Source organism: Podarcis raffonei, chromosome 12, assembly GCF_027172205.1.
Source record: "Podarcis raffonei isolate rPodRaf1 chromosome 12, rPodRaf1.pri, whole genome shotgun sequence".
In the NCBI taxonomy this organism is placed as follows: Eukaryota; Metazoa; Chordata; class Lepidosauria; order Squamata; family Lacertidae; genus Podarcis; species Podarcis raffonei.
The window spans coordinates 817081-878028 of NC_070613.1; the positions used below are offsets into that span (position 1 = coordinate 817081).

Consider the following 60948-nt stretch of genomic DNA (forward strand, 5'->3'; position numbering starts at 1 on the left):
GAATTCAGAAGCAATTACTGCCTCTGACTGCGGAGACTGAGCAGAGCCATCCTGGCTAGAAGCCACCAATTCTCCTGTGTGACTTTGCCTAATCCCCTTTTGAAGCCACCTAGTTTGGCTCCTGTGGGAAGGAGTTCCACAGTTTAACCCTCTGCCGCAGGAAAGACTTGCTTACTTTTCCCTTCAATCTCCCCACATTCAGCTTCATTGGACATCCCCTACCCCCTTTCCTCCACGCCAGGAATAATTTTATAAGCCTCTATCCTGCAGCCTCTTGCTGCTTCTTCAGCTTGTGAGCCGCCTTGTGTGTCGAAGTACAGAAATGTGGCGTACAAATTAAGAGTGAAATGAAATTCCGATATTGACAGCCCCCCCCCGGCCCCTCTGCTCACCCCGTCCTGGCTGTATCTGAAGCTGACGTTCTGCACCATGATGACAGGAGGCGGGATCTTCCCGCATGAGGGGAAGTAGAAGGAGAGTGTCTGGGGAAGAAGAGGGGGGGTCCAGGTCAGCAACCCTTGGTTTCTCCTCCCTGCAGCACCCCAGGCCAGGATCCGCTGCCACCTTCTCCCCTCTCAGGCTGGCTAGCGCCTGGGAAGGAAGGAGACCCACCCAGGGGGGTCCTGGGTAGCTGGTCAGAGAACCACAGAGGTGGAGAGCTGGAAGGGACCCAAAGGTCATCCAGACCAACCCGCTGCATTGATTACAGGAACCAAAGTCCTGGTCTTTTAGCTACCCACCCCCACCCCTGGACAAGAGCCCCAGGACAGCCTGCTGAGTTGCTCCTGCCCCCCCCCGGCTCAGCCCCCACTCGTGGGGGGACAGGCTGACCATCTCCCCACCTCACCTTGTCGTTGATCACCCGTTCGGTCAGCCCTGAGGCCATCATCTTCTGAAGGGTCTTCTCTTTGCTCTGCGCCTGGCGGGCCAGCTTGGCGCTGCCGTGACCAAAGCGAGCGATGTAGTTCTGCAACGATTCAGAGGTCAGCGGTGGGGGCAGAGGCCGGCTGCGCCAGCGCCCTCCCACCACGGAGCAGGGAACAGAGGGGACAGAAGACTCAGAAGAGGTCTCCTTTGAAGCCAGGCCACCAAGAATTCTAGAGTCAGAAGGGACCCATCTGCCAAAATGCCCATCGTGGTGGGGTTGGCCAGATCCTGTCCCCCACCCCTGGCCAACAACACCCCTGGCTCCATATAGCTCAGCACCAACCAGCAACAGCACCCCATTTTTTGTGGGGGGGGAAGGGGAGCACAAGAGCAATTAGCATTCCATGGCTTTTGAAATATGTTTGTTTCATGCTGTGTATTATACCCTCATTTTGTATTTTTGTGTTGTGAATCGCCCTGGGATGTTCAGCTGAAGAGCAGCATACGAATTCAGTAAATAATTAAAAGTAAATAAACTCCCCCTCTCCTGCGATGCCCAGCAACTGTCTCCCACTGCGGAGGGCAGGGCAGAGCCACCGTGGCTGATGGCCTCCAAGAGTCCCTTTGGGATGGCTACCTTCATGTGGGCGATCTGATCCTGCTCCCAGTGGAAGCGCTTCATTTGGTTCTCCTCCAGCTCCAGGCGGGTCTTCACATACTGGTCGTAGTTACCCTGGAGGAGGAGAGAGGGATATCCCTGTTGGCCTGGGGCTCTGGCCCGGGGAGGGGGCTCATCCTGCAGCCCTCCAGGCCCAGCTGCCACAGCCAGGGGGCAGGCACCCAAAAGAGGACCCAGCACCCTTGATTTTGGAAGCAGGGCCAGTCTCTTTCAAGAGGCGGCAGCAACCCACACCGCCCAGCGCCTGATTCCTGCTCACCGTGTAATACTTGAGCTTGCGGTTGTGCATGTGGATGATGTTGGTGCAGACGCCGTTCAGGAAGTCCTGAGAATGGGAGATGAGCACCAGGATGCGCTTGAACCTGCAGAAGCAGAGCCAGAAGTGAGAGAAAAGATGTGTGCAGCCTGGGAGTCATGTTGGACTCACAGCTGTCCATGGAGGTGCAGGTCCATTCTGTGTCCAGGGCAGCTGTCTACCAGCTCCATCTGGTATGCAGGATGAGACCCTCCCTGTCTGTGGACTGTCTTGCCAGAGTGGTGCATGCTCTGGTTATCTCCCGTTTGGACTACTGCAATGTGCTCTATGTGGGGCTACCTTTGAAGGTGACCCGGAAAATACAACTAATCCAGAATGTGGCAGTTAGACTGGTGACTGTGAGTGGCCACCAAGACCACATAACACGGGTCTTGAAAAATCTACATTGGCTCCCAGTACATTTCCTAGCACAATTCAAAGTGTTGGTGCTGACCTTGAAAGCCCTAAACTGCCTCGGCCCAGTATACCTGAAGGAGCGTCTCCAGCTCCATCGTTCTACCTCGACACTGAGATGCAGCTCCGAGGACCTTCTGGCGGTTCCCTCGCTGCGAGAAGCCAAGTTACAGGGAACCAGGCAGAGGGCCTTCTCAGTGGTGGCGCCCTCCCTGTGGAACGCCCTCCCATCAGATGTCTGACTTTTAGAAGACATCTGAAGGTAGCCCTGCATCAGGAGAGTTTTAATGCTTGTTGTTTTTATTATGTTTTTAGATATGCTGTAAGCTGCCCAGAGTGGCTGGGGAAACACTGCCAAATGGGTGGGGTATAGATAATAAAACTACCACTACTATTATTATTACTACTAATAATATTCCCCCTCTCATAACTCTTCAACCAATGGACATTCCATGGAGCTGAACCTTGGAATATCCAGGACACGTAACAGAAAGCTGGGCTTTGTTAAACTGTGGAACTCCCTGCTGCAGGCGGCCACCAACCTGGATGGCTTTAAAAGAAGATTAGACAAATTCATGGAGCAGGAGAAGGCTATGGAGGTCTGCTAGCCAGGGTGGCTCTGCCCTGCCTGCACACCTGGAAGCAGCGACGCTTCTAACAGGAGGAGGAGAGAGTTGCTCTGGGGCTCAAGTCCTACTTGGGGGCCCTATGGTGGGTCACTGGCCTCATCCAGCAGCCAGGCTCTTCTTATGGAACCTCCAGGTCCAGAGGCAGTCTAGCTCGATCCCTCATTTCCTACGGGCATTTGGAAGGGGATGCTGGAGCAGGTGGGCCCCCTTTGGGTCCTCGGAAAGGGGAGTTGGAAGGGAAGGCCAAGCTCAATGGGCAGGGGGTGGGGTGTTAGGGCCCTCCCCACCCGCACTCACGTCTTCAGCTCCTCCTCCAGCCACACGCAGGCGTCCAGGTCCAGGTGGTTGGTGGGTTCGTCCAGAAGCAGCATAAAGGGCCGGATGAAGAGCGCCCTGCGAGGGGGAGAGAGAAGGGGAGGCTGGTGTGAGGGAGCCTGCCCAGCCGCAGAGGAGCCCGTCCCGTCCGCCCAGCACCCACCTGGCAAGGGCCACCCGCATCCGCCAGCCGCCGCTGAAGTCCTTCAGCTTCTTCCTCTGCATGAGGGGGGTGAAGCCCAGGCCGTGCAGGATCCGCGACGCCCGCATCTCCGCTTTGTCGGCGTCCAGCTCCTCCAGGCGCTCGTACAGCTCCATCAGCTTCTCACACTCAGCTGGGGGGAGGGGGAGAGAGAAAGCAGGTGAGCCCACCTGGCCCCGGGCCCCTGCGGAAGTGAGAGCTGTCTGTGCCCCCCCGATTTGCTCCACTGGGAGGCCTGCGGTTTTAGGGCCCTGGACCAATTTAAGAGCCGTTACCGTCCTCGTGCGCCAGCCGCTCTGCTTCCCGCTCCAGCATGGCTCTTTCCGTGTCCACCTCCATCACGCACTGCAGGGGCGTCTTCTCGCTGGGGGGCATCTCGCGGGTCAAGTGGTAGATGTCGATGTGCTCGGGGATGGGCACCTCCCGCTTCCCGATGGCCGACAGCAGCATGGACTTCCCTGGGCAAGGGAGGCAAGCAGAGGGCCCCAGTGAACCCCAGGGAGACATTTCCGAGGGCAAGAGCCGCTTGATGGTGCGACCGACTCCCTCAGAAGTGGGGGGGGGGGTCTGTTTCCCTGGAGTTTTTCAATCAGGAGTCAGGGTGTCAGGGGTGAACATGAAATTTATTACAGTCAGAGACCAGCTTGAGAAACACAAATAGAACTACAACCCCAATAACAAAACAAGCACTTAAAGCAATATACAACAATGGATTTTAAGTTTAAAAGTGCGACAGGCATATAAACACGTAAAAACTTTAAAATAGACTACCGTAGAGAAATGACCCAGGGGTGCTTTTGCTGCGATACCTGCCTTATAGGGGGCTGGGCGACCCTCGGGGTCCCTTCGAGGATTCCAAGACCCCTCTGGTCACTTCTAGCAGTGCAGCCGTCTCCCAAGGGAGCCAAAAGGAAGGTCACTCCTAGATGCCTGGTGAACTGGCCCTCTGGCCCCAGAGATTCCTGTAAAACCCGCTTTTGTGGTGCTACAGTGTTCAGAACTGGGAGGTGTCCTTCAGGTTCCCCTCTATACCTGGAGTTTGCGGCCCCCGCAGAAGAGGGCCCTGATGGGGAAAGGGCTGCCACATAGCGCCACCCCCAGCCGGGGAACCCCCAAAAAGAAAGGCAGCCCCAGGACACATGACGCCATGGCATGAATACTCAGGAAGCTCCCCAAATTTATTTAAATGCCATGCGGACAACTATGTACAAGACTCAACACCTATATGTATAATCGTCTTGGAACACAACGATGCAGGTATAGCATTTTTTTAAAGTAACTTTTCAAAAGTTGGGGGAAGGAAGTTTTTGTTTTTTTTAATTTTTTTTAAAGAATATTTATTAAGTTTTCCATTTTTTAAACAAACAAACAAAAACTGGGGGGAAGGAAGTTTTTGGTATTGGCCCACATAAATGTCTGACTGCCTTCACATATGCAAAGTATCACACACAAAAGCAGTACCAAAGAACCACAGAACTGTAGAGTTGGAAAGGAACCTCAAGGCTCATCTAGATCGACCCCCCCCCGCAATACAGATATGGTGAGTGGGTGATCAGGGCTGATGTTGTCTCTCTGGCCCTGACGGTCAGCTGTGCTGCTTGGAAAGCAAAAAAAAAAAGGGTGGCAGGAGGGGGGGCCTGGGCAGCAAGACCCCCAAATGACTGAGTCAACGAAACCCAGGATTTCCTGTGCTGACAGAAAAGATAGGGCAGCTACCAGCAAAAACACAGAACTTCTACGTGGCCCCAAACTCCCATCTTTGCAAACTGCCTGACCAGATCAGTCTGAGGCGGCACCCGAGGGAGATGACAGGATCACACAGAAATCCTCTTGCTTGGTTGGAGGTGGGGCTGACGGGAGCTGCTGCCCAACAGACTCCGCCTCACAGGCGACGAAAACAGTCCCCAGGAGACGGATCCAGGGCCACTGAGCTGCTCCTCGGATGATTGCCAAGGAGGCCGATCTTCTGCCAAGAAGAGGCCAGGCAGTGCCCAGCAACTGAGCTCTCACTGCACCCCAACAGCCTCTGAGGGAGAGGTACCAGTTTCCCCTTGGGCAGGCTGTCAGCGCCTTGGTTGTTCCAAGGCACCTCCTTGGCAGAAGGGCAAGCAGAGCAGTGGGGCCCCCCAAAAGCCTCCCCTGGCATCAGTGCCACCTTGGCAAGGGCTGGAAGGCTGAGTCTGGCCCCTGCTCCAGAAAGGAGAGGCACCCGCCCACCTGGGCCTCAGGACCTGGGGGGATTTGTGCTCTGGCCCCCTCACAGAATTGTAGAGCTGGAAGGGACCCCCAAGGGCCATCTAGTCCAACCCCCAGCGCTGAAGCCTCTCGCTTCCATTTGGGTCTGAATATTTGCCTACCCCACCCCCGCTGTTAGCCATGCCCTCTTCCTGCTCCTGCTGCCCCGCCCTTGGCCTCACCGGTGCCATTCAGGCCAATGAGGCCATAGCGCCGCCCCGAGTTGAGCTCCAGCTTGGTGTCGCTCAGCAGCTCCTGTCCGTGGAAGGTGAGGGAAAGGTTGATGATGTGGACGTCGGTGCTGTTGGGGTGCGAGGCGAGGACCCCCGTCACGGCGCGGGCGGCCGCCTTCTTCAGCTCAAACTCCTCAATGGCCTTGGAGATGGTGTCCACATCTGGAGGGAGAAGGACAGGCCCCATGAGAACCAAGGGCTCCTCTCAGGGGGGTAGCGTTGGCTTGGGGGGGGGGAGGAAGGAAGAGAGAACTGGGCACCCCCCCCCCAGTGCCAAGCACCTTCCTTTCACAGGAGAGAAATAAGGAAAGCTGCCTTCTGGAATGACACACAGCGGTTCTCCACCTGTGGGTCCCCAGATGTTGTTGGACTACAACTCCCATCATCCCTGAGCTCTGGCCTTGCTAGCTAGGGGTGATGGGAGTTGTAGTCCAACAACATCTGGGACCCACAGGTGGAGAAAGGCTGGCTTACAGGGTGTGTGACTTCTGCACAAAGGGGGGTCACCCCACCCAGAAAAAGGACTCGGAGAGGTACAAGCCCGAAGAGGGCAACAACCCCCGTGGCTCCTCACTGAGGACTGGAGCCTTGCTCTAGAGAAGGTTATGAATCATCCCGATGGGGGGCCCCTGCCCCACATGCGAGAGAAGGGGGGAGCCGGCGGGAGGAAGGAGCGGCTCTTCCGGGCAGCCTCCCCTGGCTCGGCCCAGAAAAAGGACTCGCGCGGGGGGGGGAGGCGGAAGAGGGCGGCAGCCCCCGCGGCTCCTCACTGAGGACTGGCGCCTTGCTCTAGAGAAGGTTATGAATCATCCCGATGGGGGGCCCCTGCCCCCTTAAGGGCAGCCTCGTGCCCCACACGCCGGGGGAAAGGCGAAAGAGGGCGGCTCCTCACTGAGGACTGGAGCCTTGCTTGGGAGAAGGCGCCGAATCATCCCGATGGGGGGCCCCTGCCCCACATGCGAGAGGAGGGGGGAGCCGGCCCGGCGGGAGGAAGGAGCGGCCCTTCCGGGCAGAAAAAGGACTGGCTCGGGAGGAGGCCAAGGCGGAAGAGGGCAGCAACCTCCCCGCGGCTCCTCCTCACTGAGGACTGGCGCCTTGCTCGCGAGGAGGCGCTGAACCCCCTTCCCCCCCCCGGCCGGCCACGTGGCGGAGCAGCGGCTCACCTGGCTCGGCGTCGGCCCCGTTGGCCTGGCGCCCCCCCCGGGCGGCCTCGGGCTCCCCGCCGGCGTCCTCGCCGTTCTCCTCGGGGCCTCTGCGGGGCCTCTGGCGGGCCTTGGCCGCCTCCTTCTTCTTGGCCGCCTTCTTCTTGGCCAGGTCCGACGGCATCGCGGGAGGAGACCCGGCCCCGCTGCTCCCTCGGCCGGGCTGCTCCTTCCTGGGCTCCGCCGGCCTCTCGCTCGCTCGCTCTCGCTCTCCGCCGCGCTTTCCCTCCTGTCGCAACAGAGCCGCCGCCGCCGCCGCCGCCGCGTGCAGACCAAGCCCCGCCCCGCGACGCCCGCTCCGCCAATGGCCGCCCGCGACGTCGGCGCCCGCCGGGCCCCGGGGCAGGACGGGAAGGCGAGTCTGGGCGGACTACGGCGCCCGGCCTGCCCCGCGCGGGAAGGGGCAGCTTGGGAAATGGAGTCCGCCCTCTTCCCCGGAGGGAGGCGCCGCGGGGGCGGAAGAAGAGGAGCGGGAGGAAGCGCGGGAGGCCGCCTGGCGGGGACGGGGGAGCGTGTGAACGCCAGACACGTGTCGGGGCCGAGGAGGACGGGGGCGGAAGGTGAGCCCCGGGAGCCGGCCTGGGCGAGGGGGAAGCCGCCTCCATGCCAGGGGAAGGGGAAGACCGCCCCGCCGGGCGCACGCGGGCGAAGGGACCCCCGGTGGCCCCTTCGTGGCCCTCCCGAGGGCGCGTCCTGGAGGGGGGGGATGCTGCCCCGCCGCACACCCGTCCCGATCTCTTTCCTCCCCGTTCCCAGTTCTGCGCTCAGCCCCGGCCTTAGACGGCGCGGTCGGGGTGGTCCCCTTGCCCTCCTCCGGGGGGCACGTCGTGGGGGCGGGGGCTGCTGTCTTCCTTGCTGCCCAGGCGCCCATCCTCCCTGACCTCCCTCCCAGCTCTGCCCAAGCTCTTGCTTCAGAGGGCGCGGGCGGGCGCACCGTCTCCTCGCCCCCTTTCGGGGGGCGCCTTGTGGGGTGGCTGCTGCTCTCTTCCCTGCTGCCCAGGCGCGCCATGGTGACTTCCTTCCGTCCTCCCTCCCCGTTCCCAGTTCTGCGCTTAGCCCCGGCCTTAGACGGCGCGGTCGGGGTGGTCCCCTTGCCCTCCTTCGGGGGGCGCTTCGTGGGGGCGGGGGCTGCTCTCTTCCCTGCTGCCCAGGCGTGTCATGGTGACCCCCTTCCTTCCTCCCTCTCCGCTCCCAGGTTTGCGCTTCGCCCCGGCTGCCCTGGACGGCGCGTCCGGCAAGGCGCCCCGCTTCCCCTCGGCTCGCCGCTCCATGGTCGCGGAGCCCCGGCTGCCCCGTCCGGGCGCCCGCCGCCGGCCATGCGCGTGGCCACGGTGCTGGCGGTGCTGCGCCCGGCGCTGCCGCTGCTGCTGGGTCTGTCGCTGGGCTGCAGCCTGAGCCTGCTGCGCGTCTCGTGGATCCAGGGCGACGCCGGAGACTCTTGCGCCGACGCCGCCGGCGGAGCCCCGCTGGGCCATGGGCGCCAGCCCGACGGAGAGGGGCTGCCGGGGGCCGGAGGAGGAGCGGGGCCGGGCCGGAAGGAGGGCGAGGAGTCGCAGGAGGAGTTCAAGCCGCGCATCGTGCCTTATTACAGGGACCCCAGCAAGCCCTACAAGAAGGTGCTCAGGTAAGGCGCCAGCCTGGAGGGGGCGAGCCTTCTCCCCAGAGCTGGGTTCCAGGGGCTTTGGGGAGGAGGAGCACTGTCATGGCAGAGGTAAGCAAGGCTTTTGCCAACAGTCAATAATAATAATAATAATAATAATAATAATAATAATAATAATAATAATAATTTATTTATATCCCACCCTCCCCAGCCGAAGCCGGGCTCAGAGCGGCTAACAACAATAAAAGTAACACAGCATTCTAAAATCATTTTAAAATTGGTTGAAAATCAAAATAATGGCAACCATTGGGCTAGAGTTCTATGAGGATTACAGAAGGAGAGAGGGGGTCAGACTGTGCCTTGGCCAAAGGCCTGGTGAAACAGCTCCGTCTTGCAGGCCCTGCGGAAAGATGTCAAGTCCCACAGGGCCCTAGTCTCTTGTGACAGAGCGTTCCACCAGATCGGGGCCACGGCCGAAAAAGCCCTGGCTCTGGTTGAGGCCAGCCTAACCTCCCTGTGGCCCAGGATCTCCAAGAAGTTTTTGTTTGAAGACCGTAAGGTCCTCCGTGGGACATACCAGGAGAGGTGGTCCTGTAGGTACGAGGGTCCTAGGCTGTATAGGGCTTTAAAGGTTAAAACCAGCACCATAAACCTGACCCTGTACTCCACTGGGAGCCAGCGCACTGGATGAATGTGATCCCGCGACAAGGACCCCGTAAGGAGTCTCGCTGCGGCATTCTGCACCCCCTGGAGTTTCTGGGTCAGTCTCAAGGGCAGCCCCACATAGAGCGAGTTACAATAATCCAGTCTGGAGGTGACTGTCACTTGGATCACAGTGGCGAGGTCAAAGTCCTCTGGCTTTGGGGGAAGCAAAGACTCTCAGAAGAGAACTAGGAATCTAGATAGACTGCCTCTGTACCTGGAGGTTCCAGAAGAAGAGTCTTCCTGCCTGGTCCCTTTAGTCCAGCATCCACTTCTCACAGGGTTCAGTCAGATGCCTATTATGGAAAGCCTGCAAGCACGATTTGAGCGCAGGACCACCTGCTCCCTCCCACAGGAGGCGCAGCATAATCATCCTGGCTAAGAGCCCTTCATGGCCCTCTCCTCCTCCTCCTCCTCCTCCATGAATTCGTCCTTTTAAAGCCACCCAGACTGGCGGCCATCCCCGCCTCATGTGGCCGGGAGTTCCGCAGTTTAACTCTGTGCTGTGTGAATAAATACTTCTTTTTCTCTGCCCCGAGTCTGACCAACATTCTGCTTCATGGGATTCCCATGAGTTCTAGCGTCATGAGACTAAGGAGGGAAACTTTTCCTTCCCTACTTTCCCCATGCCATGCATGATTTCATAAGCTTCGGTCAGGGCTTTCCTTTGGTGCGCTTCCTGTGCGCTGGGGAGAACCCCGCTTGGGTGCTGCTGCTCCTCACATTGCAGGAGGGAGTGGAGGCAGGGAGAACATGGCTCAGCTGCATTGAGCTGGTGGTGCCCTTTCCGCGGGAGAACGGGCCCGAGTGCCCCATGCACCCTCATCCAGGGGCTGCTGTGATGCAGGTCTGTGGGGAGGGAGGAGCGTTCACGCTCATGAGGAGTTTTCTCTCTTTCTGTCTGCACCCCAAGGAACCTGTGGTGTGCGAGTGCCCAGGAGCAGCATTGTGAGTCTCCCCCTGAGTTGCGGTAGCTCAGGCTCCCAGCTGCACCCAGAGAGGTCTCTGGCCCCATTGGTGGCCAGCAGGCAAGGAGCAGAGGCAGAAACACAGGCCCATTCAGCGCTCTCCAGGCCGATGTCGATGGGGCTTTCCTTCTTTAAGTTCTCAAAGCTCCTAACCAAGTTCAAGGTGGTCTTCTGAACTAGCCAGATGTTTAACTGAGACGCAATCAGTCTGTCCTTTGAAAAAGAAGGCTTTAGAGTCTCCTTGCCCAAAAATGGCAACTAGGCGACTGGAACCCTGGTTTGTGCCTAGCTTATATATCTTGAGTTTCTAACACTGAAAGGATCCAGGAGTCTCCCCGTCCCGCAGTGAGAAGCTCTGCTCCTCCCTGGTGTCCAAGAACGCGCAGGATTCCGAGGAGAGCCAGACAGAGGTTAGAGGTACCCAGGCACAGTTGGAGGCTGCTTGGGAAACATCCAGGAGGGGAGGAGCCATGGGGGTGGGGGACAGGGCCCTCCAGTCCTGGCAACTGCTCCATCGGGGCAAGACCTACTGGCGAGGGTTGCTGAGACCACTAGGCTGAGTCTACGGTGGTACTTTGGTTCTCGAATGTAATCAGTTCTGGAAAGAACAGCCGACAGCTGCATCAGATGTTCAGCTTCTAAAAAACGTTTGAAAACCAGAAGACTTACTTCCAGGTTTTCAGCATCCTGGAGCTGATTTGTTCATCAGCTAAGCCGTTTGAGAACCAAGGTACCACTGCATTTTGTTTCCTTGAATAAAGAGTTAACTCTTCAAAGGGAAGTTTTTAATGTGTGATGCTTTACTGTGCTTTTATAATTTGCTGGAAGCTGCTCCATCAGATGGGCGGTGGGTACGTGATTTGTTCTTGCTGCTGCTGCTGCTGTTCCTACCTTCCCTGGCACTGGAGATTTGCTTCCTTTCTTGCTGACCTGCCCCTGACTCCAGCCCTCACCATATCTGTATGTCACATTGCATCGTATCACAGTTTCAAGCGCCTTTTTATTCCTGTCTCTTTCCCCTTGAGACGAAAAGCTCCCCTTCTCCTCCTTCTTCTCCTTGCACAGGACGCGCTACATCCAGACGGAGCTGGGCTTCCGCGAGCGGCTCTTTGTGGCCGTGCTGACCTCCAAGGCCACCCTGAGCACCCTGGCCGTGGCCGTCAACAAGACGGCCGCCCACCACTTCCCGCACCTCCTCTACTTCACGGGGCTGCGGGGGGCCAAGGTGCCCCACGGCCTGGCGCTGGTGTCGCACGGGGACGAGCGGCCCGTGTGGCTCATGTACGAGACGGTGCGCTACGTCCACCAGCACTTCGGGGGCGACTTCGACTGGTTCTTCGTCATGCAGGACGACACCTACGTCCAGCCGGAGCGGCTCAAGGCGCTGGTGGCCCACCTGAGCATCCACCAGGACGTCTACCTGGGCCGGGCGGAGGAGTTCATTGGCGGGGACGAGCAGGCGCGCTATTGCCACGGCGGCTTCGGCTACCTGCTCTCTCGCAGCCTCCTCCTCAAGCTGCACCCTCACCTGGACAGCTGCCGCAACGAGATCCTCAGCCTGCGGCCGGACGAGTGGCTGGGCCGCTGCCTCGCAGACTTCCTGGGCACCAGCTGCACCTCCCAGCACCAGGTGGGCAGGCGGGAGTCCCACGGGGCTAGAGACAAGAGTTCCATGGGGCCAAGGGGCTGGGAGATGGGGCATGGAGGGAGGCAGGCAGGAGTCCCACAGGGCCAAGGGGCTGGAAGATGGGGACATGAAAGGAGGGAGGCAGGCAGGAGTCCCACAGGGCCAAGAGGCCATGAGATGAGGCCAGGCAGGCAGGACTCCCACAGGGCCGAGGCTGGGAGATGAAGCCAGGCGTGAGTCCCACAGGGCCAGATACAAGTCCCCCACAGGGTGAAGAGGCTAGGAGATGAGGCCAGGCAGGCAGGACTCCCACAGGCCAATAGGCTGGGAGAGGGAGGCAGGTAGGCAGGCAGGCAGGAGCCCCACAGAGCCAGAGCTGCTCCAGGGAAGCCAGTGCCCTCTTTACGCTTGGAGCCCCTCCCAGTGGGACATCTGAGCGAATGCTGCGGGGCTCGCTCAGCCTCCGACTTGCTACTTCTGTCTCTCTGGGTTTTTTTAATAGCTGGGGAGGCGGTGAGGGGGGACTTGAGAGACAGGGGTTGGTTAAGGCAGGCCTTGCCTGCTCCCTGCTCTGCTTCGAAGAGGCCTGCACTTGCCATAGCAGTGTCTTGCTTGGGCTTAGGGACCACGCCAGTCCCAAGGCGTTCCCAGTCCCTTCTCCACATTCTGAGAAGTTTAAGTCGGGGAGAGAGAAAAGCCGGATTTGTGCAGAAGAACAAAGGGAGCCGGCTGGGTATTGCCTTTGTCCGGCTCTCTGTGGCTGCAGGGATTGGAGCCTGGAGGCGAGTTCGAATTCCTGCTCAGTGAGAACACAGGCTAGTAGACTTTGGGTCACAAGCTTAACTTGGTTCGCAGGGCGGTTGTGATGAGGATTAAACATCTGCATCACACCTGCTTTTGGGGATGGAAAAAGAGGGAGCAGGTAGTAAGTCTTTGGTGCAAATACTTCTGCAGAGAAGGACCAGGAGACCATCATTTCCTCCCTCTCTTAGGGTCAGAATTACCTGTCCTATGAACTGGCCAAGAATGCGGACCCAGAGAAGGAGGAGGGAGAAGAATTTTGGGGAGCGATTGCCGTGCACCCCGTCACGGAGCCCACCCTCATGTACCGCCTGCATAAGAGGTTCAGCCGGATCAAGCTGGAGCAGACCTACCAAGAGATAGAGGAGCTGCAGGTAAAGAGGGGAGAGACCCCCCAAGACCCCCCCCAGACTCTCTCACTGCTGGGGGTGGAGAGGATGGAGGCCGCTGGGTACCGGTCTCAGGCAGGGAAGGTGGGGAACAGCTGTGGGTCACCTTCCAGCAAGGCAGGGAGGAGACCCCGGCATCCTGGGATTTCTAAGGCAAGGTCACTTCCACAGAAGCAAACAGGGTGACACCAGAGACTCCAAGCGTCCCTGGTTCTCAGGGTGTCCCTGGAGGGGGACGCAAAGTCACCCTTTTGCTCACGGTTCTCTGTACACAGCATCTGGGGGAACGGAAAGTCTGCTTTTTGGTTTGGTCCAGACTACAAAGGAGCTGCTGGAAGGATAAGACCCTGCAAGCCCCACCTCCTTCTTCAGCTGAGGATCTCCCAGGAGGGGCAGCTGGAGGCTTCTGGGTGCTCACAGTGGGGTGCATGAACGTGATTTGGGGTGCCTGCAGCAGCTGCTGGGCCCCGGCTGGGAGCATGGGGTTGGTGGCTGAGAGCCTGGAGTTCTGGCAACTCAGCTTCATTCTTAGATGATGATATTAATAATATTCACTAACAATATTCACTCTGGGCGGCTTCCAACAAAGAATTAAAAATACATTAAAATGTCACACATTAAAAACTTCCCTGAACAGGGCTGCCTTAAGATGTCTTCTAAAAGTCAGATAGTTGTTTATCTCCTTGACATCTGATGGGAGGGCGTTCCACAGGGCAGGCACCACTACCGAGAAGGCCCTCTGGCTGGTTCCCTGTAGCTTTGCTTCTCGCAATGAGGGAACCACCAGAAGGCCCTCGGCGCTGGACCTCAGTGTCTGTGGGGCTGAAGGATGGGGGTGGAGACGCTCCTTCAGGTATAGTGGACCAAGGCCATTTAGGGCTTTCAAGGTCAGCACCAACACTTTGAATTGTGCTCAGAAACGTACTGGGTGCTAGTGTAGGTCTTTCAAGACCGGTGTTATGTGGTCTCAGCGGCTGCTGCCAGTCACCAGCCCAGCTGCCGCATTCTGGATTAGTTCTAGGTTCCAGGTTACCTTCAAAGGTAGCTCACGCTACTAACCCGGCCAGATGGGCAGGGTACAAATAATAAATTACTATTACTACTATTACAGAACTGCGGATTTGGACAGGACCACAATGGTCATCCAGTCCAGCCCCCTTCTGGGCCAGGAGCCACAGCTCCAGAACCCCTGGCAGGTGGCCCCCCAACCTCTGCTTAGGAATCTCCAGTGAAGGAGAGTCATCACACGTTGGGCCTGGTGGGCTGGAGAGCTGCAAAGAGCCAACCAGCAGTTGTGGCACTACTCAGAGTAGGTGTTAACTCTTCATCAGCAAGAACACAATGAGTTTCAGGCCTGACGAGCCCAGCTGTTCATCCCCAGTGCCCTCATGAATTTCATTTCAATTCACTTTTAATTTGTATGCTGCCTTTAGATATTACTATGCACAAGGCAGTTTACAAGCTGAAGAAACAACAAAATAGACAGCAAAGATCATACACGTAATGACAATCTGATCCAAAGCATAAAAGTCACAATAATTTATATCAGTTACCAAGACTGAAAGTCCCTGCCTTCCCACAACCATCTCTAAGTCTCCTTCTCTTCAGGGCTTTATCCAAGCAACTAGAGACTGTGCCTGCGTGCAGCCTACTGCTGCCCTGCCCTTTTCAGCCCTTTTCTGGTTCTGGGAGACAAGTGAGGAGGGGAGCTTGTCGCAGCAGCAGGAGGAGACAACCTGAGCTTCTTCCCCAGCCAGACCCATCTCTGCCTCTTGGCCTCCCTCCTCTCCTTCTTCAGCTTCTGCCTCTGATTCTGTACTGCACTCTGCCACAGACTCCCCCTGCTCACTAAGCCCTGTCCCCTCTTCAGCTTCCCACACCTTCTTCTCCCTCTGACCCCAACTGGTTCAGTCCATGACACACCAGGCCTTGTAGATTCCATCAGCATCCTTTGTTTCGGGCTGAGCTATACTTTCTGGAAACCCCCTTTTCCAGCCCCTGCCACGGGGTGGTCCAGCTGTGCTGTAGCCTTATTGGAGTTCACCGATTGGGTCTGCGTTGCTCCCAAACAGGAGGAAGGAAGTCAAATGACACTGAGGGTTGGTTCAGAGAAAGAGTTCTTTATTTCTGCTCTCCGGAACAGCAGAAAGGCACTTGCGAGGTCAATCCACAGCAAGTCCAAAGAAATGAGAGATTTCATGCAGTATATATATCCTCCAGGCACCCTCTCCCTCCTTCCCCAGGAATCCAACCACGTCAGCCTATACACGCAGGTAACATCACATATGTTCCTGCTCCGGTACTCTTAACCATAAAAGGGTATTCCTTCCTGTACTTCTGACCATAAAAGGGTATTCCTGTTCCTACTCTTATCTTGAAGCAAGAGGTCACCAACTCCAAGAACACACTCTGGCGCTGTTCCCGGACTAGGTCTGTGTGTCAGGACGTAAGATAAGACCTAGACATGTCATCCCTACTCCACTGGAACAGCCAAGGTCATCCTTGCCGTCACAAACTGATAAAGGAGAGGGCTCTGAGCACTTGTTTATACAGCCAGGTTTTTGTTTATACATTGACTCAGAGCTCAAGTTAATGGATTTTAGCTAAGGAAAAGTAGGGATTTTGGTGCCCATTTCAAACCGTCTGCACAGTCAGTTTTGGGTTTGAGAAACCCATTCCTTCAGTGCAGCAAGGGAGAAGGTCGGGGGATGTCTTAACGGGGGCTCTCCTCCTCTCTCCGGCAGGCTCAGATCCGCAACCTGACAGCGCTGATGCCGTCGGGGGAGGCAGAGCTGTCGTGGCCCGTGGGGGTCAGTGCCCCCTTTTCCCCCAAGTCCCGCTTTGAGGTGATTGGCTGGGACTACTTCACGGAGCAGCACCTCTTCTCCTGCCCCGACGGGGCCCCCAAGTGCGAGCTGCAGGGGGCCAGCAAGGCGGACGTGGGCGACATCCTGCAGGCGGCGCTGGAGCAGCTGAACCGGCGCTACCAGCCGCAGCTGCGCTTCCGCAAGCGCCGGCTGCTCAACGGCTACCGCCGCTTCGACCCCACGCGGGGGATGGAGTACCAGCTGGAGCTGCTGCTGGAGGCCGTCACCCAGAAGGGCCACAGCCACCTCCTCTCCAAGCGCGTCCAGCTCCTGCGCCCGCTCAGCCAGGTGGAGATCATCCCCATGCCCTACGTCACGGAGGCCACCCGCCTGCAGCTGGTGCTGCCCCTCACCGTGCCGGAGCTGGACTTCCTGGGGGGCTTCCTGGACGCCTTCGCCACCAACGCCCTGGACGCCAGGGACAACTCCCGCCTGACCCTGCTCTTCGTCTACGACCCCTACGACGCCCAGCGCGTGGGGCAGGTGGACGTCTTTGCCGGGGCCAAGGCCATGGTGGCCGAGCTGGAGAGGCGCTACTCGGACGTCAAGATTCCCTGGATCAGCGTCAAGACGGAGGTCCCCTCCCAGGTCAAGCTGATGGACATCGTCTCCAAGAAGCACCCCGTGGACACCCTCTTCTTCCTGGCCAGCGTCTGGACGGAGGTCACGGCCGAGGTCCTCAACCGCTGCCGCATGAACGCCATCAGCAGCTGGCAGGTCTTCTTCCCCGTCCACTTCCAGGAGTTCAACCCGGCGCTGGCTTTCCGTGGGGGCGAGCAGGCGGCCGGCGGGGGCGCTTCGGCCGCCTCGGACTTCCCTCGGGACGGGCACTTTGACCGGCAGGCCTTCTCGGAGGCCTGCTTCTACAACGCAGACTACATGGCGGCCCGCGCAAGGCTGGCGTCCGACGTGCTGGACCGCGAGGAGGCTCTGGAGGGCCTGGAGGCCTTTGACGTCTTCCTGCGCTACTCGGAGCTGCACGTCTTCCGGGCGGCGGAGCCGGGGCTGGCGCAGAAGTATGTCTTGCGGGGCTGCAACCCCCACCTGAGCGAGGAGCTCTACCACCGCTGCGTCCTCAGCAACCTGCAAGGACTCGGCTCCCGATCCCACCTGGCCATGGCGCTCTTTGAGCAGGAGCAGGCCAACAGCACCTGACCGGGGGGGTGAGGGGGGGTGCAAGGAGGGAGGCTGCTGTGCTTGGCAGCTGGGGGGGGGCAGAAAAGAGGACCCACTGACCCAATTTTTACAAAAAACGAGAAAACCAATTAAACGTTTCCTTGCTGCTGCCATTGCCCTGCCTGTGTCACCTGGGTCTCTCTTCCTGTTTGGGGGGGGGGGAGAGGGATGGAGCAACAGCAACAGCTCAGTCCTTCATGGGGGTACCAGAGAGAACTTAGAAGAATGGTTGGCGTTGTGGAGGGGGGAGGTGAAGTCAACTGGCTGAGTTATCAGCACTGACGTGGGCTCCCCCTGGGGTGCAAGCCTGGGCCGTGTGCATGGGGGGGGGGGTTGCCAAGACTACAAGACCCGCCTCTCGGCCTCACTGATGTGGTCCAAAGGAAAGCAGAGCAAGACGTTTGGCACCAGCTGGGCTGCAGGAGCTGATGGAAGGAGGTATACAGTGGTACCTCAGGTTACATACGCTTCAAGTTACAGACTCTGCTAACCCAGAAATAGTATCTTGGGTTAAGAACTTTGCTTCAGGATGAGAACAGAAATTGTGCTCTGGCGGCGCAGCGGCAGCAGGAGGCCCCATTAGCTAAAGTGGTGCTTCAGGTTAAGAACAGTTTCAGGTTAAGAACAGACCTCCAGAATGAATAAAGTTCATAACCCGAGGTACCACTGTACAAGACACTATCCAAGAATGCCTTAAGGACTCCCCTCTGGATTTGTTAGCCTTTTCTTCTCCTGAAGATATCCCGCAAGGCAGCAGAGGTTTAAGATCAGAGTTTTCCTTTTCCTAGATGGGCTGCTACCTTAAAATCAGCCCGCGAAAAACATAGGATCAGAATTGTAGAGTTGGAAGGGACCATAAGAGTAATCTAGTCCAACCCCTGGCAATGCAGGTCTCTCTTTGCCCCATGTGAACCCATGATCTGGAGCAGGGGTCGGCAACCTAAGGCCCGAGGGCCGGATGTGGCCCAATCGCCTTCTCAATCCGGCCAGCAGGCAATCCGGGAATCAGTGTGTTTTTCCATGAGTAGAATGTGTCCTTTTATTGATTTGTGGGGCATAGGAATTCGTTCATTTTTTCCCCTTCAAAATATAGTCCGGCCCACCACAAGGTCTGAGGGACGGTGGATTGACCCATGGCTGAAAAAGGTTGCTGACCCCTGATCCGGAGGGTGTCCATCTCTCCCGACTGAGCTGCCCCAACACTTGGCAGCCATTATTCTGAAGGAAAACCTGCCCCCCACTGCCCACAGTTTTTCTGCTCCCAGCGTTGGTGGCCATGCGCCCCTTCTCCCGCTGTCCTCCTCGCGAGCAAACGCTCCCCAAGGACTGTTGAGCACCTGGCCCGCAGGTCTAAGCTGCCTTGGGGGGGTGCAAATCCGCCCTGCTCAGCAACCGAGCGGGGAATGTCTCTGGCTGCTGCTTCTGAGGAGGGGGCTTCCCTTCGGCTTGGGAGTCTGACGCTGCCTCCATCCCCACGTGCCACAGAAGCGCCCCACTTCCGAGCGGTCGGGCTGCCCTGCCGTGAGAGCGGCGCATATAAGGGCTGGGGGGGCGCCTCTCCCCCTCTCTCCGCAGCACCGCGCAGGCGCCTGGCGAAAGAGCAACGCGTGTGCCCGAGCCGGCGCCGGCCGCGCCGGAGACCCCGCCAGGTACGCGGGTCCGGCGGGGTGGGAGAGGGGCGCAGCGCCGGCCCTTCGCACTTAGTTTTCCCGGGGGGCTGTTTGGGAGGGCAGCCTTCCTCTCCGCGCGGGCCAGTCGCCTGTCTCTCACCCTGCGCGCCCCTTGCCCAGGAGGGGCCGCGACCTGCGCCCGAGACAAAGCCCCCCATTCCCAAGGCGGAGAAGGGCTGTGCTGGGGCCGACGGAGTCCCGCGACCCCTCTGGGGCGCAGCTTTCCCGCGGAGATCCCCGCGCTCCTGCGCGCCTCCGACGCTGCGCGCATCTTGCACGCCTCCGCCGAGCTGGGCTCCCCTTTCGAGCCGCCGGCGGGCATCGGCCTCTCCCTGCCCGGGCAGATCAGGGGGCGCCTGGCCGAAGAGAGGCTGCTCCACTGCCCCTGCGCCCTGTTTACTTTTTCCCTTCCAGACATGGATCCCGCGGCTCCGCTGCGCGCCGGCCCAGCGCGGCCCCACCGCCGCGGCGTGAGAAAATGGGGGCGCCGGGCGGCTGAAGTCTAAGCGACCCCGCCGCCGCCGCCGCCGCCGGACCTTTGAGATCTACCTGGCCCAGAGCAGGTAGGCTCGGCCGCTTGCAGGGCGGAGGGACCCCGGGGGCGCCCGCGGGCGGGGCGGGGGGTGGTCTGTGGCTCGAAAGCGCAGCCGGGCTCTCGAGAGGGGAGGTCGGAGGGGTCTCTTCCTGCTCCCAGGCTGCGCGGGTTCCCTTGCCTACGCGACTTGCCGGCCTCGGCAGGTCGGACAGCGCAGCGTGAAAGAGCAGCTGCTTGGGAGGCAGAATGTCAGTTCCCGCCTGAAACCCAGAGGAAGAGATGCTGAGCTGAACCGAGGGGTCTGACTCTGTATCTGGCAATTTCCTACGTGCTGATGTGTGTGTGTGGGGAGCACAAAATGCCAGCGGCTGAGCCCTCCCCTCCTCCTCGGCGCTTGGGGAGGCCCTGGAGTGACCCCACTACCCATCCCCCAAAGTCTCAAGTATCCTGGGACCTGTAGGAAGCATGAAGTTGGAAGGCACCCCAAAGGTCATCCAGTCCAACCCCCTGCAATGCAGGAATTGCAAGCATTAACTAGGGACTGGGAGCAGCCTCCGAGACCCTATAACACCGGTCCTGAAATACCTACATTGGCTCCCAGGACCCTTCGGAGCAAAATTCAAATTGTTGGTGCTGGCCTCGGTCCAGTATACCTGAAGGAACATCTCCACCCCCATCATTCTGCCCAGACACTGAGGTCCAGCTCCGAGGGCTTTCTGGCGGTTCCCTCCCTGTGAGAAGTGAGGTTACAGGGAACAAGGCAGAGGGCCTTCTCGGTGGTGCCCCCTCCCTGTGGAACACCCTCCCATCAGATGTCAAGGAAATAAACAACTATCTGACTTTTAGAAGACATCTGAAGGCAGCCCTGTTTAGGGAAGTTTTCAATGTTTGATGTTTTATTCTGTTTTTAATATTCTGTTGGGAGCTGCCCAGATGGGTGGGGTGTAAATCCAATACTATTACAATTTTTTAAATTATTATTATTATTATTATTATTATTATTATTATTATTATTATTGTTGTTGTTGTTGTTGTTGTTATTATTATTATTTACCTAGTCACTCCGTCCCTCCTGTGCTGGCAAACTCCCCTTTCCCCCAGGAGGGTTCAGTTGGGCACCCCTACATCTTGCCCCCCACGATGCCCCCTGGTGGGTGCCTCCTTCCTGCAGGTGGGTGCTGATTCTGCCAGGTGGGTGGGGGGTGCTGGGCAACTCCCTCGGCCTCGCAGTCAGCCAAGCAGTTGGATGATGACTCCTGAATTGCAGGGGGTTGGACTTGATGACCTTTGGGTGCCCCCAACGCTACCATTCTAGACTCCGTTTTCCCAGGGATCTGTGACCCCCCACCGCCACTGTGTCCCTGGGTGTGGGGATGATTTGGCCTTTGCCTCCAGCAGCTCCACCTTGGGGTTTTTCTTCTGTGCTGTGTTGCCATCACAGCTGCATGAAGTTTCCGAAGGAGGCAGCTCATCTCTTGGAAGCCTCTGCCTGATGGTGAGTCGTGCCCCCCCCCCCGCTCCTGGAGAATCACAGCAGACTGGTCCAGGCGGCAATGATGGGGCTGCCCACCCCCCAAGCCTGGATCTGACCCCTGGAGCCAGCTGGGTGCCTAGTTGCCTTGGGTGAAGCCAGGGGCTTTTCTGAAGGTGATGCCCTGCTCTCCTCCTGGGTTGGTGGAAGCAGAATGGGGACGAGTCTGTGTCTGGCAAATCTGCAATGAGCCCCTCTGGCCTGGTTGCAGGCAGGATCCTGACCACCTCTGCTTTGGGCTCCTAGCTCCAGTTGGAACCGCCGGCCACTGAGCAGAGAGAAAAATAAAACCACTTGTAGGAGCTGGCTGGTTCTTTGTGCAGGGGAGGGGCAAGGAAGAGAGGCTTCCCTGCTCTGTGTGGCCCCCTCCCTTGCCTGAAATGGGGTGGAATGAAGGCACGTTGGGGTGGGGGGTGGGTTATGTGCAACTCAGGAGGGAAGATGTAGTCCAACCTTCTTAAGCCACTTAACTCCTGTCTGGCAGCAGTGTTTGGGTCCTTTTGCCCCTGGACCTGGTCTGTCTTTCTTTTCCTGTTACTCCAGGGAAAAGTCCTCAGTGGTCTGACCTCTATGTGTGTTTGCAGGGTCCTGCCTGGCTTGACTAGGCTTCAGCCACTGAAGTAGGGAGCAGGAAGAAACCACAGAGCAGGCCTATCCTAGGTGCCAACCCCCTGGGTGGCCAAGCAGTTCCCTCGCTGCAAGAAGCCAAGTTACAGGGAACCAGGCAGAGGGCCTTCTCGGTGGTGGCACCCGCCCTGAGGAATGCCCTCCCAGCAGATGTCAAAGAGAAAAACAACTACCAGATTTTTAGAAGACATCTGAAGGCAGCCCTGTTTAGGGAAGCTTTTAATGTTTAATAGGTTATTGTATTTTAATATTCCATTGGAAGCAGCCCAGAGTGGCTGGAGAAACCCAGCCAGATGGGCAGGGTATAAATAATGAATTATTATTATTATTATTTATTATTATTATTATTTTCCCTGTGAAGGGGTCGGACACCCACAAATTTTGGTGCCAGGGCCATGCATACTGCATGGCATCCACAGCCCCCAGCACACACTGTCGCGGGGCCCAGTTGGCACTCCTGGGGCCGATCCTGCATCTCTGCCATAGCAGGAGTTGTGTGTGTGTATCACAACTTTGCAAGTCCAATGGGGAGTGAGGACAGGCAGCCTTCCCGCCCAGTCCCCTGCCGGCTGCAGAGTCAGTGAGTGTTCTCTCCTGGGTCCTCTTTGCTGCTGCATTTTTAAAGGCTGTGAGCAAGCAGCCCAGACTCTGACTCAGCAGGGATAGCCTTGGGTTGGGCTTGAGGAGGAGAGCTGATAAGGTGGGGGGCTGGCAAAGCTCTGTCTGATTGGCTGAAAGGAGCTAGGTGGGTGGGTGGGTGGCAGGAAGCAGGGCTGGCCCCCAACCTGGACGACTTGGAAAGAGCATTAGATAAATTCACGGAGAGGGGGGGAAGAGCCAGGATGGGTGTGCTCTGTACTGGGCACAGGGGTAATCCGTGAAACGCAGTCCAGGACCGGTTCAGAATCCGAAGGTTCCGCTAGGAGTCAGTCCAACAGGGCCAAGGCAGGAAACCAGGCAAGGACAGGTACAGGATCTCAGGCAGGATCTAGCACACAACAATGTTGCTCCCGCAACCTGGGGCGGGGTCCGACAGCCTTTTATCTTTGTCGGGGTAATGGCCGGTCCTGATCCCCTGGCGATTCACCTCCCTGTTTCACCCAAAGGTGAGCACTCCTCCTGCGAGTACTCCGGTCTCTCCTTCTTTCAGACCTGAGTCTCTGCAGCTCGGGAGACGTCGGTGGGTGACTAGACCCAGAGGCCGCCTCAGCCTCCCCTGACCCAGCTGGGAGTGGAGCAGCTGTAAGTGATGGCCCAGATGAAGGTAACAAGGTCAACCCCGCATCTGGAGCCAGGGCAGGATCAGGCCCCTGACTTGGCCCAGCTGGTGTTTGCTGCAGGGGAACCTGTGCAGACTGGGACTCTTCAGGATCAGGCCCCAGGCTTGGTTCGGATGCTGCCTGAGGCAAAGGGTCCAGTGCAGACTGAGTCTCCTCTGGCTCCGAGTCCCAGGCCACCACACGCTCTGCCCTCCGCAGCTGGAGGCAGGAAATGCTTCCGAATCCCGCTTGCAAGAAACTTCAGGAGGGGAGAGTCGCTCTTGCACTCAGGTTCCCCTCCCTGGTTTCCCACAGGCATCTGGTCAGCCACTGTGAGAACAGGACTCTGGACTGGGTGGGCCATTGGCCTGATCCAGCAGCCCTTTGTGGTACTGGCTGGGCTCTTGGGTTCTGCCGTGCCCTGTGGAGGGAGGCAGGTGTGTGGCAGAGGGGGGTCTGCTTCCTCCAGGCTTCCTCCACCTGATGCTGAGGAGCAGCAACTTCTCCCATGAACCTGCTGTGAGCAAACCCATGTCTCGCTGCCTCCTGTGGAGCTGGATGGGGTTTTTGGATACACGGCACATCCTTCCCAACCTAGACTGGCTTCCCAACTCCAGCAGCTTCCTTATTTATTAAATCTGTATGACACCCTTCATCTGAATGTCATAGGACAGTTTGAAATGAAGAAAGCCCCAAACCTCTCTCCCGAGAAGGCCACGAGGAGAAGGAGCTGCCATCCAGCCCCAAAGGCCCGGCCTGGGCACAGCTGGGCTTGCCTCCCTGTGGCTTCCCCTTCCACGAGGGAGCCTGTCGTGGGGTCACCTGGTTGCACCCCCTCAGAAGTGTGTGCCCAGGGCCAAGGTGCCCCTGCCCCCCCATGCTACGCTTCTGCCATGGAGGGGCTGCTTCTTCGTGGCCCCTTCGCTCCTCGCCCTCTCCCTTGCCCCACACACCTTCCTGGGCATCTAGGTCTGTTGGCACTGGCTGGCCTCCTCGCTGGCTGCAGGTGGGGAGCCCAGAAGGAGAAGCCCCCTCTCCAGGTTCACGTGCTGTGAAGGAGCCCTCCATCAAGAGGCCGGATTAGGGGAGCACCACCAGTTTGCTTGCACCGGGAGCTCAGGGGATGCTGCAACAGTGATGAGCAACAGAATGCAAGAGGTGTCTGTGTGCCAAATTCTGGTGTCGCAGAAATTTTAAAGCCCAGCGTCCGCCACTGCCTCTGTCCCAGGAGTTCTTCTTTGCTGTGACCCAGGGGAAGTATGAGTGAGTGCAGATCACCTGTCGCGGCGGGAGGCCTGCTTGTGGTGGGTGGGGGCGCTTGAGCAAAGGGCGCCTTGTTCTGGAGAGGGAGGCAGAGCAAACGGATCTCACCGGCTTCAGGAGAAAAGGAATGGAAAACTACAGGCAGGTCCTGGCGTGATTCCACGTGGCTCTTGCCGTGCGCCTGAAGGAAGCGCGCGAGGGCCCAGCCTCGGAGAGAGACTCGGGCAGCCGCTTCGTCCATCCGCCCCGGAGAACCCGCGACGCTTGCACCGCCTGCCTGCCTGCCTGCCTGCCTTTGGCACACGACGGGGCGCTGCTGAGCCCAGATCATTCGCCTGTTTTGCTTCCAGGACCCTTTTGCAAGACGCCTTTCAGTCGCTCAGAACATCCGCCCTTATCGCTCCCTCCTCATAATTTACCCGGTTCCTAAGGATCGGGTTGTAGACACAAGAGAGGACGAGGAAGAAACAAAGGGGAGCCCCCGACGCCCTTGGGGGAGCCCTGAAGTTTGCAGAGGCAACCAGGTGACCCCACGACAGGCTCCCTCAGGCCAGGCCTTTGGGGCTGGATGGCAGCTCCTTCTCCTCGTGGCCTTTCAGGGCAGATGAAAGACCGTCCTCCTCTGTGCAAACTGCGGAACTCTCTCCCACAGGAGGCAATGATGGTCACCAACCTGGGGGGCTTGAGAAGAGGGTTGGACGAATTCATGAAGCAAGAGAGGGGTATCCCCGGGAAGGCTGTGGACGCCCCTTCCCTGGAGGTTCTTAAGCAGAGGTTGGACGGCCACCTATCGGGGATGCTTTAGCTGAGATTCCTGCATTGCAGAGGGCTGGACTGGATGACCCTCGGGTCCCTTCCAGCTCTACGGTTCTATGATTCTATCCAGCAGTGCTTCTGAAGACCATTTGCTGGAAAGTTGCTCTGGCGCTGGAATCCTGCTTGCTGGTTTCCCATAATGGGCATCTAGTTGGCCACTGGGAGAACAGGAAGCTGGGCAACAGGGATTCTTGGGCAAGATCCAGCAAACTCTTTATTATATCATGGAGGAGGGGGCTAGAGACACCCCAAAGGTCATCTAGCCCAACCCGCTGCAATGCGGGGATCTCAGCTCAAGAATCCCTGACAGGTGGCCACTCGAGTCCACCGCGTCCCGCGGGAGACCTTTCCCTCCTGGCTCTGTCCAGCTCCCACAGTCAGAGGCATCTGTGCTTCTGAATGCCGCTTGCTGGAACACCGCAGGAGCGGAGAGTTTCTCTTGGGCCGGATCCTGCTTGCCGGTTCGCCGCCCTCCGAGGCCCCTGGGTGGCCCTTGTGAGAAGTGGGTGCTGGACCAGAGGGGGCCCCTTGCCCCGATCCGGCAGCCAGGCTCACGGGACCTTCTGCTGCGGATGGAGATGGCCCCGTCCGGGGCCAAATCCTCCCCCGGCTTTCGCAGCAGCCCCCCGAAGCCCGCGAGGTTCTTGGCAGGCCTGGCGAGGTTGCTGAGCCTCTGCATCTCCCCAGCAACGCGAAAGGCATTATACTGTTCCCATGGAAACTCGGGCAGAAGCATTTGGGAAGGAAGAGGGGAAGGAAGGAAGCTGCCGTGTGGGTCTTGGCAGCCCCGTCGCGGCGGCGGCGGCGGAGCTTCTTTGTCTCCTCCTGGCCCGCACGGACGGCAGGGCAGAGGAGCAGCAGCCCCGGCTCCTGGGGAGGCGCCCCTCGGCGCGCCCGGCCGGCAACTCCCGCCGCCTCGCCGCAGCCCCCCAGTCCCGGGCGCCGGAGGCTGCAGGCGGCGGAGCGCACGAGCATTACCGCGCCTGGCCTGCGAGGCAGGGAGGCACCCACGAGCCCCAGAGCGGACCCGACGAGGACCGGGGCAGCCGGGTAAGTGCGAGTGTGTGTGTGGACGGGGGGGGGGGCGGCCCCGCCGTGGGGACCACCTTCTCCGCAGACTCTCCGCGCCCACGTGCACAAGGCGGCCGGGGGCGCGGCCGCGGAAAGGGCCGGCCGAAGCCCGGGGAGGGGCTGCCTCGGGGGAGGGGGGAATGGGTCAGCCATGCGGGGAGTGGGGGGGGGCACGGAAGGGCAGCCATTTGCTGGCCCAAAGGGGGGCTTCCGCGGCTGGGCTGCTGCTAAGATGTTGCCGCTTCTCTCTCTCAGAGGAGGCGGCGTCTTGGACTCCCCCGCGGCTCATTTGCTTGTGCCCAAGGTAAACTTGCCTGGAGTGAGTGACCCCCCCCCCGGTGCCTTCACCTGCTGCCTCCCCCCCTCCCCGACACCTCCATCTGCTCGGACGCTGGTGTGTGAGGCTGGCAATCGGGAAGAGGGGGCGGGTATTATGGATGCCGGAGCTCTTGGCGTCCGGACAGGGCGAGGTTGGCACTGTGCCCCCCCCGCCCCCCAGCACATTCACAGAGCCTCCTGGGCAGGCTGAGCATCCCCCGCCCTGCTGCAATGGTCAGCCCCACGCAGGACCCCTTTCTGCCCCAACTTCGGCTAGGAGGGCGGGGGGGGGCAATTTCGTTGGACTGCGGGGGTGAGGGAAAGGGTGCACCCCCCTCTCCTCCCCATGCACCGTGGTTCCAATCCTGGTCCACTAATGGCTGTTAAAGAAACACAATCCCACTGAGAACACCCGTGCCTCTAACGAGTCGTCCACATTGTCTCCAAGCCCCGGGCAGTTTAATGGGAGACCTACCTGTTGAAACCAGAGGGGGGCAGGAGACGCTCCGTTCCCCCTCCCCGGTGTTCCGTGGGCTTCGGAAGTCCACCGGGGATGGGCAAAGGCAGGGAAATGAAGCCCTCTAGCAGTTACTTTCGTGGCCAGAATCTTTTGGATCACCCAGCGCAGAGTCCAGAACCTCACCTGGCACCTGGTGTTTCCTTGCCAGTGGCATCCTTCTCCCATGCTGGCAGCATGCCATCTGATGCCACCAGAGCTAGTGGAGATGGTCACTGCCCCCTTGAGAGGCAGGGGCAGGAAAGGGGGCTGGGGGAGGGAGTCTGGTGGCAGTCGCAAGGACAGAGAGGTCTGCTCCAGGCCCTCTGGTAGATGACGGCAAGTTCTCCCAGCAGCCCCTTCAGCGCCTCCTGTGTGGGCCCCTGGACCCCCTGCTGGCTGAGGCTGCCCTTTCAGGTACACCTGGGAGTCAGGGGCTGCTTTGCCTCCCCTGGGGCTCCTGCTCCCCCAACTCTAATTTACCTTGTGTGCATCTCACAACAATATCTGAGCGTGGAGAAGAGCGTGACTCCGATATGTGCCAAAATGTTGTGCTCCTAAGAGCCACTCGCTGGGGTTTCTCTGCATGAGATTCCTGGCCTTTGGAGACGGACCAGAGTCTGACCCTGGAGGTCAGGCAGAGGTGCTGTGAGGCCTTTCTGGCTGTTGCCTTTGTTTGGGTCCAGCTGCTGCTGTTCCCCCGCCCCATCCTGGGGAGACTGGACGTTGAACTCACATGAAACCCCCTTTCCCCTCCTTGAGAGGTGAGCTCTTGTCTCAGGGCTCCCAGGCAGCCCAAGGTGATGCAACTTCTTCAGTGCAGGATGAATCCTTCATGGGAAGCCCAGGGCACAGCCAGGAACCTGAAGCTCTGATCCAGAGAACACATACAGGTCCATGCTTGGCTGGGGGGCCTCCTCGTCCTGTGTTCCTCCACCCCCCCTTCACCCCCCGGGGGCCAGAGGCATTCATTATGCTGCCTGTTTTATTTATTGGTTTTATAAAACTGTTTCTATGCCGCCTTTCTCTCCAGAGAGCACTAAGAATATTTGCAACCAGTAAAATAACCAATACATAATAATTAAACCACACCAGTAAACTATTTATATTATTACAGTGACTAGGATGCTGAAAACTAGCATCATTGGCCTGGGAATGCCTAAGCAAATGTGTTTTTAATGCATGCTGGAAGCAGCTAACAGTTAAAGTGGTAAAGGGTAAAGGGACCCCTGACCATTAGGTCCAGTCGCCGATGACTCTGGGGTTGCGGCGCTCATCTCGCTTTACTGGCCGAGGGAGCCGGCGTACAGCTTCCGGGTCATGTGGCCAGCATGACTAAGCCGCTTCTGGCGAACCAGAGCAGCGCATGGAAACGCCGTTTACCTTCCCGCCGCAGCGGTACCTGTTTATCTACTTGCACTTTTTGCTTTCGGACTGCTAGGTTGGCAGGAGCTGGGACTGAGCAACGGGAGCTCACCCTGTCAAGGGGATTCGAACCGCTGACCTTCTGATTGGCAAGTCCTAGGCTCTGTGGTTTAACCCACAGTGCTACCTGCGTCCCTAACAGTTAACAGCTAACCGTTGGTGCCTGCCTATTCTCCAAGGGGGCGGGAGCTCCTTCCCACAGCATCCTAAGGTGGCGCAGTTAACAGGGCCGCTACTGAAGGTCTCAGCTGGCCACTCCCAACGGCTCCATAGAGATGTTGAACTGCACTGAAAGTATGAAAGTATGTCTTTCATCTGCTCAGCCCCCACCCCTGGGCTTGTGCCCATGAGCCACGTTGGGCAAAGGGGCAAGAGAGCATCTGGTCAGTCAGACCACAGCATGGGGCTTGGCCACACCCTTGGCACGGAACTGAAATTGACCCCATGGAAACCGGACAAGACGGGGGCAGCAGACGCCTCATTGGGGCTTGGATTAACAATAGTGCTCAGGCAGCAGCTGCTGCAGAGGCCTGGCCTTCAAAATGCCTTGCCAAATGGTCACAACCGACTTGTGGTTTCTCACTCCCCTGACCCACGGAGGCCCCCCATTGTGTCGCTGGCGCTCTCTTCTGTACAGATTCAAAATACTCCAGAAATGCGGGAGACCAGTAAACAGTAGCTATCTAAGACCCTTAACTCTGAGAGTAACCCTCAGGAGCATTGCTTCAGATCTGGAATAGCTCGGTTGGTAGAGCATGAGACTCGTAACCTCAGGGCTGTGGGTTCGAGTCCCGTGTTGGGCAAAAGATTCCTGCATTTCAGGGGGTTGGACTAGATGACCCTCGGGGTCCCTTCCAACTCTACAGTTCTTTGATTATATTATTAGGGAACAGGAAGGAAGCCTAGCCCAGAAGGAAGTGGGGGGGGGCTGTGGCTTGACCTTCCGATTGTTGCGCATTGAGTGATAAGCTTCATAGAATAATAGAATTGCAGAGTTGGAAGGGTCCCAACAACCGGCTAGAACAACTTCCCGCAATGCAGACGTCCGATTCCTAATCAATGCTTGATGACAGTAATGGAGGGCTTAGAAAAGTGAGGGGTCCCTAGAAGGCACCATTGTAGCAGACTGTCCATTTCACTAAACAAAGTGGGGGGGGGGAGGAGAGGAGACCACAGATGCATAAATGGTGGAGTTTAGCCCAGGAAGGATGAGAAATAAATACAGGAAAACTGGTGGATTTGTCCCTTGGCATCTCCCCAAGGCTGGACAAATGGATGTTTCCCAAGAGAGGCAGTTGCCTTCTGAAGTCAGTTTCCACCATGAGCGGCCAGGGGCCCCTCCCCCTCATCCTTCAGCCATCTCCACTCAAAAGGAGGGTGGGGGCCAGGCAGGAAACAAAAACAAAAGTTGGCCCCTCTCTTCTTTATCATGATGGCATCTTTCCTCGAGAAGGCCAAAGACTCTCTGGATGTGAGATCATAGAATTGTAGAGTTGGAAGGGACCCCAAGTCATTAATCCAATCACATGCAATGCAGAATTTGCAACTAAAGCATCCATGACAGATGGCTATTTAACCTGTTTTAAAAACTCCAATGAAGAGAGTCCACAACCTCCCGAGTCTGTTCTACTCCGGAATGGCTCTTACCACCAGAAAGTTCTTCCTGATGTTGAGTTGGAAACTCCTCCCTTGTTGTCTGAATCCATTGGTTCAGGTCCTGCTCTCTAGAGCAGGAGAAAACAAGCTAGCTCCGTCTTCCATGGGGCAGCCCTTAAGATACTTGAAGATGGCTATCATATCTACAATCAATCTCCTCTTATCCAGGCTAGACATCCCCAGTTCCCTCAACCGTTCCTCATAAAGCTTGGTTTCTAGACCCTTGATCTCCTCTGCACATGTTCCAGCTTGTCAATATAGTCTTCTTAAATTGTGGCACCCAGAGCTTTACACAGTATTCCAGGCATGGTTCAAGGCAGAATAGAACAGTAATGTGACTTTCCTTGATCTGGATACTATATTTCTGTTGGTGTAGTCTAGAATAGCATTCCTTCCTTCCTTCCTTCCTTCCTTCCTTCCTTCCTTCCTTCCTTCCTTCCTTCCTTCCTTCCTTCCTTCCTTGGCTGCTGCTGCATCACACTGTTGACTGACATTAAGCTTCTGGTCCGCTAAGACCCCTAGTTCCTTTTCACATGTACTATTGCCAAGGCAGGTGTCCCCCATCTTATATTTGTGCAGCTGGTTCTTTCTGCCTAAGTGTCTTTTAACTTAGAACCTTGCATTTGTCCCTATTGAAATTCATTTTGTTAGTTCGGACCCAGTTCTCCAATCTGCTAAAATCTTGTTGGACCCTGATTCTGTGTTCTGTGGCATTAGCTACCCCTCCCAGCTTGATATCACCTGCAGATTGGAATAGCACCCCCTCAATTCATTTGTAAAGGCTTTGACTATCAACAGGCCCAGGACAGAACCTTGTAGCACCCCACTTGTCATTTTTTCCCAGGTTGATGAGGAACCATTAATGAGTCCTCTTTGGGTTCAGTCAGTCAACCTGCTACAAATCCACCTAACAGCTACCTCATTAAACCTACATTTTACCAGCTCCTCTGCAAGAATATCACGGAGGACTTTGTCAAAAGCCTTACTGAAATCAAGATACTCTATGTCCACAGCATTCCCATGATCCACCAATCCTGAGTGCATGTCTGACTACACTCAGCTTCCTCTTGCTGGTTTTATAATGAGACCCAAGAAAGCCTGATCACTTCCTCCCAAGTTTCCCAGTATGCCCACTTTGCTGATCAGTTCCTCTCTGTTGATGAGGACCAGGTCCAAGATTTGAACCTTACATTCTTGGCAGAGTTGGAGTCCCAACAGATATTGCAGAAGTTCCATGACTACTATATTTCTCCTTTTTAAATGTTTGGTAATCTGCTCTAGGAAGTCATCATCCAAGTCTGGCTTGGTGGTCTATAGCAGACACCCACAATAAAATCATGGATGTTTCTCTCTCCTACAATTTCCCCCCATATACTCTCCATCTGCTTCCCATGCTCCAGGTCATGGATTCCTTCACAAGTGTACACATCCTTTACATATAATGCTCCTCCTTCCTTCCTGCTTGGTCTATTCCTTTTGAACAGGTTATACCCCTCAATTATAGTTGCTGGGGCCCTGGGTACCCAAGCACCCACAAAATTCCCCATGAAGGAGCCGGGCACCCACAAACTTTGGCACCAGGTCTGTGCATGCTGCATGGCACCCTTGCCCCATGGCCCCCATGGTTGTGGGGCCAAGCTGGCCCTCCTGCCCTCAATTCTTGCATTCTTGTCATGAGTCTCATCCCACCATGTTTCAGTAATGCCTATTAGGTCATATTTGCCATCCTGTATTAAGAGCTCTAGTTCCTCTTGCTTGTTCCCATACTGTGTGCATTACTATAGAGTCAACTGAAACTGCGAGTCATTCCCTCCAGCTGCTTCCTTCTTGTAGTTTCCTGCCCTTTAGCAGGTTTCTGGAGCACCACTTCAGTTTCCTGTGCATTATCCCCAGTGCCAGGTGTTCTTCTGTCATCTGTAATGCCACCTCCCTCCCTCTCAAGTTCTAGTTGAAACCTCTCCTGAACAGCTTTGTGAGACTCTTAGCAAACACATTCTTGCCAGCCGCTGTGAGGTGCAGCCCATCTCTTGCCAGAAGGCCTTCTGACACCATCTGGGGATCCACCATGAATTTCAAGGGGTGGGAAAAAGAGAGGGCCAACAGACTAAGGAGCCCTTTCTTTTCCCAAAAACAAATTAATTGGACTTCTTCTAAGCCTGGTCCTCCTGGGGGATGAGGAGAACATCAGAAGAACCTGGATCTAGCTGGCTCTAGAGTGGCTGGGGAAACCCAGCATGATGGGCAAGGGATAAATAATAAATTATTATTATAAAATTATTATTATCAGGCCAGCTTCGTGTTCTCATCGTGGCCGACCAGATGCCCCAAAGGGAAGAAGCCCTCAAACAGGACCAGAGTAGAACAGCCCATTCTCCCCAAGGCAAGGCATGGGTGTGTGTGGAGTAGGAATCTGGGGTTTGCAGCCTACAGTTAGCAAGCAGGCTAAATGAACAAGAGGGGGGTTTCCCTGCCCCTGCGCTGTGGGTGGTTGGATCCGGCCAGAGGCTGCAGGGGGAGGTGGGCTAGAAAACAAGGGCACATTATTTAGGCTATTCTTTTTCGCAATCACATATTTATTATGTCTACCAACAGCTTTGACGATAACAGCACTTGGAATACTTGCAGCCCCAGTCACAGATGGCTCTTGCAAGAAAACGTTTAGGTCCATGCATACCTGCATGGCTATTTCCTAACTCTGTGTGTGCACTTACTAGAAGCCATGGGGACTCTTCCTTCCTTCCCTCCCTCTCTTCCCCAGGGCCATGTCTCCCCAGTTGCAAAGAGTGACTGGCTTGCTGCTGCAGTGCTTGTTCCTTCTGAAGGAGCATTCAGGAAGGAGAGAGTTCCAGGTGGGCTGCTCATCGTCCAGCCTTGTCCCCCTCAGTGGCCTCAGAAATGTTCTAGGAGCAGCTTGGCTTCTGCAACCCTCGCAACACACCCATTCCCAAGCGGCCTTTGGGATCCATTGGGAATGTGGGCTGGGATCCATCAGAATCCGACCCCAGAGGTCTTAAAATAAAGCCATATCACTCCGAAGAGCCCGATAAATGCAACCCAGCAGCATCCCATTGAGCTGGATGGAAGCTCTGAGGTCTCCGGGCTCAGCCTCTTCCTGCTGAGCAGGGTCCCGGCTGCCCCAGCCCCTGCTTTAAAGCCTCCAGGTGCCCTTTCTCCAGGAAGCCCTTTCTGGTCAAGGCCACGGGGCTCTCCAGTTCTTTGGGGCCCCTGAGCACACCTGGAACTTCAAGAGAGTGTCATAAACAGCGCCCCCCTCGGGTTGCTCCTGGCCCATTTGGGAGGAAGCAGCCTTTGGAAGTTCCATGGGGCAGGTTGGTTGGCAGGTGCAGCTTCCCCCCTCGGAGGGCTCTAAGCTGGCCGCACGTGCATCCCTGTCCCCCCAAAGGGGAGGCACAGAGGTGGCCCCCCAGCAGAAGCAGACCCAGCTTGTGGCTCAGGTGGGCCTTGCCTCGCCGGGGGTCGGTCGGGCCCTGTGTGTGCATGTGTGAGAGAGAGACCCTCGCCTCTGCAGGTTAGGGAGGGGGTGCGAGTGCCAGGTTGCCTTTGCAGAGACTTGCCCGCCCCCCCAGGCCCCGACAGGACTCCCCAGGCACAGCACCCGGGGGCCCCTCTCGGACCTCCTCCTGATACAAAGGATGGGCTTCACCGAGCTGGGCTTTCAGGGGCGCGGGAGAATTTGCCTCAGGCTGGCGGACTCGGCTCTGCTCCAGGACCCCCGCCCCGCGAAAAAGACAAACAGGATCAGTAGCCCACATAGAGGAAGCAGCGGAGCGAGAGTCGCCTGGCCTCTTGGGGGCGAGGCTGCTTTTGGGGTCTCCGCAGGGACCCTGGACCCACTAGGAGACCCCTTGGGCTAGAGGAGACCCTCGAGCCTCTCGGGAAAGAGGGAGGCGACTGTCCACCGCCTCCGGAGTCTCAGCGAGCTCCGTCGCAGGAGGGGGCGCCTGGGCCGAGCTGAGGGGCCCCTCAGGCCCGCATCCCGGGGGCAGCCGCTTCAGGCATCGCCAGGCTCAAGCGGGCGCCCGCCCATAGCAGCTCCTCCCGCCGTCGGGGGTCACGTCCGGCAAGGGCGCTCGCTCGCTGGCCCCTGCCCCGGGGGGGCCGTTCCGCACCCGGAATGCTGGCGAGCCCCCCGACTGGGGCTCGGGCACCCGCGGCGGGAGGAGGCTCGGCAAGCGCGTTCCTTCCTCCGGCGGCCCCGGCCGGCCAGACGGGAGCCCCGCGCGCCTTCGGCTCCCTCCGTCGGGGCGGCCCTGCTGAGTCCGGAGCCGGTGGCAGCGACAGCCGCTCTCTCCTCCTCCGCCGACCGCTCTCCGAAGGGGCGGGGAAGCGGCGCGACGTCGGCGGCGCGTCTGCTGCGCGGCGGAGGCGCTGTCGGAGAGGCGGGGAGGGAGAGCGGCGCTCGGCGGCGCGGCTCCACTGAAGCGGCGTGGAAGGAGTTAACACCCGCCCCTTTTCCCTCAGTCCGCTCGGCTGACCTTCACGGCGAGAGGGGAAAAAGGCAGCGCTGCGCATGCGCCCCACGCGCCCCCTCCCCGCCGGGAGGAGCCCGGTAACTGCGGGGGGGGGAGAAGGGGGGTCGGTCAGTGGGAAGCCCCGGGATTCTGGGGGGGAGGGGCCACGGTCCTTTCCTCTCGGCCTTCCTCCCCCCGCTCCGTCCATAGGGGGCAGGACCAGGAGGGCGGCGGGGATCCCCCGGGGGGGTTCCCCACCACCGCAGCCCGTTGGGCAGGGGGATCCAGCGGTCGCGCCCCCGGTGGGGTACTGGAGAGCCTGCGGGGGAGGGGCTCCCTCGCCTCCCCGCCGCCTCTCCTCGTCCTGGCCGTGACTGGGGAGACCCGGGGGCAACCGGGCGCCCTCGTCTGCACGTGTGAACACGCCGCTCCGCCATCACGCATCGGGAGGAAGCCTCCCCCCGCTTGTCCTCCCTCCCTCCCTCCCTCTTCACGACTCCGCATCGGGCTGCGCCGGGTGCAGAAGGAGCCTCTCCTGGGTACCACGCCCTGCCCGTTACCTGGCAACACTGGCTCTGTTGCCAGGGAGACGCGCACCGGGAGATGCCGGCGGCTCTTCATTCCCTGCCAGCGCCACGCAGGGCAGGACGGGAGAGTGACCGACAGGCGGGGGGGGGGGGGAGGAAGACGAGGCGACGGTGACGCCTCCGCCGGACGTCTCTGCGAGGAGGGAGCCTAGACCGGCCTCGCCGGGGCCGCTCGACGTAGAGCGGGTGGGGGGCGGCGGGGAAGGACCCGCGACATCCCGTGTGGGGCCCCCGCCGTCTCCCCGGTGTCATGGTTTGCGGGCACTGGGGGAAGAGGGTCTCCCGCGCCGCCCGGCCTTCCCCGCGCCCCTCCTCGCTTCCTCCGCCCCCGTCCAGCCTCCGACGGGTGGGGGGAGGCGGGCTCCTTCCCTCCGCTTCCCTCGGTAGCCGGGCCGCCTGGAGGGTCCCGGGGGATGCGGCCTGGAAGCGGCGCGAGGAGGGGCGCGGCGGCGAGGCGTTGCGCGGCCGCCGGGGACGGGCAGGCGGAGCGCCGGGCGAGGCTGCGCGGGGACGCGGCAAGGAGCGGCGGCGGGCGGCGCTGGGGCTCAGCCGGCCTCGGCCGCGGCGCTTCGGCGGAGGAATCCGGCCGTGGGCCGTCGCGGGAGCCCTGCCGGGCCCCCTCCCCCGTCGGCCGGCGGAGCTATTAGAAGTGTGAGCGGAGCGAGCGGAGCGCGCAGCGGGGCTCCGAGGGAAGAAAGACGGAGCGCGCGGGCAGAGTTGCAGGAGGAGGAGGAGGAGGAGAAAGGGAGGACGGAGGCAGCAGGGAAGGCGGCGAGCCCAGGAAGGCAGGAAGGCAGGCAGACAGACGGACCGACGGAGGAGGAGGAGGAGGAGAAGGGGAGGCGGAGCAGTGCAGACCCGACCCCGATGGCCGCGGAGGAAGTCACGGGCGGAGCGCGAAAGGCGACGAAAAGCAAACTTTTTGAGTTTCTGGTCCATGGGGTGGTGAGTGGGGAAAGTTTGCGGGCTGCCCGGCGAGGAGCGGGAAAGCCGGCCTGGGAGGGGGGGAGGAGGGGGCAGCCCGGGCCCGCGTGGGGTGTGTGTGTGTGTAGGGGGGGTACACGCCCCCTCCCCCCAGCACGTGCGCAGGGTCCGGGCCTGGCTCGGAAACAGGTGCGCACAGCGGACCCCGAGGGAGCGGCGAGGGGCCACTTGGGCAAGGCGCGGGGGGGGAGGGGCCGGGCTCCGGAGGTATCCCAGGCCCTCGTCTCCGGGCGGGCTTTGCTGGAGCCCCGTGCCAACCCCGGGCACTGCTCTCTCACGTCGCTAGGCGCGAGGAATCCCTCCTGGCGCGAGGGCTCTCCGGCACCATTGTCTGAAGGCGCTCCTTTTTCGGGAAAGAGGCCGGCGGAGCGGGACGCCTCAGAGGGGCAGGGGGCTTGGGGAGCCCTCCTGGGCGCGGGAGGGGGGAGGAGGAGTGGGGCGAACGCCCCACTGCCCCCCTGTCCATCAAGGACACCATGTGGGTGGCAAGGGGTTGGTGATGCCCCCTCCAAGTGATTTGGACCTTCAGAGTTTCTGGCCTGTAGGTTGGCATCCCAAGCCTTCCTCCCCCCTCCCCCCCGTGGGCTCCTGCTGCCACTCTTGGCTCCCTCTCCCAAAGGGCCCCAGGCAGGATGTGGCCCCCAGCATTGGCTGCCGACTGGGAGGGTCCCTGAGCAAAACCTTGGCTGCTCTGGCTACCAGGCCACCATCCCCAGAGAGTTTCCTTGCCCCGTGGCACAACCTGGCAGCTCCCTTTCCCAGACAGGCAGGGGGACCCCCTTCAAAAGTCTTCTTTGGAGATCAGCCCAAAGGACCACCCAGCTCAACGTCCTCTTCTCTCAGTGACCAAGCAGGGGCCCCAGAGGGAAGCCCCCCCCCCAGGTGCGCAGGACCTGAGTGCAAGAACTGCCACCTCCCTCTTTGTGTGCCCCAGCAACTTGCATTCAGAGCCTTGCCCTCCCTCTGATATTTGCTTCACCCCCCCCTTTTAAATCTGCCCAGGTTAGTGGCCTCCATTGCCTCCTGCAGCGGTGAATTCCAGAGTTCAGGGGTGGGCAGGTGGTAGGTAGAAGCCTCCTTGCAGAATTATGCGTGAGTTATAGTCGATTGGCCCGTGTTTCTGGCTCCCAGTAGCAGCAGTCGGGTGTCAAGGGCCGTAGCTCACTGTGATAGCTCAGTCGGTAGAGCATGAGACTCCTAATCCCAGGGTCCTGGGTTCAAGTCCCAGGTTGAGCAAAGGATTCCTGCATTGCAGGGGGTTGAACTAGATGACCCCTGGGGTCCCTTCCAATACGAGGGCCTGGGATAGGTCTATGATTCTAAGAGCACCTGCTTTGTCTGCAGAGTATGTCTGGTTCAAGCCTAGCAACAGCTCTAGGCAGGGTTGGGGGAGACCCACTTGCCTGAAATCCTGTCAGTGTTGAGCAATAGATGGACCAGTGTTCTGACTCCGTATGAGCCAACATCCTGTATTTCAAACAACAAAATCCCCCCTCCCTTTTATGTTGCTGAATTGAAGAAAGCCAGGCAGAAGTGGGCTTTTGTGTGGAAGGACTGTGAGCTCAGTTCAGTTCTGGCACTGAAAGCAAGTTCCTAGAACATGCTCAGAGGCACCCTGTCCTTTAATTCCATCTTTGCTTTGCTATCTTGGCTTTGGGGTTCTAACAAAAAAACAACAACTAGAAACCTCAAGTGGGTCTGGCAAGCCTGAAATCTCCCTGCCCCGAACACTTGTGCCTCACTTGAACCCAGCACTGCTGAGTGTGAAGACACCCTTCTTTCTGTCTGTGCTGAGTCTCCCAGCGTTCGGCTTCCTTGGGTGACGCTGCTGGGTTCGAGTGTTAAGGGTGAGAGAGGGCAGCAAGCGTTGCTGTCTCCATCCCAGCCATCTCCCCATGTCCCCTCAGGGAGCCTCTCTATAGCCTTTCCTCTGCTGTGGGTTCAAGGGGGCTGCGCTCCTGTCCTGAGGTCCTTTCTGCAGGTTCCCTCGAGCATCAGGCAGGTGGGTCAGTGCTGGTCTCACGAGCCCTGGTGCTTCTAGGGGATTCCTGGTGGGGGGGACGACACCCCCTCTGAAGGTGGTGGGCTTTCCTTCTTTGGAGGTCTCTAAGCTGAGAGTGGCGGGTGGTGCTGTGGGTTAAACCACAGAGCCTAGGATCAGAAGGTCGGCGGTTCGAATCCCTGCCACGGGGTGAGCTCCCGTTGCTCGGTCCCTGCTCCTGCCAACTTAGCAGTCCGAAAGCACGTCAAAGTGCAAGTAGATAAATAGGTACCGCTCCGGCGGGAAGGTAAACGGCGTTTCCATGCGCTGCTCTGGTTCGCCAGAAGCGGCTTAGTCATGCTGGCCCCATGACCAGGAAGCTGTACGCCAGCTCCCTCGGCCAGTAAAGCGAGATGAGCGCCGCAACCCCAGAGTCAGCCACGACTGGACCTAATGGTCAGGGGTCCCTTTACCTTTACCTTTAAGCTGAGGCCAGATGTCCATCTGACCTGGGGGCCTTAGTTGTGATTCCTGCATTTTAGGGGGTTGAACTAGATGACCTCCCAACTCTACAGTTCTGTGATTCTATGAGGAGGTGGTGTGAAGAGTCCTGCCCAACTGGCACAACACGGTGCCAAGTTTCTGCTAGTACTTGGGGAAGAGATCCCCCCCCCCAAAGGCAAGAACAGTTGACCTCCTGGCTGACTGAGGCGTCTCAGCCTCCCTTCTGGGCAGCTGCAGACAACAAAAGTGCCCAGCCACCCAGCTGCTTCCTGAGGTTCTTCATAAAAATGAACACCAAGATGGAAATGACAAGTGCTGTTAATGCGACAGGTTATCTTTCTTCCCTGGGGCAAAGGTAACAATGGCTGCCCTGCCCCCCAGTCCTTCATCCCCTCCTCTCAACCCCATGGCTGAATTTCTTAGATTAGGGCATCTGGCTCACTTGGAATACCTGAAATGCAGGTGGGGTTTCTGGTTCCCCCAACTCCAAAAGGGTTGGAGAGGAGAGGGAAGAAGAGGGAGGACTGCAATGTTCATGAGAGGGGAAGGGCAGGCGAAAGAGGCGAGGGCTCTTCGTCCTGGCAAAATGGGGCAGGGAGAGGGTTGTTTGTGGTGGAGAAGGGAAGAACGAGCCTTGAAGGGCTTCCTGCCCTGATTGTGGTTGTATCTTCCTGGTCATGGCTGGGAATCTCATGCGAGGCTCAGTGGACCCAAGCCTGGCTCAGCAAGGCAGCCTTTCAGCCTTACTGCTCCTGACCCTGGAGCTCAGCGGGTGTTTCAGAAGCACAACAGACAGAAACTGTCCGAGGAAGTCAAAAGGGTGGTGCTCAGAATTCATTGCTAATGAGCTGGGTTCAAAACAGATCATGAAGGAGTGTGTGCGCGCACACACACAACGCAAGACACAAGTGAGGGCAACTGGTCGGAGCTCAGGGCTCTGTCCTGGCTGAGTCACTTCTGGAAGGCTGTGTCCAGTTCTGAGGAAGGAATTGATCAGTTAGTGTGTGTCAAGGAGAGCAACTGGAATGGTGGAAGCTCTGCAGACCAAGTCCTGTGATGGACGGTAGAAGGAGCTGCAGCAGCAGTTCAGGTCTTGCTTGTGGAAACCCAGTTCCTGCCTTTATCAGAGAAGGAAGTTCTCCTCTGGCCTGGAGAGCCTCTGTTACTCAGGCAGACACTGTTCCAAGCCCAGCTGGGTCCCACCTGGTCTAGCCCTTCATGGCTGCCTCTTGGCCCTTATGTGTAGATTTAAAGTAAATGAAAGAACTTCCAGGAAGGGGAGGCTCAGCGCATGGCCACCCCTTCCTCTCCCCCTCCCCACAATTGCTGTAGCTTCAGGGGGCTGGGTTAGAGGGGCCTTTGGCCTGATCCAGCTGCAGTGCTCGCCTCCTGTTCGCGGTGGTGATCAGAAGCTTAAAGGGAGAGACAGAGGTGCATTTCCAATACCGGAAGGGCTGACAGTCACACAGAAGATGGCGCAGGCCTGCTGCCTGTTGCTCCTGAGGGCAGAACAAAAGGCCAGGTGCAAAAGGCAGGCCAGTCGGGTGTTTTGGATTTTCCAGCTTTCAAATTCCAAAACTGAAGGATGCTAAAAAGTCGTAACATGATTTGGGAAATCAAAATATAGTGTGATTAAATTAATACAATTTAGTTTTGCCTGGTAAGTGAAATGTGTGTAACCTTGCATAGAAATCATAAAAATGGTTGCCAAGTACTTGCAGTTACCGTATATATTAATATTTAGCATTACTTGACATTTTCAGAAGGTAAAATTAAAATTCTTTGGCTTTCCGAAAGCAGTTTGATGTGCTTCTTCATCAAACATAGACTACCAAGCTAAATGTTGTTGAATCATAAATATAATAGCAGATTTTAGTTCCTCACACCCAGAAACGCATTTTAAAGTCCCCTCATGGAAGAATTTTTTTTTTAAGTGTCACTCCCAAAATGACAGGCCGTAGCAGGACAAGGCAGGAGGTCTGTTGGGGCTGGAGATATTTAAGCAGAGGCTCAAGGACGGGTCAGGTGTCAGGGATGGGGCAGCTGCCTCCTGCATTGCAGCCTCTTCTGTGGGGCAGGGATTAGATGATCTCCACAACCTCTTCCGGCTTTGTGATTTCACAAGTATCTGGTCCACCTCTTGTGCAGGTTTTTTTTTGGGGGGGCAGCTCCATTCAGCACATGCTGGCCTTTAGACCTGGCCTCCCCCGCCCCACAGAAATCCCTTCTGCTTCCTCTGTAATTTTTTTTTTTTTTGCAGCAAAACTGGCTCAAAACAATTCATTCCCTTGCAGTCAGGGGAGCCCCTGTGTGTCTGCTCCCATCACCTTTGTGCAGAGGTTCTGGGGCCAAATAGAGAAAACCTTAAACAAACTGAAAGGGTTCCCCCCCCCCAAGGGATGCAGGAAGGTCTTCCTTAAAGGTGAAGAGAAGGGGGGAAAGTGTGCCATGCTTTGATTTCCATACTTCACTGGCTGGCCGGCCTCTTGGTCTGACTGACAGGCAGCAGCTGAGTCTCCAGGGGGAGGCGGAGGCCTGGGGGCCAGAGAGACAGCAGCAGGTGGCCCTGAATGTGAGGCATGCTTGCAGGGTCAGTTGCTGCTGGGGGTGGAGATGTTTGGCTGGCTGGGAGGGGCCTCATCTCCCCCCCCCCCCGTGGTGCTGGGCTTGTGGCCGCAACAGGTGCCCTCAGATGAAAGGACCCCCTGTCTGCCTCACAGCAGCTCCCACCCATGGCTCTCTCCATACGTTGGAGGGGGGTGAGGATGAGGTTTATATCCTTATGGTGCTGCCCATGAACACGGTGCCTGACACAGCAACTAAGGAGAAGAGACAGGTCCCTGCCCCAAGGGGCTTGCAGTTTTGAAGGCTGCCAGGGCAGGGAGGTGAAGGCCAGGACGGTCAAGCCACAGAGGCCGGTTGTGGTGGGCAAGTGGCTCTGTGTGGCCAGGAGGGGTCATGCTTCTCTTTAGTCTCCTTTGCAGTTTGGGAAGTGGTGGCATTGGGGTGGGGGAAGGTGGCTTTGGAGAAATTGGGTGCAAAAGGCTTCAGGGGCCTGGAGGTGGAAAGGAGGCCAGCATTAAAGATTATCGATACAAACAGTTAAGAGCAGGTATTAAAAGTGTTGAAAGGATGATTGAAATCAACAGTAGTTTAAAAGAAAGAAAGCACATGTAATTTCTCCATGTCTGCATAGGGGTGCCTAAACAGAAAAGTTTTAAACAGGTGCCAAGAAGAGTGCAGTGAAGGTGCACCTGCCTGGTGTCAAGTGGCAGGGAGTTCCGTAGTGCAAGTGTGGCCACACTAAAAGATTGGAATGAGCATTATGTGGCACCAGCTGCAGCATCAGTTCCACAGACCAAAGCAGTTCATTAGACATATAAAGGCAAGGCAGTCGCAGAAGTAAACTGGTCCTAAGCTCTTTATGGCTTCAATTGTTTTTAGTCTTTATTTGTTATCTGCCTTTCACCTTGAGGTCCCAGGGTGGGTTACAAACAGTGCTATTTGTCTATAAAAAAAGAGGTGCCAGAACTCACCAAGAATGCCTCCCCCATTCTCTTATCATGGCAATGGCGCCCACCTGAGAGATGCTGGATCTGAGTTCCGGCAGGTTCTGGCTGAAAAATATCCCTGGTTACAATATCCTAATAGCAGCGCCCTCAACTTGGCCTGGAAGCAAATGGGTGACCTGTGCAGGTCTCTGAGCAGAGGAGTTATGCGCTGACAGGCTCTTGCTCCTGTGAAGACTTCCTTGGTCTGAATCAGCTGGGGCAGCTCTTAAACTGCAGGCTCACCCACACTCTGTGGGTCAGCCATGGGGCCACCGACCTCTTCAACAGTCAGAACAACAAGGGTTGCTACTACATCCCCATGTCCTAAATTTTATTATTAAATTTTATTACTTATACCCCACCCTTCCTGCTGGGCTTCCCCAGCCACTCTGGGCAACTCACAGCATATATCAGAACATACTAAAACATCAAACATTAATAACTTCCCTGAACAGGGCTGCCTTCAGATGTCTTCTAAAAGTCAGGTAGTTGTTTATTCCTTGCCATCTGATGGGAGGGCATTCAACAGGGCGGGTGCCACCACCAAGAAGGCCTGGTTCCCTGTAACCTCACTTCTCACAGGGAGGGAACCGCCAGAAGGCCCTCGGAGCTGGACCTCAGTGTCCGAGCAGAACGATGGGGGTAGAGATGCTCCTTCAGGTCTACTGGGCCGAGGTCGTTTAGGGCTTGAAAGGTCAGCACCAACACTTTGAATTGTGCGCGGAAACGTACTAGGAGCCAATGTTGGTCTTTCAGGACCAGAGTTATATGGTCTCGGCAGCCACTCAGTTACCAGTCTAGCTGCCACATTCTGGATTAGTTGCAGTTTCCGGGTCACCTTCAAAGGGAGCCCCACGTAGAGCGCATTGCAGTAGTCCAAGTGGGAGACAACCAGAGCATGCACCACTCTGGCAAGACAGTCTGTGGGCAGGGAGGGTCACATCCTGCGTACCAGATGGAGCTGGGAGACAGCCGCCCTGGACACTGTGAATGACCAGGATTGGGGCCTTGAGGTCATTGAAGAGAGCTTGCATGTGGCAGCTGCGGGAAAAGGCAAATTCCATGCTAGGGATCGGTAGGAAAGGAATTGAAAATAAAATGCCAATACCATGAGGTCATTATAGGAATCTATGGCGAAGCCACATTTGGAATAATGTGAATAGTTCTGGTTGCCTCACTTTAAAAAAGACATTGTGGGGTTGGAAAAGTGTTCAGAAAAGAGCAGCCAGAATGACCAAAGGGGCTTGCTTTGCTTTTCTTTTTAGTGTAGGGAAAAGGCAAACAAGAAATGACATGATAGAAGTTTATAAAATTGTGCCTGGCATGGAGACAGTGGAGAGAGGGAAGTTCCCTCTCCCAACACTCGAACTTGTAAAGCTGAATGTTGGAAGATTCAGGATGGGTAAAAGAAAGTCCTTCGCACAACGCGGGGTGGAACTGGAACTCACTGCCTCAGGAGCCAGCGACTGCTTTAAAAGAGGGTTAAATTCATGGAGGAGCAGAGGGCTGTCATTGGCTAAGCCAAGGCTTATTCCCAGGATCAGAGACAAGGATGTTCCTAGGAACCAGCTGATGGGAAGGGCAAGGAGGGAAGAGGCTGTGGGGCTCAGGGCCTGCTTTGGGGGCCCTAGATAAGGACACAGGAAGAGCCAGGGACCAGGCAGGGGCCCATCTAGTCCAGCATCCTGTTCTCTCAGGGCCCAACTGGGCCGGCTTTAGGGACCCCAGCACAACCTCTCTCGCCTCCTGCAACCGGCTTGCAGACGCACCCTGCCTCCAGCTGTGGCAAGAGGTGACCTTATGTCCTTTTGACCCAGGAAAGTTGGGCCTCCCCCCTTGCTGCCCTGAGCCTGGATACCTGCCCCCCCCCCCGCCCGCCAGGGGAGAGGACCTGCGCGGGCTCCGATCGGCGTGCTGCCACCTCCTGGAGCAAGCGTTCATCTGCGCCTTTCCCTTCTTTCCTCTTTCCCTCCCTCCAGCGTCCTGGGATGCCATCAGGCGCTCGCATGCCCCACCAGGGGGCTCCAATGGGTCCCCCAGGCCCCCCCTACGTCGGGAGCCCTTCCGTTCGCCCCGGGATGCCCCAGGCCGTGATGGAGCCCACGCGCAAGCGGGCAGCGCCCCAGCAGGCGCAGCAGCAGCAGGCGGCGCAGCAACAAGCGCAGCAGCAGCAGCAGGCGGGCGCCGCCACGCAGAACCGGCCCAGGAGGTGAGTGGAGCCTCTTTCCCCTTCCCTGCGGTGCAGGATCCGGCAGCCCTCCGCCCCAGGCGCGCGTGTCTAGACCTGGAACCCGCAGGCTTCCGCTCAGCTCCCTGGAGGACGCAGCCTGCCTCTCTCCCACCCGGCGCCCTTTCAGGATCCGACTCGCGTTGCGCAGCTGTCCTCTCGCAGCTCCGCGCAGGGGAGGAGGCCCCCTGGTGGTTGGGGGGGATATGTCCGGCCGATTCTCGCCTCCGCAGAGCCCTTGCCGCTCAGAGAAGCTGGCGGAGCATCGTCGCCCCCACTGTGGTTTGATCTGTATGCCGCCTTTCCAGAGCTAAAACTACGCTCAAGGCGGCTCACAACATGGAAGGGTTCGCCTGATTGCTAAAGTAGGCATAAGCAATAAAGTACACAACCAAACTGAACTGTTTCCGACATATAGCACAATAACATTTAAATTAATATACAAATATTAATATTGATTTACCTGTCAGGATAGGGGTCAGGGGTCTGAGGCTTGGGGTCTGAGGGGCCACCTGCAGCATTTCCTTCTGTCTCTTGGGGGCCACTTGGCCAGCCTTGGGCTACGGAAGGGGGTCTCCTCCTCTTGGCCTCTGTGCCTGCGGCTGAGCAGCCCTGCCCTGAAGCCAGAAGGCCCCTCCCTGAGCAAAGGCCTGGCCACTTGCTTGACCTCCTCCCTGGCAATGGGTGGGGCAGAGTGAGTGAGCTGGACCCCACTTGGGAGAGGACTTGGCCTGAGGGGAAGAGAGAGGGTGAGGCAGCCTGCAGCCCAGCACTGGAAGACTCTCTACAAGGCTCCCAACTTCTTGCAAACTGCCAGGTGTTAAGCAAACACATCCGTATTTATGGAGAGATGGAGTGAGTTTACTTACCTGCCCCTTCTCCACAGTGAGCTGTGCCCAAAGGGATTCACAGCATGCATCCAGAACCTCTGAAGGCAGAGTGTTGGAAATACAAATATGAAAAACGCAGAGTGTGGCAGTGAATTCAAACAATGGCAAAAAGCAGCAATTTGGCAAGCGCACAATAAATTCAATATTACAAAAAAAAAAAAACCCAGCCCCAACAACCTAAGTGCATAAACACAAAGTGTTAAGCCATATCTGGTGACACCCTTGTGCAAAATATACAAATATATACAGTTGTGGCAGAGCATTCCGGGTGCTGCCTCTTGACCTCCACGATGCCTCACACTAAAGCCCAGGCAAAAGTCTCAGCGCTCCAAGTCTACTACTACTACTACTACTACTACTACTACTATTTATTACAATTCAATATTTATCTAATTGCATATATCTAATTTATCCCTGTCCTTTTCCTTGACAGGAACTCCAGGCAGCCTATAAATAAAAATAAGAACAGCTCAAAACATAGGGGAAATATCATTAATAACAATTAAACATTGGCAGATTTAAAACTATATAATCCATTAAAGACATACAGATAAGTTACAATAGAAAACAGCACCAGCCCTTTTCATTATTATTATTATTATCCATAAAATTTATCATAAAGAATATAATAAAGGGAAAAAAGTATTGATAAGTTCATATTTTCTTTTTATAAACCGCTTTGAGGTTTTTTTCTTTTCAGTCAAGCGGTGAATAAATTTTAGGTAGGGGAAAATTAAGTCTATGAAATAAATAATAAAATAGAGCCCTCCCCTTCCATTTTATGGGAGGCAAATGGAAAGAGGGAGATCTGCATGCGGAGGTCTCTCATGTTTTGCTTTTGCGGGTTTCTGCCCAGGCTCTTTGCATGTTCAGATGGACAGCCCTGCAAATCCCACCTTCTCCCTGGAAGGAGCTCCCTGACTACTCCTGAGCCACCCCCATGCCACCCTCACCTTCTTGGTCCCAATCCACTGCTCTGGATTTCCGGAGTCTGGGAGGGGGCTGCTGAGGAGACCATTCCTCGGTACCAGCTGCCCGTGGGGTGGCCCCCAGGGGAGACCTGCGTGGCCCTTCCCTTCCTGCGTTTTGCTGCCAGGACGTTTTTATTTAGGGGACGGGGCTGAGGGATGGTTGTACATGGCCACTGCTTTCTGCCAGGGAAGCTCTCGCTGCGATTCCTGCACTTCCAGGGGTTGGACTAGATGACGCTGCCATTCTCTGACTCTACGATGCTGCCAGTTGTGAGGCCTCTGCTGGGTTGGTGCTGGCAGATTCAGGAAGGGACCCCATGGGTCATCTAGTCCAACCTCCTGCAATGCCAGGGTTCAACGGCAACTCAAGGGTGAGGATTGAGCCAAGCGAGCCAAGCTTCTGGGGGCAGCAAAGGCCCTGATTGGGAGAGGTGTGGATGGGGGCCCCTCTGCAGCCTCTCATGTGGCCGGTCAGCAACTGAGGCACTTGCCAGGCTTGGCAGACAAGCAGTCCTGTGCCCTCTCTTCAGTCAGGGCAACCTGGGGTGGGAAAAGGCTCTGGCTTCCGCCACAAGGACCCTCCTGGCCGAGGGGGTGGGCAGCTACCGGTACGCCCTGGGAAGCCGAGCCAGCCTCCTGAGCCTCAGTGTGGGTGGGGAGACCCTCCAGCAGAGGATAATTTAGCTGGTGACCTGGTGACCTGGGCTAGTTGCCTTGGTAACGTGTGTCTTCCCTCCCCTTCAACAAACCTGCAGCGCCAAGAGGAGGAAGATGGCTGACAAGATTCTCCCACAGAGGGTAAGTTTCTTTCTTTCCCGTTTTGCTTGCTCATCGGACCCTGACGGGCTCCCCTCTCCATCTGAAGGAAGGTCTGCTGGCTCCTTGTTGTGGGTGAGCTGGAGCCAGCACAGCAAGAACTCCTCCCTTGCAGGGGTCAGGATGGATGACCCCTGGGGTCCCTTCCAATTGAATGATGCTAGGAGCCCACTGGTTAGGCAGGCCTTTGGCTTCTCCAATGTGAGCAGGTGGGTGTCTGTCTACCTGCCTGTCTCCCAGGTGGGAGGCCTTTTGCTCACCTGAGCACTGCCCTCCCCGTGTTCTGTGTGTGTCAAGTTAAAGGGAAGCACAAGCAAGTCCTTCTTCTCTTGCTTCACCTTTCCCCTCCCTCCCGCAAGGATTCATGCGCGTTAAGTGGTGAAAGTGCTTCCCTTCCCCCCTTTGAAAAATATTTATATTTAAGTGAAAGTATTCCAGTGAGTTAAAATAAATAAGAAAAGGGAAAAAGAAAAAGATTACATTAAAAAAAAAATTTAAAGGCAGAGGAAAACAACAACAACAAAACAATCAAGGTTACAGAACTCTATAGTATTTATGTAAATGGATAATCTTATTGTTTCCTTCCAATATTTGTTGCTGTGGTTTCAATAAACACATTCCAAATATCATTAAGTTTGTCCATGCTTCCTCCAGAATCCCTTGACAAAGCCTTGCGGTGTTAATATTTTGCAGGTCACTTAGAGGCTTTTTTTCTTGTGTATTAAGCAACCAAGAAAGCAAATAAACCTATGCATAAATGCCCCCCTCTGCATTGGGGGGGGCATCTTCCACCTCCTTGCTTCTGGCTCTGCTTCACCCTCTGGAAGGGAAACTCTTCCTCTGCACGAAGGAAGCTGCTTCCTCCTGAGCCTGGCCAGGGCTCCACCTAACCCAGCTCTGATTTGCAGCAGCCCTCCAGGGTCCTTGCCCAGGCCTGTTCCCTGACATTCCCCCTGAGAGGAGAGGGGTTGAACCAGAGACCAAGGGGGTCCCTCTACGACGCTCTGCTCTCTTCCCAGATCCGGGAGCTGGTGCCAGAGTCTCAGGCCTACATGGACCTGCTGGCGTTCGAGCGGAAGCTGGACCAGACCATCATGCGGAAGCGAGTGGATATCCAGGAGGCCCTGAAGAGGCCCATGAAGGTAGGAGCAGAAGGGCCTCCCGATGCTGGAGAAGAGCCCAGCGCAGTCCCCTCTGATGTCGTGGACTGGCTGGACGCAGAGGAACGAGTGGCGGGGGTGGGAACCAGCTGGGGAACCCTCCAAGGAAGAAGGCTCAGAGCCCAGGGAGTGGTGGTGGGGCGACAATGAATGGTCAGGTGGAGAAGATTGGGAAGAGGAGGAGGAGGCGGAAGCTGAAGAGGCAACAGGGTTTAGTGAGGAGGGAGAATCTGTAGCAGAGAGAAGTTCAGACTCGGAGGCAGAAGCTGAGGCAGGAGAGGAGGGAGGCCAAGAGGCAGAGATGGGTCTGGATGGTGAAGAGTGTGAGAACGCTGAGGATAGTAGGAGAGGATATATTGATTAAATATTATCCTTCCTCACTCACACTAGTGAGATAGTAGCAGAGCACAGTTCCTTGTTGCGGGTTGATGGATTCATTAGAACCGTTTGAGTTGAGCAATCCAGTCAGGCTTGTCCAGATTGGATTGTTCCTGGTAAATCCCCTTTAGTTCCCTCTTAAAAACAAAAATGACACAACAGTCTTCTTTTGAAAGTAATGATAAGGTTTACTTACATTCAGTTCACAGTACGGTCCTGAAGGCAGGCTTTGGCTCATAGTTACAGTTACAGAGAAAAGTGTGGCTTCATCCTCTGTGAGGGATGAGCCCATGTGCTGCTGGCTGAGAGCCAGCAGACAGCCAAAGGCAAAATGGAGAGAAGGGATCAGGAGAGAGAGATGGCTGCATGACTAACCCTTTTGTAGCGTCTGCCAGGGTCATATCCATCTACCTGGTCACATGCAGGGGGAGGATGCTCCAGACCAGGTGTGACAGGAAGTCCTCCTGGCTGGAGCAACATTCTCCTGTGTGTCTGACTGCTTCAGTGGCGTTACATGCCACAAAGAGGCACGAGTGTCTCCCCCTCCTGCTACGACAAACTCTCCTTCCAGTCTGTCTCCTAGAACCAGGAGAGGCGTGAAGAGGGCGAAGGAGAGGTTGGCTTCATGCAACAGTCTCCAGTTGCTTGGGGAAACCCCCGGAGAGGAGGGGTCTTAGACGGCTGTGGGGAGCTGGGGACTTGGCAGCTGCTTCATGGGAGCAAGACTTGCCAGAGCTGAGCTGCTGTGCTCCTGAGGCCTGGTGCTCCTGCGCAGATCCTGGTATTGCTAATAAAGAGTTAACTCCAACTTGCTCAGTGTGATTTACTGCTGGCTCGCTCCCATCATCTGAGCAGGCAGGAAGGGGCGGGGAGGAGGCGCCTGGCCCCACTCCTCCGGAGGTGCCCCATTGAGCAGGAGCCTCCCTCCTTCCTTGCCTCCCCCCAGCTCAGACTCTCCTCCCTCCAACAGCAAAAGCGGAAGCTGCGCCTTTACATCTCCAACACCTTCAACCCGGCCAAGTCGGACGCAGATGACTCAGACGGCAGCATCGCCTCCTGGGAGCTGCGGGTGGAAGGCAAACTGCTGGACGATGTAAGCTCTGGGCAGGCAGACTTACCTGCTTTCACATCTCTCTGTGGGGCTGGGGGAAAAGTCCTGGCCAGGTGGGGCAGCTTTTGGGGAAAGCAGCTGAGGGGCAGAGGATGAGGGAAGCCAGGGCTGCAAGAGGCCCCTGCTGTGGGCCTCAGTTCCCCTTGGAGAGCCAAGGCAGTTGGCACAGTGGGCTCCTGGTTCACTCCTGGAGTGAAAAAGCCAAAATGTGAGGTGCGGGGGGGGGGGAGAGAAGGTGAGGCCACAATCCCATGCAGCAGTGCATCCGTGGAGCTTGCTTGAAGGATGAGGGAGGCAGGGCCAGAAGAAGGGGGAGGAGGGAGTCCAAGAAAAGGAAAATATCTGGGGAAATGTCCCAAGCCAAAGGGGCAGACATGGTGGGGGAGAAGGAGTCCCCAAAGAGCATCTGCTGGTGGCCTTGGGACTCAATGGGGCCTGGATGTTGTTCCCAACCCTCTCTGTGGGACTGGGAGCCACCTCTTTCCTCACTGGGGCCTCATCCCTTGCTCTTGCAGGGGGTGGACTGGATGACCCTCAGGGTCCCTCCCAACTCTGCAATTGTATGCTCCTTGTCGGCCTAGAGACCCTTGTGGCTCCTCGTTCCCTGTGGGAGGTTGCCCATGCTCTGACATCTCTCCCTCCCGATTCCACAGCTCAGCAAGCAGAAAAGGAAGTTTTCCTCTTTCTTCAAGAGTTTGGTCATCGAACTGGACAAGGACCTGTATGGACCAGACAATCACCTGGTGGAGGTGAGTGGTGCCCTCACTCCCAAGTAGGAAGCAGGCCCTGCCTGGGCAAGGCAGAGGGAGCTCCTCCCCGTCCCTGCATCCCATTGGTGCATCCCATCTCCCAGGTGGTCCCTCCAGTCCCACCAGTGATGCTGCCTGTGGCCATTCAGACAGGGATGGTACCTTCTCAAGCCCTCTTAGTATGCGCAGAAGAGCAGCAGAAGGGCCAGCTGGACCAGGCCAAAGGATCCCACCCAGTCCAGTGTCCTGGCCTCCCAGTGGCCGACCAGACGCCCCAAGGGGAAGCTCAGGATTCCGATTCCCAGCCACTGCCATTCAGAGTCAGGTTTGCCTCTGACCCTGGAGGCATCTCCCTTGGCAGCCGCCTCCTCCTTCTCCTCCTCCTCCATGAGTTTGCCCCCCTTAATGCCCTCCAAGTTGGTGGCTGCCATGGTCGCCACCTCTTGTGGGAGTGAGTTCCACAGTTTAACTCTTTGCTGCTTGAAGAAGCCCTTTCCTTTGCTTGTCCTGAATCTCCCAACATCCGTCTTCATCGTCCAACACCCGCAAGTTCCAGTCTCATGGCAGAGGGAGAAACCCTTTCCTCTCTTCTCCATTGCTCCAGGCTGTGCATAATTCCAGACATCTCTTCCACGCTACGGCTTCCTTCCATCTCCTCTAAGCTAGGAAGCCCCAAATGTTGCAACTCTTCCTCCTAGGGAGAGTTGCCCCCATCCTCTCGTGCATCTCGGTCGCCCTTTTCCAAATCTTTTCCGGCTGTAGGACACCCTTTTTGAGGCCAGGGGACCAGCACTGCATGTGGCCCCACCAGAGATTTGCATAATGGCGTGATGATATTGGCGGTTTATTTCCATCCCTTTCCTAATGACGCCCAGCATGGGATTCACCTTTTTCCACAGCTGCTGCACACTGGGTCGAAATCTCCGTCCAGCTATCCACTCAGAACCAAGGTCTGTTTCCTGGTCAGTCCCTGCCAGTTCAGACCCCAGGACCGTATATGCGGGAAATTGAGATTTTTGGTTTTTGCCCAGACACAGATCACTTCACCCTTGTTGGCACTGAATTGCATTTGCCCCTTTACTGCCCATTCACCCAGTTTAGATACATCGTAAGAACACCGTGCCCTAAAAAGAGCTTGCAGGATCAGGCCAATGGGGACCCGTCCAGCCTCACATCCTGTCCTCATAGTAGCCAACCAGACACCCATTATGGGAAACCCGAGCACAGCCCTCTCCCCCCTCCAGGGATTCCCAGCAGCTGGGATTCTTGTGGCAGGGAGTTCCACAGTTTAACTCTGTGCCTCGTGAATACGTCCTTCCTTTGATCTGTCCTGAATGGTCCAACCTTCACCTTCACTGGACGACCACGAGTTCCAGTTACGAGGGAGGGAGGAGAACTTCTCTCTCTCTCCACTTTTCTTCGTGCCACGCACACTTTTCTAAACTTCTACCATGTTGCATCCGTCTGGAGGTGTCCACAATGTCTTTTTGCATGGGTGAGCCTTGCTGAGAGCACCATCCTTGGCCCTGACCTGCGCTTTGCTTCTCCTTCTCAGTGGCACAGGACCCCCACCACCCAGGAGACGGACGGCTTCCAGGTGAAGAGGCCGGGGGACGTCAGCGTGCGCTGCACCCTCCTGCTCATGCTGGACTACCAGGTCAGTGGCAATGGCGGGGGGGGCGTTTCTGGGCACATGGGTCCAGAGAGCAGCACCCCAGGGTCGGCGGTGGGCTTGAGGGAGCGGACCCAGCCGGCTTCGAGGCAAAGCCCAAGCCAGCCTCTCATCTGCCGGTGCTTCCTGGCCCCTCTTTCTCCTGCAGCCCCCCCAGTTCAAGCTGGACCCCCGCCTCGCCCGCCTCTTGGGGATCCACACGCAGACGCGCTCGGCCATCATCCAAGCCCTCTGGCAGTACATCAAGACCAACAAGCTGCAGGACTCTCACGACAAGGAGTACATCAACTGTGACAAGTACTTCCAGCAGGTGAGTCCGTTCTCCTCACCTCACCCCCTCCAGGAGGGGCTGGCAGGGCGGAAGCTGTGAGCCACCCAGCAGCTGCCCTAGAGGGCCTGGGGGGCTCTGGGCGCTGGAAGGAGAGACCTAGACTGAGAAGGAATGAATGGGGGACTGGGTGGGAAAAGAGGTGTCTGCCAACGTTCATGCGTCTCCTGTCCCTCTGGAGTTCAAGGGAGAGTGGAGAGGCCCTTCTAGAGCATCTTGGGTTATCCCCAGGGGCCATGAATGGGGCTGGGCAATGTCTGGTTTTCAACTTCATGATATATCACCAGCTAAACACTGCAGTATGTGGGACGCGGGTGGCGCTGTGGTCTAAACCACTGAGCCTAGGGCTTGCCGATCAGAAGGTTGGTGGTTCGAATCCCCACGATGGAGTGAGCTCCCGTTGCTCGGTCCCAGCTCCTGCCAACCTAGCAGTCTGAAAGCACGTCAAAGTGCAAGTAGATAAATAGGTACCACTCCGGCGGGAAGGTAAACGGCGTTTCCATGCGCTGCTCTGGGTCGCCAGAAGCGGCTTAGTCATGCTGGCCACATGACCCGGAAGCTGTCTGCGGACAAACGCCGGCTCCCATGGCCTATAAAGTGAGATGAGTGCCGCAACCCCAGAGTCGGTCACGACTGGACCTAATGGTCAGGGGTCCCTTTACCTTTACCTAAACACTGCAGTATACATTTTTTCAACTGTCTATTTGCCATACACAAATAAAGCTGTATTCGATGGACGAAAGGATATATGATTTTTGACATGACTGAGAATCGTAGAGCCAGGGATGGAGAACTTTAAAGCATTAAGATTGGGATGTGGAAAATATGAAAACCATGAGCGGAGGCGGAACTGAAGATTTGGAGATATGCTTCAGAGGTCCAGACTATGGGGAGCCCAGAAAAATTAATAATTAAAATTTGGATTACAATTTGCTCTTTCTTTTTATTTTTTATTTTTGTTTTTAATTAGATTATGATGTGGACATGTTGATTGGCTGTCTTTATTGGAAAATCAATAAAAATGATTAAAAAAACAACAACACTGCAGTATACAGTGGTACCTTGGTTCCCCAACAGCTTAGCAGATGAACAAATCAGCTCTTGAAAGCTGCAAACCCAGAAGTGTGTGTTCCGGTTTGCAAAGGTTTTTTGGAAGCCGAATGTCTGTTTCGGCTGCCGATATTGTTTCCGAGGCCAATCAGCTGATCAGAAGCCAAACGGACTTCCAGAACGGATTGACTTCGAGAACCAAGGTGCCACTGTACTGATATATCACAGTGTCTGAAATAAGAATGGAGCTATGGCTTCACGGTTTTCCCCAAATTGTGCTTTTTGCATAACGCATCATGATTTGCAATATAAAGCCAGGTTGAAAACTGTGGAACCGATGTCACAATATGGACTTCAAGCCGGTTTGGGACGCTATCTCACCCGGCCCCAGCCAGGGAGTGCCAGGCCCTTCCTTGGAGCACGTGAATTGTAGAATGGTAGATTTGGCAGGGACCCCAAGGGTCCTCTAGTCCACCCCCTGCAATGCAGGAATCTCAGCTGAAGCGCCCATGACAGATGGCCAGCCAACCTCTGCTTAAAAGCCTCCAAGGAAGGAGAGCCCACCTCCCTCCAAGGGAGTTCGCCCTGTGGTCAAACAGCTCTTGTGGGGAGTGAGAGGGGGGCGCTGGACATGAATTGGAGCCCCTTCCCAGGCCTCCAACCTTGGCTGGGCTCCATGGGGACACCATCTCCCATTGCTGGAAGCAGGTCTTCCGACTAGGGTGCCCCCTGTTCTGTTCTCTGCTCTTTTCTCTTCTGAGCCCTGAATAATAATAATAATAATAATAATAATAATAATAATAATAATTTATTATTTATACCCTGCCCATCTGTCTGGGCTTCCCCAGCCAGTCTGAGTGGCTTCCAACAAAATATTAAAATACTGTAATACATCAAGCATTAAAAGCTTCCCTAAACAGGGCTGCCTTCAGATGTCTTCTAAAAGTCTGGTAGTTGTTTATTTCCTTGACATCTGGTGGGAGGGCGTTCCACAGGGTGTGTGCCACCACCAAGAAGGCCCTCTGCCTGGTTCCCTGTAGCTTTGCTTCTCGCAGTGAGGGAGCCGCCAGAAGGCCCTCGGAGCTGGACCTCAGTGTCTGGGCCAAACGATGGGGGTGGAGATGCTCCTTCAGGTATCCTGGGCCGAGGCTGTTTAGGGCTTTCAAGGTCAGCACCAACACTTTGAATTGTGCTCAGAAACGTACTGGGAGCCAATGAAGGGCTCCCTTGCAGGAGAAGCTTCTGGGATCGGGGGTGGGTGGGGGGCACTGCAACATCTGGGGGGGACAACTGAGGTTTGCTTTGTGGGCCACCCAACTCCTGACACCCAGCTGCTTCCCCCCTTTATGGTTTCAGATCTTTGACTGCCCGCGGCTAAAGTTTTCCGAAATCCCACAGAGGCTGACGAACTTGCTGCTGCCGCCGGATCCTATTGTCATCAACCACATCATCAGGTCAGGCGGCCCCACCTTGTCCTCCAGCGGGGAGAAGCGTAAACTTGGAAGGGGTCATAAGGGTCCTCTAGTCCAACCCCTGCAATCCTGGTGGGACGGCAGTTGATGGCTTGTGGTCCCCTGCCCTTCTGGGCTGCTGGGGTGGGGTGGGGGGAAGCCCTGCCTCCCCTCCTCCTGGGGTGCATTAACTCCTTCAGGGGGCGTGGGCAGGACTGAGACTCCCTTGTGCCCCCTTGTGGGCCTTCTCAGTGAGCACAACGTGGAGGAAGGGTCCCAACTCTGCAAGGAGGAGATGTGAGGCTCATGGAGTGCCTGCCCCCCAAGAGGTCTATATCAGTTCAGCAGGCAGGGGGATAAGCATGTGGGGTCCAGGGAGAGGGCGCTGAGGGCCAGATGAAGGCCATCTCCCTGTGACCATCCCGGCCGGAGTCTCTTTTTGTGCTCACTGAGAAGTAGCGGCAGTGTTGTGACCCCAAAGCCACGAGGAGCTGCATGCAGAAGGCCTCTGGGGCTGGCAGAGCCCCAAACCTCTGCCAGTGAGGGTAGACCATTCTGCACCAGTCAGAAAAGTAGATGGCGGTGGTGGTTGTTATTCACTTATACCCCGCCGATCTGGACAGGGCTCCCCAGTCACTCTGGGCAGCTCCCAACAGAGTATTAAAAACACAATAAAGCACCAAACATTAAAAACCTCCCTAAACAGGGCTGCCTTCAGATGTCTTCTAAAAGTCAGGTAGTTGTTTATTTCCTTGACATCTGATGGGAGGGCGTTCCACATGGCGTGTGCCACCACCAAGAAGACCCTCTGCCTGGTTCCCTGCAACCTCACTTCTCACAGTGAGGGAACTGCCAGAAGGCCCTTGGTGCTGGACCTCAGTGTCCAGGCAGAACGATGGGGGTGGAGACGCTCCTTCAGGTCTACTGGGCCTTTGAGGCCGTTTAGGGCTTTCAAGGTCAACACCAACACTTTGAATTGTGCTCGGAAATGTACTGGGAGCCAGTGTAGGTCTTTCAGGACGAGTGTTATGTGGTCTCGGCGGCCGCTCCCAGCCACCAGTCTAGCTCTCGTATTCTGGATTAGTTGCAGTTTCCGGGTCACCTTCAAAGGTAGCCCCACGCAGAGTGCATTGCAGTAGTCCAAGTGGGAGATAACCAGAGCATGCACCACTCTGGCAAGGCAGTCCGCGGGCAGGGAGGGTCTCATCCTGCGTACCAGGCTACAAGGTGCCTCCTTCTGGGAGCATCGCCTCACCTTGGCCAGAGGCCTGACCCCCCTGGCTCCCCCCCTAGTGTGGACCCCAATGACCAGAAGAAGACCGCCTGCTACGACATTGACGTGGAAGTGGAGGACCCCTTGAAGGGGCAGATGAGCAGCTTCCTTCTCTCGACAGCAAACCAGCAGGAGATCACAGCCCTGGACAACAAGGTACTTAGGGGGCGGGGAGAAGAGGCACCTGGACTGGGGGCCTGGGGTGCTGGGGCAAGTGGGGGGGGGACTCAGTTAGGAGGCTCAGGGGCTTTCCGTTTGGAGGAACTATGGCCAGCTACAGCTGAGGGGATCAGTACCACTGGGGGCATTGTAGAATGGTAGGCGTGGAAGGGACCCAAGGGTCATCTAGTCTGACCCCCTGACCCCACAGATAAATCACAGCATGGCTTTACAGCCGTGTGTCTGCAGTCTGGTGTGAAGACTGAAGGGCTCCCTTTGGGGACTGGGTGCCAATCCTTGCTCCCACGAGGAGAAACGAGCCTCTTGTTTTCCTTCCCTTCTCAGATTCACGAGACAATCGAGTCCATCAACCAGCTGAAGATACAGAGGGATTTTATGCTCAGCTTCTCCAAAGACCCCAAAGGGTACATCCAAGATCTCCTCCGATCCCAGAGCAGGGATCTCAAGGTGGGTCTTTTGGGGAGGGATCCTAAGTGCACAAAGGGGCAGATGGGGCTCCTGAAATGGGGTCTTATTGGGAGGGTGAGAAGACAGTGCCTGTGGCTGTTTTTACACTGCAAAAGGATCCCACGGGGTCCTTGCTCCCAGTGGCTGTTCCGAAGGATGGATTGGAGCCTGTGGTTCACTAGCCAGCAAAATGGCGACATACAGTGGAGCCTAAAAGGTTTGGCGGCAGAGTATAGTCATGGTGGCCAGGAGCCATCAATAGCTGCCTCCTCCTCCAGTCCCCTTTAAAAGCCATCCAAGTTCATGGACACCACTGCATCCAGTGGCAGGGAGTTCCACAGTCTGCACTGCATGAAGAAGGACTTCTTTTCCCCTGCCCTGAACCTCCCAACAATCGGCTTCGTTGGATGTCCGCAAGTTCCAGCGTTAGGAGAGAGGGAGGAAAACTTCCTTGCCTGTTGTTTTCTCCATGCCACGCACAATCTCATCAGCGCCTATCACGTTGGTCCTAGTCAGGCAATGGCAAGGCCTTTGTTGGGACCAACCCAAATGCCCTGTGATGGACTTCTCCAACTCACTCGGGGGGGGGGGGCTTCTAGTACATGCTGTCTGCAAACTGCCCTTGGTGCAGAACGTGGCAGAATGCCTAGAGCTGGTGGGGCTACTCTGACGCCACATTGTCCCCTCTGCATGGCAGGTGATGACCGACGTGGTGGGGAATCCCGAGGAGGAGCGGAGGGCAGAGTTTTACCACGAGCCGTGGTCCCAGGAGGCCGTGAGCAGGTACTTCTACTGCAAGGTAAGAAAATAGAATAGAATTTATTATTTATACCCGCCCATCTGGCTGGGTTTCCCCAACAGAGTATTGGGCGGCTTCCAACAGAGTATTCAAATACAGTGGTCTGTTAAACATTAAGAGCTTCCCCAAAGAGGGCTGTCTTTAGATGTCTTCTAAAAGTCTCGTAGTTGTTCTTCTCTTTGACATCTGGTGGGAGGGCATTCCACAGGGTGGGTGCCACTACCGAGAAGGCCCTCTGCCCGGTTCCCTGTAACTTGGCATCTCGCAGTGAGGAAATGCCAGAAGGCCCTTGGTGCTGGACCTCAATGTCCGGGCAGAACAATGGACGTGGAGACGCTCCTTCAGGTATACTGGACCAAGGCCGTTTAGGGCTTTCAAGGTCAGCACCAACACTTTGAATTGTGCTCGGAAATGTACTAGGAGCCAATGTAGGTCTTTCAAGACCAGTGTTATGTTGTCTCGGCAGCCACTCCCAGTCACCAGTCCAGCTGCCGCATTCTGGATTAATTGCAGTTTCCGGGTTACCTTCAAAGGTAGCCCCACGTAGAGCGCATTGCAGTAGTCCAAGCGGGCGATAACCAGAGCATGCACCACTCTGGCAAGACAGTCTGCGGGCAGGGAGGGTCTTATCCTGCGTACCAGATGGAGCTAGTAGACAGCTGCCCAGGACACAGAATTGACCTGCGCCTCCATGGACAGCTGTGAGTCCAAAATGACTCACAGGCTGCGCACCTGGTCCTTCAGGGGCACAGTGACCCCATGCAGGACCAGGGAGTCCCCCACACCTGCCCGCCTCCTGTCCCCAAAAAACAGTACAAAAACAGAGGACAAAGCTGGAGGCAGGCTGGGTTGGGCTGGCAGTGTGAAGCTCCCTTCCATCGCCCCCCCCAACTCTCTCCTTTTGCCCTTTCAGATCCAGCAGCGTCGTCAGGAGTTGGAGCAGTCTCTGGGGGTGCGTAACACCTAAGCGGGGGTCCCCGGCCTGGCTGGCCGGCCCCTGAGCCAACGGACTGACCCGTGTCCCCACGTTGCCCCCCATCCCACAGAGGGTGGGCCTCCTTCACGACTGGCCAAGGGGGCAGGTCTGACTCGCACCACCACCAGCGCCACCAGTCTCTGGCCAGCTTTCGAGTGTGTTTTGCCCCACCGACCTCCTCCTCTTCCTCCTCCTGCGGCTGCTAAGACCCTCCCAGGCCGGAAGGTGGTGAGGTCTCCCCTCACGTCACTCACACCGATCATCAGACGCTGGAGAATGAAGGACACCCCCTCCCCAAGCACACAGGACCCCTCCTGGACAGACTTGGAAGGGGAGGAGGAGCCCAGTGGATTGGTCAGATGCTCCTAAATCTCTCTGTGTGTGTCTCCCCCCTCCCTCCCTCCCTCCCTCCAGGGGTGCCAACTTGAACAAAATATCGGGGGACCCAACCAAGCCCCACCTCCCATCATTGATCACAAGTCGTGGCACATGCACACTATTTGAAGGGCAATGCCCATGAACCTTGGGGGGCCCTGGCCCCCTCAACTTTTTTATTGGGGCCCCAAAGGGACCTTGGCCCCTAGGAGTCGGCTCCAATGCCTGCCTGCCTGCCTCCTTCCTTCCTTCCTTCCTTCCTTCCTTCCTTCCTTCCTTCCTTCCTTCCTTCCTTCTGTTCTCTCTCTCTCTCTCTCTCTCTCTCTCTCTCTCTCTCTCTCTCTCTGTCATGGTGCCCTCCAGGCGTTCTGCCTTCATGCCCCTTTGCAAGGTCATTTGTGGCCACATGAGCAGCAAATTCCCCCCCCCCCACTGGATCTCTGGACAGATGGAGGCTGCAGAGAGACCTGGGTCTGGGGGCTGCAGTGGGCTCCCCTCGTGGGCTATGGAGTGGAGCCCCTTGCAAATCTGCCTGTCTCCAGGCTGCCAGCTCTTTCGCCCGTGTTCCCTCCCTGCCCTCTTCCTCTGCCACGGCCAAAGAGGCCACAGGCCCCCCCTGTCAAGAAGCCCTGGCCCACCCCCCTGACTTTCCTATCTATCTCTGCAGGAGTGTGGGGTGTGGTGGGTACTGCCAGTTCCCAACAGAGCCCCCCCACTGCTGAGATGGAGGCCTGCCCCCTGGCTGTCTGCGTTCCTGTCTGCCCCCTGGCAGGTTCAGACCCTGCCTCTTCCTGCTTAGGGGGTGGGACTCCTTAGAGTGTGTGAGGAGGAGCCTTGAGATGGCCAAAGGCTCCCCTGCTCATGAGAACAGGATGCTGGGCTGTAGGCCAATGGCCTGATCCTGCAGGCTCTCCTTATCTTCTCATGCTCCTCGCTAGCCAGGCCTCTGGCGGATTTAAGCAAAGCCAAAAGGGACAGAGAGAGAGAGAGAGACTTAGCCAAAGGTGGCGGACTCTCCTCCCTCAGAGGTCTTTAAACAGAGGTTGGACGGCCATCTGTTGGGAATCCATTAGCTGCGATTCCTGCCGTGCGGGGGTTGGTCTAGATGTCCGCTTGAGGTCCCTCCCAACCCTGTGATTCAGTGATAAGAGGCCAAATCCCGGGTTCCGCTTTGCTCTGCCCCTCTGCGCTGCACTTGCAAACTTCTGGTGCCAAACTTCTGGGGGACTTTGGCAGGGGGCTGCCAGGGCCGCCACCCCCCCCCCCGGACCATGCAAAGATTCTCCTGCCACCGCAGCAGCAGCAGTAGCCCTGCTCACCACCCTCCTTCCACGCTGCCTGCCTGCCCTGGGTAAGGTCTGACCGCTGGGTGGCAATGCCACTTTCCGACGGAGACCACGCCTGGCTCTCGTCTGCAGCAGCTGCCCCTCTGCATTGGCGCCCCCCAAATGCAACGACTCAGCCTGTAGATTTCATCGCTCTGTGGGCTTCTCAAGTTTCCAGTCTGTCTAGGCTGGGGCATTTTATTTTGGGCTTGAGCCCCTGCCCAGCCGCTCTGGGGGTCTGCCAAGGTGGGTGTGTTGTAGCTTGCGAGGGGCCCTGGGAGTCATGGCTGGTGCCAGTCCTGGCTTGGTCCTGATCCGGCCCTTTCGCCAGGATGTGCTGGCTCCAAGCAAAGCTGCCGGGACCGACCCTCACCCACCATGTGCTGGGCCCAGCGTCCAAATGCCCCGACCCCTCAGTCTGGCCAGCATGGCTCTCCTTCCTTGGGGGTCTTTAAACAGACGTTGGGCAGCAGTCTGTCGAAGATGCTTTGGTTGTGGTGCCTGCATCGCGTGGGGATGAGCTAGATGACTTTCGGGGTCCCTACAAGGAGCACGCAGTGATTCCCAGGCTGAGGGGGGAGCAGGGGCTCATTCTCTGCAGAAGAGACAAAAGGGGTGCTGTCCTGTGGAGTGGGGGGTGCAACCCCCCCTTGCTTTTTCGTGCCAGCCCCACTTCAGAGGGGGCGGCCAGATGACAGTGCAGATACTGTTTCTGGGGTGCAGGTTTGTGTTTTTTCCTATTTTCACCACAGCTCTGTTGTTCTCCCCTTCCAGCGTTTTGTTTTCACACGTCCTCCTTTGGGGCACCCACAAACCCTCCCTT

General features: G+C 57.0%; 3 protein-coding genes and 1 non-coding gene across 13 annotated transcripts in view; 3 read left to right on the forward strand and 1 right to left on the reverse strand.

Annotated features, from left to right (window-relative positions):
* ABCF2 (ATP binding cassette subfamily F member 2) overlaps window positions 1-7222 on the reverse strand; it is a 10868-nt gene extending 3646 nt beyond the window's left edge. The window contains exons 1-9 of the mRNA XM_053409762.1: window positions 7033-7222; window positions 5819-6031; window positions 3677-3859; window positions 3363-3534; window positions 3182-3277; window positions 1806-1908; window positions 1505-1600; window positions 848-967; window positions 393-482 (exon numbers count right to left, since the gene is read on the reverse strand). Of these exons, the coding sequence (XP_053265737.1) occupies window positions 393-482; window positions 848-967; window positions 1505-1600; window positions 1806-1908; window positions 3182-3277; window positions 3363-3534; window positions 3677-3859; window positions 5819-6031; window positions 7033-7195 (1236 nt within the window). The 5' untranslated portion in view covers window positions 7196-7222. The remainder of the gene's footprint in view (window positions 1-392; window positions 483-847; window positions 968-1504; window positions 1601-1805; window positions 1909-3181; window positions 3278-3362; window positions 3535-3676; window positions 3860-5818; window positions 6032-7032) is intronic.
* Window positions 7223-8303: 1081 nt separating this feature from the next.
* Window positions 8304-17289, forward strand: CHPF2 (chondroitin polymerizing factor 2). The gene is made up of 4 exons (XM_053409735.1): window positions 8304-8695; window positions 11407-11971; window positions 12961-13143; window positions 15903-17289. Exons 1-4 carry the CDS (start codon window positions 8388-8390, stop codon window positions 17178-17180), a joined length of 2334 nt encoding a protein of 777 aa, XP_053265710.1. The 5' UTR covers window positions 8304-8387; the 3' UTR covers window positions 17181-17289.
* A 3524-nt stretch (window positions 17290-20813) lies between these two features.
* SMARCD3 (SWI/SNF related, matrix associated, actin dependent regulator of chromatin, subfamily d, member 3) lies at window positions 20814-59515 on the forward strand. 10 transcript variants are annotated; one of them, XM_053409773.1, is made up of 14 exons: window positions 20814-20901; window positions 43927-44156; window positions 46791-46833; window positions 47871-47993; window positions 49360-49482; window positions 50154-50249; window positions 51149-51211; window positions 51805-51906; window positions 52070-52231; window positions 54656-54753; window positions 56044-56179; window positions 56528-56650; window positions 57348-57449; window positions 58363-59515. In XM_053409773.1, exons 1-14 carry the CDS (start codon window positions 20899-20901, stop codon window positions 58414-58416), a joined length of 1458 nt encoding a protein of 485 aa, XP_053265748.1. In that variant the 5' UTR covers window positions 20814-20898; the 3' UTR covers window positions 58417-59515. The 10 variants fall into 10 exon arrangements, with proteins under 10 accessions (XP_053265748.1, XP_053265739.1, XP_053265740.1 ...); XM_053409764.1 differs by lacking the exon at window positions 20814-20901 and adding an exon at window positions 25602-25952; XM_053409765.1 differs by lacking the exon at window positions 20814-20901 and adding an exon at window positions 25602-25952 and having other exon boundaries at window positions 51149-51199.
* TRNAR-CCU (transfer RNA arginine (anticodon CCU)) lies at window positions 37071-37147 on the forward strand. The gene has a single exon. It is a non-coding gene; the product is annotated as a tRNA-Arg (tRNA).
* Window positions 59516-60948: the final 1433 nt, after the last annotated feature.

Excerpts from the sequence above, each read along its gene's own strand:
- CHPF2 (XM_053409735.1), top strand. The coding sequence starts at position 8,388 with ATGCGCGTGGCCACGGTGCTGGCGGTGCTGCGCCCGGCGCTGCCGCTG. Across the intron at positions 8,696-11,406 it reads CCCTACAAGAAGGTGCTCAG|GACGCGCTACATCCAGACGG; the intron begins GTAAGGCGCCAG and ends CTCCTTGCACAG. Across the intron at positions 11,972-12,960 it reads GCTGCACCTCCCAGCACCAG|GGTCAGAATTACCTGTCCTA; the intron begins GTGGGCAGGCGG and ends TCCCTCTCTTAG.
- SMARCD3 (XM_053409764.1), top strand. The coding sequence starts at position 25,617 with ATGGAAACTCGGGCAGAAGCATTTGGGAAGGAAGAGGGGAAGGAAGGA. Across the intron at positions 46,834-47,870 it reads ACAAGATTCTCCCACAGAGG|ATCCGGGAGCTGGTGCCAGA; the intron begins GTAAGTTTCTTT and ends CTCTCTTCCCAG. Across the intron at positions 54,754-56,043 it reads GTCATCAACCACATCATCAG|TGTGGACCCCAATGACCAGA; the intron begins GTCAGGCGGCCC and ends CTCCCCCCCTAG.